The 70,402-nt window shown below is 45.1% G+C and overlaps 4 protein-coding genes across 16 annotated transcripts in view; 2 read left to right on the top strand and 2 right to left on the bottom strand.

Annotated features, from left to right (window-relative positions):
- The window catches only part of LOC115120345 (protein PALS2-like), a 26,090-nt gene extending 10,347 nt beyond the window's left edge, over positions 1-15,743 (top strand). For all 3 annotated transcript variants that reach the window (XM_065020276.1, XM_065020278.1, XM_065020277.1), the window contains 9 exons: positions 2,467-2,619; positions 3,453-3,680; positions 6,048-6,179; positions 8,284-8,380; positions 10,646-10,714; positions 10,942-11,103; positions 12,928-13,130; positions 13,415-13,543; positions 13,764-15,743. In XM_065020276.1, coding sequence (XP_064876348.1) covers positions 2,467-2,619; positions 3,453-3,680; positions 6,048-6,179; positions 8,284-8,380; positions 10,646-10,714; positions 10,942-11,103; positions 12,928-13,130; positions 13,415-13,543; positions 13,764-13,940 — 1,350 coding nt within the window. In that variant the 3' untranslated portion in view covers positions 13,941-15,743. The remainder of the gene's footprint in view (positions 1-2,466; positions 2,620-3,452; positions 3,681-6,047; positions 6,180-8,283; positions 8,381-10,645; positions 10,715-10,941; positions 11,104-12,927; positions 13,131-13,414; positions 13,544-13,763) is intronic.
- LOC135572614 (uncharacterized) lies at positions 15,444-19,052 on the top strand. The gene is made up of 2 exons (XM_065021035.1): positions 15,444-16,360; positions 18,110-19,052. Exons 1-2 carry the CDS (start codon positions 15,444-15,446, stop codon positions 19,050-19,052), a joined length of 1,860 nt encoding a protein of 619 aa, XP_064877107.1.
- A 319-nt stretch (positions 19,053-19,371) lies between these two features.
- On the bottom strand, positions 19,372-33,844 carry LOC115120341 (gasdermin-E-like). Of its 5 annotated transcripts, none has more exons than XM_029649260.2 (11): positions 33,743-33,844; positions 33,527-33,632; positions 25,578-25,820; positions 25,217-25,409; positions 24,488-24,668; positions 23,877-23,985; positions 23,569-23,727; positions 22,992-23,125; positions 22,637-22,826; positions 22,496-22,566; positions 19,372-22,214 (listed from the first exon to the last, which is right to left on the bottom strand). In XM_029649260.2, exons 3-11 carry the CDS (start codon positions 25,786-25,788, stop codon positions 21,981-21,983), a joined length of 1,482 nt encoding a protein of 493 aa, XP_029505120.1. In that variant the 5' UTR covers positions 25,789-25,820; positions 33,527-33,632; positions 33,743-33,844; the 3' UTR covers positions 19,372-21,980. The 5 variants fall into 5 exon arrangements, with proteins under 5 accessions (XP_029505120.1, XP_064876346.1, XP_029505121.1 ...); XM_065020274.1 differs by having other exon boundaries at positions 19,372-20,743; positions 21,960-22,214; positions 33,527-33,816; XM_029649261.2 differs by having other exon boundaries at positions 22,637-22,724; positions 33,527-33,819.
- Positions 33,845-38,197: 4,353 nt separating this feature from the next.
- On the bottom strand, positions 38,198-69,319 carry LOC115120343 (oxysterol-binding protein-related protein 3-like). Of its 7 annotated transcripts, XM_029649264.2 has the most exons (23): positions 67,536-67,586; positions 56,103-56,146; positions 52,556-52,749; positions 52,153-52,269; positions 50,022-50,075; positions 49,768-49,881; positions 49,510-49,683; positions 49,153-49,249; positions 48,670-48,770; positions 48,398-48,490; positions 48,066-48,222; positions 46,558-46,682; positions 46,286-46,396; positions 45,581-45,677; positions 45,221-45,468; positions 44,255-44,392; positions 43,932-43,995; positions 43,728-43,806; positions 43,489-43,633; positions 42,719-42,863; positions 42,450-42,576; positions 42,155-42,277; positions 38,198-40,588 (listed from the first exon to the last, which is right to left on the bottom strand). In XM_029649264.2, exons 3-23 carry the CDS (start codon positions 52,619-52,621, stop codon positions 40,489-40,491), a joined length of 2,475 nt encoding a protein of 824 aa, XP_029505124.1. In that variant the 5' UTR covers positions 52,622-52,749; positions 56,103-56,146; positions 67,536-67,586; the 3' UTR covers positions 38,198-40,488. The 7 variants fall into 7 exon arrangements, with proteins under 7 accessions (XP_029505124.1, XP_029505123.1, XP_029505122.1 ...); XM_029649263.2 differs by lacking the exons at positions 56,103-56,146; positions 67,536-67,586 and adding an exon at positions 69,214-69,319; XM_029649262.1 differs by lacking the exon at positions 56,103-56,146 and having other exon boundaries at positions 67,536-67,613.
- Positions 69,320-70,402: the final 1,083 nt, after the last annotated feature.

Here is a 70,402-nt window from a genome sequence, read left to right as displayed (position 1 = left end):
GTGTTTCTCTCCCCTTTAAACTAGGCTGTGTTTCTCTCCCCTTTAAACTAGGCTGTGTTTCTCTCCACTTTAAACTAGGCTGTTTCTCTCCTTTAAACTAGGCTGTTTCTCTCCTTTAAACTAGCCTGTTTCTCTCCTTTAAACTAGGCTGTTTCTCTCCTTTAAACTAGGCTGTTTCTCCCCTTTAAACTAGGCTGTGTTTCTCTCCCCTTTAAACTAGGCTGTGTTTCTCTCCCCTTTAAACTAGGCTGTTTCTCTCCCCTTTAAACTAGGCTGTGTTTCTCCCCTTTAAACTAGGCTGTTTCTCTCCACTTTAAACTAGGCTGTGTTTCTCTCCCCTTTAAACTAGGCTGTGTTTCTCCACTTTAAACTAGGCTGTGTTTCTCCCCTTTAAACGAGGCTGTTTCTCCCCTTTAAACTAGGCTGTTTCTCTCCCCTTTAAACTAGGCTGTGTTTCTCCCCTTTAAACTAGGCTGTTTCTCCCCTTTAAACTAGGCTGTGTTTCTCCACTTTAAACTAGGCTGTGTTTCTCTCCCCTTTAAACTAGGCTGTATTTCTCTCCCCTTTAAACTAGGCTGTTTCTCTCCCCTTTAAACTAGGCTGTGTTTCTCCCCTTTAAACTAGGCTGTTTCTCTCCCCTTTAAACTAGGCTGTGTTTCTCCACTTTAAACTAGGCTGTGTTTCTCCCCTTTAAACTAGGCTGTGTTTCTCCCCTTTAAACTAGGCTGTGTTTCTCTCCTTTAAACTAGGCTGTGTTTCTCTCCTTTAAACTAGGCTGTGTTTCTCTCCTTTAAACTAGGCTGTTTCTCTCCCCTTTAAACTAGGCTGTGTTTCTCCCCTTTAAACTAGGCTGTTTCTCTCCCATTTAAACTAGGCTGTGTTTCTCTCCCCTTTAAACTAGGCTGTTTCTCTCCCCTTTAAACTAGGCTGTATTTCTCTCCCCTTTAAACTAGGCTGTGTTTCTCCACTTTAAACTAGGCTGTGTTTCTCTCCCCTTTAAACTAGGCTGTGTTTCTATCCCCTTTAAACTAGGCTGTGTTTCTCTCCCCTTTAAACTAGGCTGTATTTCTCTCCCCTTTAAACTAGGCTGTGTTTCTCTCCTTTAAACTAGGCTGTGTTTCTCTCCTTTAAACTAGGCTGTGTTTCTCTCCTTTAAACTAGGCTGTTTCTCTCCCCTTTAAACTAGGCTGTGTTTCTCCCCTTTAAACTAGGCTGTTTCTCTCCCCTTTAAACTAGGCTGTGTTTCTCTCCCCTTTAAACTAGGCTGTTTCTCTCCCCTTTAAACTAGGCTATGTTTCTCACCTTTAAACTAGGCTGTGTTTCTCTCCTTTAAACTAGGCTGTGTTTCTCTCCTTTAAACTAGGCTGTGTTTCTCTCCCCTTTAAACTAGGCTGTTTCTCTCCCCTTTAAACTAGGCTGTGTTTCTCCCCTTTAAACTAGGCTGTTTCTCTCCCCTTTAAACTAGGCTTTGTTTCTCCACTTTAAACTAGGCTGTGTTTCTCCCCTTTAAACTAGGCTGTGTTTCTCTCCTTTAAACTAGGCTGTGTTTCTCTCCTTTAAACTAGGCTGTGTTTCTCTCCCCTTTAAACTAGGCTGTGTTTATCTCCACTTTAAACTAGGCTGTTTCTCTCCTTTAAACTAGGCTGTTTCTCTCCTTTAAACTAGGCTGTGTTTCTCTCCTTTAAACTAGGCTGTGTTTCTCCCCTTTAAACTAGGCTGTGTTTCTCCCCTTTAAACTAGGCTGTTTCTCTCCTTTAAACTAGGCTGTTTCTCTCCTTTAAACTAGGCTGTTTCTCTCCTTTAAACTAGGCTGTTTCTCTCCTTTAAACTAGGCTGTTTCTCCCCTTTAAACTAGGCTGTGTTTCTCTCCCCTTTAAACTAGGCTGTGTTTCTCTCCCCTTTAAACTAGGCTGTGTTTCTCTCCTTTAAACTAGGCTGTGTTTCTCCTTTAAACTAGGCTGTTTCTCTCCTTTAAACTAGGCTGTGTTTAACCCCTTTAAACTAGGCTGTGTTTCTCCCCTTTAAACTAGGCTGTGTTTCTCCACTTTAAACTAGGCCTTGTTTCTCCCCTTTAAACTAGGCTGTGTTTCTCCCCTTTAAACTAGGCTGTGTTTCTCCCCTTTGTCAGCCCTTACACACACACCTCCTGCCAGCTTCTCCAAGGAGAGAAGAGAACTGCGAAGGAGTGAGGGAGAGTTTGGGGTTTAAGATAAATGGTTCCATCCCTGTAATTGTATGTGGGACATTTATTTTGGTGGAGCCTAATATATTTTTTTTTACGTCAGAAAGGGACTGGTGTTCATGATTTAAAACACAAATTCAAATTTGCAGCTCAAGACAACGAACACAATTTATAACCTCAATGTTTTTCTTCCCTCCCACCTTCTACCTGTCTTCCTCATCATCTCTCTCTCTCTCTCTCTCTCTCTCTTTCTCTCTCTCTCTTGCTCTCGCTCTCTCTCTCAGTCCCTCCTGGAGGCCCACGACATGGTAGCCTCTAAGTGCTATGAGGCTGTGCCCCCAGCAGAGCTGTCCAATGAGGCGCTGGTGAACAGTGCTCTGATGCAGGCCGACGCTGTACGCATGATCGGCATCCGGAAGAAGGCTGGAGAACCACTGGTGAGAGGGAGACAGAGGGAGTCAGAAGGAGTCAGGGGGAGTCAGAGGGAGACAGAGGGAGACAGAGGGAGACCGAGGGAGACCGAGGGAGACCGAGGGAGTCAGAGGGAGTCAGAGGGAGACACAGGGAGTCAGAGGGAGACAGAGGGAGTCAGAGGGAGACAGAGGGAGTCAGAGGGAGACAGAGGAAGTCAGATGGAGACACAGGGAGACAGAGGGAGACAGAGGGAGTCAGAGGGAGACAGAGGGAGACAGAGGGAGTCAGAGGGAGTCAGAGGGAGACACAGGGAGTCAGAGGGAGACACAGGGAGTCAGAGGGAGGAGGGAGACACAGGGAGTCAGAGGGAGACAGAGGGAGACCGAGGGAGACCGAGGGAGTCAGAGGGAGTCAGAGGGAGTCAGAGGGAGACAGAGGGAGACAGAGGGAGACCGAGGGAGTCAGAGGGAGTCAGAGGGAGACAGATGGAGTCAGAGGGAGACAGAGGGAGTCAGAGGGAGTCAGAGGGAGACAGATGGAGACAGAGGGAGACAGAGGGAGTCAGAGGGAGTCAGAGGGAGACAGAGGGAGACAGAGGGAGACCGAGGGAGTCAGAGGGAGTCAGAGGGAGACAGAGGGAGTCAGAGGGAGACAGATGGAGACAGAGGGAGACAGAGGGAGTCAGAGGGAGACAGATGGAGTCAGAGGGAGACACAGGGAGTCAGAGGGAGACCGAGGGGGAGTGCGTATGTGCACATATTAGGTTGTTTGTGCGTGTGCGTGGGAGCATGTTTGTGTGTGTTTCTGCATCTCTGTAATATGATTTCATTGACCTTCCGTTCCTTCCCTCTCTCAGGGAGTGACGTTCAGAGTGGAGAAGGAGGAGCTGGTCATCGCTAGGATCCTCCACGGAGGAATGATTGACAGGCAGGGTCTGCTACACGTGGGTGACATCATAAAGGAAGTGAATGGGCGGGACGTAGGGAACAACCCCACTGAGCTGCAGGAGATGCTGAAGGACTGCAGCGGAGGAATCACTCTGAAGATACTGCCTAGTTATAGAGATGCACCTGCCCCACCACAGGTACACAAACACACACATGGATGCAAACATCTCTCTCTCTCTCTCTCTCTCTCAATCTCTCTCTCTCTCTCTCTCTCAGTAACCCCCCCCTGCTGCAGATGTTGTGTGGTGGTGGGGAGGGGCTGCTGGTAGTCTTGGGGCAGTCCCAGAATGCCTTGCTCTGGAATCTGGAATCATCCTCGAGTCTTCTTGGGTATGACACTACAAGCTTGGCACAACTGTATTTGGGGGGTTTCTCCCATTCTTCTCTGCAGACCCTCTCAAGCTCTGTCAGGTTGGATGGGGATCGTCCCTACACAGCTATTTTCAGGTCTCTCCAGAGATGTTTGATAGGGTTCAAGTCCAGGCTCTGGCTGGGCCACTAAAGGACATTCAGAGACTTGTCCCAAAGCTACTGCTGCGTTGTCTTGGCTGTGTGCTTAGGGTCATTGTTCTGTTGGAAGGTGCAGGAGGAGCAGGTTTTCATCAAGGATCCCTCTGTACTTTGCTCAGTTCATCTTTCCCTCGATCCTGATTAGTCTCCCAGTCTCTGCCACTGAAAGACATCCCCACAGCATGATGCTGCCACCACCATGCTTCACCGTAGGGATGGTGCCAGGTTTCCTCCAGACATGACGCTTGGCATTCAGGCCAAAGAGTTCAATCTTGGTTTCATCAGACCAGAGAATCTTGTTCAGGCCAAAGAGTCCTTAAGGTGCCTTTTGTAAACTCCAAGCGGGCTGTCATGTGCCTTTTACTGAGGAGTGGCTTCCGTCTGGCCACTTTACCATAAAGCCCTGATTGGTGGAGTGCTGCAGAGATGGTTGTCCTTCTGGAAGGTTCTCCCATCTCCGCAGAGGAACTCTGGAGCTCTGTCAGAGTGACCATTGGGTTCTTGGTCACTTCGGCCCTTCTCTCCTGATTGGTCAGTTTGACCGGGCGGACAGCTCTAGGAAGAGTCTTTTTGGTTCCAAACTTCTTTCATTTAAGAATGATGGAGGCCACTGTGTTCTTGGGGACCTTCAATGCTGCAGAAATGTTTTGGTACCCTTCCCCAGATCTGTACCTCGACACAATCCTGTCTCTGAGCTCTACGGACAATTCCTTCAATTCTTGGCTTAGTTTTTGCTCTGACATGCCCTGCCAACTGTGGGACCATATATAGACAGGCGTGTGCCTTTTCAAATCATGTCCAATCAATTGAATTTACAACAGTTGGACTCCAATCAAGTTGTAGAAACATCTCAAGGATGATCAATGGAAACAGGATGCACCTGAGCTCAATTTCGAGTCTCATGGCAAAGGGTCTGAATGCTTTATGTAAATAAGGTATTTCTGTCTTTTAAGTTTGAATACAAAATATCTAAAAACCTGTTTTCACTTTGACATTATGGGGTATTGTGTGTAGATTGATGAAGGAAAAAATAATTTGTCCCCCTTAAGTCACCATAGCAACAACAAAGCCACTACTTCTTCCTTAAAATAGTCAGAATTCATCTCAAATAAATCAAGTAATCTAATAAATTGTACAGTTTTTGCCGAGGAGGTCTTAGTCAAGCAGTTTTACAGCTAACTAGTTTGGTGCAGTAGTTAAAACATTTGCATGAAAACTAGTCTGTGTGCACTGCAGACAGTATTGGGTCAGCTGCTGCTGACTGCGCTCATGACTGATTTCTGATAACAGGTATACAACTTCATGATAAGCACCGTCAAACTATTGTAAATCTATTGTACATCATGCACAAGTTACACACTGTTTATCAGTGCCCCAAATCACTCGCTAGCTAAAGTTCCATCTATGTGTTTGTCAATGAAGCTAGCTAACGGGCACATTGAGCCAGCAGGCTACGTTAGCTAAATCAGCTTCTCAAGTCACTGTCTATTACAATCCCAAGTTAGTGGGCAAGTGGGCATGATGGTAATCCAAACCCAACCCTCATGTATAGCTCCCACTGGGTACACACTGGTTGAATCAACGTTGTTTCCACCTTGTGGAATAGGCGTTGAATTGATGTCTGTACCCAGTGGGCTAAGTCTTGACTACCTCAATTACACAAATCTCACACAACTCAGTTTTGGAATATACCGACTTTGGAATGTACTGATCCAAATATTCTTACACTTTTTAGTATGTTTTGGCACTGGAATAAATGTTTCTGACTAATATCAATGCCACATTGGCCATTTTCAACCTGAGAAGTATTGTTTTGCGTTCAGTTGCCCTTTAATTCTGTTTTAAACCAAAACTTCAGTCTAATCTCTAACATTTCAAAATGCAAATCATTACACCAACATTATCTACCTAGCTGTTGCAAACAGAGAGACTCATATAGTTTTAGGTTGTTTGTAGAAGCACCATTGATTACCATCATACCTCCCTTTTCTCAGGTGTACGTGCAACCACACTTTGACTACGATCCAGCCAATGACCATCTGATCCCGTGTCGAGAGGCGGGGATTGGCTTCAAGAGGGGGGACCTCCTTCAGATTGTCAACAGAGAGGACCCCAACTGGTGGCAGGTGATGATGATGACGTGTTTCAAGAGGACATTCTCCTCCACTAGATTTTATACATCCACACATTTACAGACCACATCCTCAAAAACAACAACTAACTGTTTTTATGTACTGGTTTTTAATGTTGTCTACTGGTTGATCACTGTACTCTGCTGGTTTGTACTGGTCTCTACTGGTTTTGAATATGTTACTACTGTCTACAGGTTTTGTATTGGTTTCTATAAATAGTAAATAGGATGTTTTATTGTCACATACACTGGATAGGTGCAGTGATATGTGTTGTTTTACAGGGTCAGTCATAGTAGTATGATATGTGTTGTTTTACAGGGTCAGTCATAGTAGTATGATAGGTGCAGTGATATGTGTTGTTTTACAGGGTCAGTCATAGTAGTATGATATGTGCAGTGATATGTGTTGTTTTACAGGGTCAGTCATAGTAGTATGATAGGTGCAGTGATATGTGTTGTTTTACAGGGTCAGTCATAGTAGTATGATAGGTGCAGTGATATGTGTTGTTTTACAGGGTCAGTCATAGTAGTATGATAGGTGCAGTGATATGTGTTGTTTTACAGGGTCAGTCATAGTAGTATGATAGGTGCAGTGATATGTGTTGTTTTACAGGGTCAATCATAGTAGTATGATAGGTGCAGTGATATGTGTTGTTTTACAGGGTCAGTCATAGTAGTATGATATGTGCAGTCATAGTAGTATGATAGGTGCAGTGATATGTGTTGTTTTACAGGGTCAGTCATAGTAGTATGATAGGTGCAGTGATATGTGTTGTTTTACAGGGTCAGTCATAGTAGTATGATATGTGTTGTTTTACAGGGTCAGTCATAGTAGTATGATAGGTGCAGTGATATGTGTTGTTTTACAGGGTCAGTCATAGTAGTATGATATGTGCAGTGATATGTGTTGTTTTACAGGGTCAGTCATAGTAGTATGATGAGGTTCAGTGATATGTGTTGTTTTAGGTGTTGTTTTACAGGGTCAGTCATAGTAGTATGATAGGTGCAGTGATATGTGTTGTTTTACAGGGTCAGTCATAGTAGTATGATATGTGTTGTTTTACAGGGTCAGTCATAGTAGTATGATATGTGCAGTGATATGTGTTGTTTTACAGGGTCAGTCATAGTAGTATGATATGTGCAGTGATATGTGTTGTTTTACAGGGTCAGTCATAGTAGTATGATATGTGCAGTGATATGTGTTGTTTTACAGGGTCAGTCATAGTAGTATGATATGTGCAGTGATATGTGTTGTTTTACAGGGTCAGTCATAGTAGTATGATAGGTGCAGTGATATGTGTTTTTTTTATATATTTTTTTATTTTTACCTTTATTTAACTAGGCAAGTCTGTTAACACATTCTTATTTTCAATGACGGCCTGGGAACAGTGGGTTAACTGCCTGTTCAGGGGCAGAACGACAGATTTGTACCTTGTCAGCTCGGGGGTTTGAACTCGCAACCTTCCGGTTACTAGTCCAACGCTCTAACCACTAGGGTGGTTACAGGGTCAGCCATAGAAGTACCGGGCCCCTGAAGCAAATAAGTGTTAAGTGCCTTGCTCAAGGGCACATGGACAGATTTTTCACCTTGTCGGCTCGGGTTTTTGAACCCACTCACTGGACTCTACCCGCACACTCTATTGGTCGTATACTGGTTTCTACTGGTCGTATACTGATTTCTACTAGTTGTATACTGATTTCTACTGGTCGTATACTGGTTTCTACTGGTCATATACTGGTTTCTACTGGTTTTATACTGATTTCTACTGCTTGTATACTAATTTCAACTAGTTGTATACTGATTTCTACTAGTTGTATACTGGTTTCTACTGGTCGTATACTGGTTTCTACTGGTCGTATACTGATTTCTACAGGTCGTATACTGATTTCTACTAGTTGTATACTGATTTCTACAAGTCGTATACTGATTTCTACTGGTCGTATACTGATTTCTACTAGTCGTATACTGATTTCTACAGGTTGTATACTGATTTCTACTGGTTGTATACTGATTTCTACAGGTTGTATACTGATTTCTACAGGTCGTATACTGATTTCTACTGGTTGAGTGACATCTGATGTGCTCTGTCCTGTATTAGGCATGTCATGTGGTTGGTGGAGCCACTGGACTGATCCCCAGTCAGTTTCTGGAGGAGAAGAGGAAAGCCTTCGTCCCACGAGACTTTGACGGCTCAGGTAGGCTTTACTTTGCCTCTTTGCTCCATTTCAGCAAGATGCGCTAAACTGTCAACGACTCCAGCCACCCAAGTCATAGACTGGACCCTACCCACACACTCACTGGACTCTACCCGCACACTCACTGCACTCTACCCGCACACTCACTGGACTCGACCCGCACACTCACTGGACTCGACCCGCACACTCACTGGACTCGACCCGCACACTCACTGGACTCTACCCGCACACTCACTGGACTCTACCCGCACACTCACTGCACTCTACCCGCACACTCACTGGACTCGACCCGCACACTCACTGGACTCGACCCGCACACTCACTGGACTCGACCCGCACACTCACTGGACTCGACCCGCACACTCACTGGACTCTACCCGCACACTCACTGGACTCTACCCGCACACTCACTGGACTCTACCCGCACACTCACTGGACTCGACCCGCACACTCACTGGACTCTACCCGCACACTAACTGGACTCTACCCGCACACTAACTGGACTCTACCCGCACACTCACTGGACTCTACCCGCACACTCACTGGACTCTACCCGCACACTCACTGGACTCTACCCGCACACTCACTGGACTCTACCCGCACACTCACTGGACTCGGACCCGCACACTCACTGGACTCGACCCGCACACTCACTGGACTCTACCCGCACACTCACTGGACTCTACCCGCACACTCACTGGACTCTACCCGCACACTAACTGGACTCTACCCGCACACTCACTGGACTCTACCCGCACACTCACTGGACTCTACCCGCACACTCACTGGACTCTACCCACACACTCACTGGACTCTACCCACACACTCACTGGACTCTACCCACACACTCACTGGACTCTACCCACACACTCACTGGACTCTACCCACACACTCACTGGACTCTACCCACACACTCACTGGACTCTACCCACACACTCACTGGACTCTACCCACACACTCACTGGACTCTACCCACACACTCACTGGACTCTACCCACACACACACACATGCATATTGACACCACACACACACACATACACACACACACACACACACGCATATTGACACCATACACACACACACATGGCATATTGACACCACACACACACACACGCATATTGACACCACACACACACACACATGCATATTGACACCACACACCCGTAGACACACTTTCACACTCTTCACATATGCTGCAGCTACTCTGTTTATTATCTATCGTGATTGACTGGTCACTTTACCTTCACCCCTACCTACATCTACCATACTTCATGGTGCCCTTGCACATTGACTCGCTACCAGTACTCTATCTCTATAGTCTCTTTATTGATATTTTATTCGGTTACTGTTTATTTAGAAATGTGTTTCAAATTGTTCTTACTTTTTAATTCTGCATTGTTGGGAAAGGGCTCGTAAATAAACATTTTACGGTAAAGTCTACACCTGTGGTATTCAGTGCATGTGATGAATATAATTTGATTTGAACTGAGCTGACTGGCTCATGCTCTGAGCAACTCTGAGAGGACCTTTTCCATGACACATCCATGACAGTGAAGAGCACTTACTTGAAATAGTTTAGTTTAAACTGTGAGGCCAGCCAATGAAGTCATAATGATTTAATAGATTGTTACCTTAGAATGGGTTGAGCCTGCCCCCTTGTGGCCTTCAGATGCAAAGACGGATAGGGAAGACTTGCTTGCACTTATTGATGTGTGTATTGATGTGTATTGACGTGTGTTCATGTGTGTTAACGTGTGTTGATGTGTATTGGTGTGTGTTGGTGTGTGTTGATGTGTATTGATGTATAATGATGTGTATTGATGTGTACTGATGTGTATTGATGTGTACTGATGTGTACTGACGTGTGTTGATGTGTACTGATGTGTACTGATGTGTATTAATGTGTACTGATGTGTAATGATGTGTACTGATGTGTATTAATGTGTACTGATGTGTAATGATGTGTGTTGATGTGTGTTGATGTGTACTGATGTGTAATGATGTGTACTGATGTGTATTAATGTGTACTGATGTGTAATGATGTGTATTGATGTGTACTGATGTGTATTGATGTGTACTGATGTGTACTGATGTGTATTAATGTGTACTGATGTGTAATGATGTGTGTTGATGTGTGTTGATGTGTACTGATGTGTATTAATGTGTACTGATGTGTAATGATGTGTGTTGATGTGTGTTGATGTGTACTGATGTGTATTAATGTGTACTGGTGTGTATTGATATGTACTGACGTGTGTCAACAGGGATCCTGTGTGGTACAATAACTGGAAAGAAAAAGAAAAAAATGATGTACCTAACAGCCAAGAATGCAGGTAAGAATTCATACCCTTCTCTCATTGGCTAAATCTATCATGGCTCATTCTTGTCATTGGTTGTTTGTGCTCGGGCTCACTCTTTTACTTCCTGACTTGTGTAGTTCCCCATTTACTGATCGACTGTTTATGTCCACATTCCCTTCCCTTATTGACTGACAACTCTACATTCTCCTGTCTGGTTGGCTAACTCTCCTGTGTTCCTCTCTGTGATTGGCTGAGGGTAGAGTTTGATAGGCACGAGCTGCAGATCTATGAGGAGGTGGCCAAGATGCCCCCGTTCCAGAGGAAGACCTTGGTTCTGATTGGAGCGCAGGGGGTGGGCCGCCGTAGCCTCAAGAACCGACTGGTGGTCCTCAACCCAACACACTTCGGAACCACCATCCCCTGTGAGTCTGCAACCCATACTGTTGTAATTACTGTTGTAATTGCTGGTGTAATTATTGTTGTAATTACTGTTGTAATTACTGGTGTAATTACTGTTCTAATTACTGTTCTAATTCTATTTCTATGGTAGAACCCCCCCCCCCTCCTCCAGAACCTAATGGACCACTGTACGCTCAGTACTCTCTGTCAGATCAGACAGAAACCCAATAGAATGTTTAATTTGAATGTTTTAAGTCAGACTCACTAGTGAGCTTCCCCCAATGCTCCACTCTTCTCTTCACTCATTCATGTGCGTTCTCTCTCATCTGTCTCTTATTTTCTCTCCTCCCTCTTTCTTCTCTCTAACTCTCTCTCTTTTTCTTATCTTTCCTCCCTCTCGCTACTCTCTCATCTGTCTCTTATTTTCTCTCCTCCCTCTTTCTTCTCTCTAACTCTCTCTCTCTTTTCTTATCTTTCCTCCCTCTCGCTTCTCTCTCATCTGTCCCTTATTATCTCTCCTCCCTCTTTCTTCTCTCTAACTCTCTCTTTTCTTATCTTTCCTCCCTCGCTTCTCTCTCATCTGTCTCTTATTATCTCTCCTCCCTCTTTCTTCTCTCTCTCTCTCTCTTTTCTTATCTTTCCTCCCTCTCGCTTCTCTCTCATCTGTCTCTTATTATCTCTCCTCCCTCTTTCTTCTATCTCTAACTCTCTCTTTTCTTATCTTTCCTCCCTCTCACTTCTCTCTCATCTGTCTCTTCTTATCTCTCCTCCCTCTTTCTTCTCTCTCTCTCTCTCTTTTCTTATCTTTCCTCCCTCTCGCTTCTCTCTCATCTGTCTCTTATCTCTCCTCCCTCTTTCTTCTCTCTCTAACTCTCTCTTTTCTTATCTTTCCTCCCTCTCACTTCTCTCTCATCTGTCTCTTATCTCTCCTCCCTCTTTCTTCTCTCTCTCTCTCTTTTCTTATCTTTCCTCCCTCTCATCTCTCTCATCTGTCTCTTATTATCTCTCCTCCCTCTTTCTTCTCTCTCTCTCTTTTTCTTATCTTTCCTCCCTCTTCTCTCTCATCTGTCTCTTATTATCTCTCCTCCCTCTTTCTCTCTCTCTCTTTTCTTATCTTTCCTCCCTCTCGCTTCTCTCTCATCTGTCTCTTATTATCTCTCCTCCCTCTTTCTTCTCTCTCTCTCTCTTTTCTTATCTTTCCTCCCTCGCTTCTCTCTCATCTGTCTCTTATTATCTCTCCTCCCTCTTTCTCTCTCTCTCTTTTCTTATCTTTCCTCCCTCTCGCTTCTCTCTCATCTGTCTCTTATTATCTCTCCTCCCTCTTTCTTCTCTCTAACTCTCTCTCTATTTTCTTATCTCTCCTCCCTCTCGCTTCTCTCTCATCTGTCTCTTATTATCTCTCCTCCCTCTTTCTTCTCTCTCTAACTCTCTCTTTTCTTATCTTTCCTCCCTCTCACTTCTCTCTCATCTGTCTCTTATCTCTCCTCCCTCTTTCTTCTCTCTCTCTCTCTTTTCTTATCTTTCCTCCCTCGCTTCTCTCTCATCTGTCTCTTATTATCTCTCCTCCCTCTTTCTCTCTCTCTCTTTTTTCTTATCTTTCCTCCCTCTCGCTTCTCTCTCATCTGTCTCTTATTATCTCTCCTCCCTCTTTCTTCTCTCTAACTCTCTCTCTATTTTCTTATCTCTCCTCCCTCTCGCTTATCTCTCATCTGTCTCTTATTATCTCTCCTCCCTCTTTCTTCTCTCCAACTCTCTCTCTATTTTCTTATCTTTCCTCCCTCTCGCTTCTCTCTAACTGTCTCTCTGTTCTTGTCGCTCCTCTCCTCCATCCACCGCTCCTTCCTCAGTCACCTCCAGGCGTCCCCGTGACGATGAGCTGGACGGTAACTCATACCAGTTCGTAACACGGACGGAGATGGAGGCGGACGTGAAGGCGGGCCGTTACCTGGAGCACGGCGAGTACGACGGGAACCTCTACGGAACCAAGATGGACTCCATCCACGAGGTGGTGGACACGAGACGAACCTGCATCCTGGATGTCAACCCACAGGTCACAATCAAATCAAACGTTGTAGTGCATTTAAAAAGTGCAACATAGTTTTACTGTAAAACAACACCTTTCAATTCCAGATAGAATCCTAGTATGAGATACTGCACATATGTGCCTGTGGTTTCCTGCCTGTCTGTGGATATCTGCCTGTCTCTCTGTCAGCCTGCCTTCCTGTCTGTGTGTCTGTAGATATCTGTCTATCTGTCTGCAGATGTCTGTCTCTCTGTTGGATGTCTTTGTCATCTCTAGCTGGTTCACTGACCCTCTCTCTGTCTGGACAGTAGGCTCTGAAGGTACTAAAGACAGCAGAGTTCATGCCATATGTGGTGTTCATCGCAGCACCAGAGTTTGAGACGCTCAAGGCCATGCACAAAGCTACGGTGGACGCCGGAATCACCACCAAACAACTCACGGTCAGGACCTTTTCCTGGGCATAGACACAACCACTTATTCCTAGAGTATTTTCACATTTTGCTTTCTGGTATCCTTCCATTGTAATATGATTTCAGGGCGTAACACAGGTTTTTATGGAACATTATCTTGCTAGAACATACAACACTCACATAGTGTACTTGTTACCCATAGTGCATCACAGTAAGGTTCACACACACACTCACCCTCTGTCTCTGTCAGGATGTGGATCTGAGGAAGACTGTTGATGAGAGTGCTCGTATCCAGAGGGCATACAACCACTATTTCGACCTCATCATCACCAACGACAACCTGGATCGCGCCTTCGAGACGCTACAGGCTGCCGTCGACAAACTCTGCTCCGAACCACAGTGGGTCCCCGTTAACTGGGTCTACTGAACCCCAACAGGACACTGTCTAACTGGGTCTACTGAACCCCAACCGGACACTGTCTGACTGGGTCTACTGAACTCCAACCGGACACTGTCTAACTGGGTCTACTGAACCCCAACCGGACACTGTCTAACTGGGTCTACTGAACCCCAACCGGACACTGTCTGACTGGGTCTACTGAACCCCAACCGGACACTGTCTAACTGGGTCTACTGAACCCCAACCGGACACTGTCTGACTGGGTCTACTGAACCCCAACCGGACACTGTCTGACTGGGTCTACTGAACCCCAGCCGGACACTGTCTAACTGGGTCTACTGAACCCCAACCGGACACTGTCTGACTGGGTCTACTGAACCTCGACCGGACACTGTCTAACTGGGTCTACTGAACCCCAACCGGACACTGTCTGACTGGGTCAACTTGACCCCGACCGGACACTGTCTGACTGGGTCAACTTGACCCCGAACGGACACTGTCTGACTGGGTCAACTTGACCCCGACCGGACACTGTCTGACTGGGTCAACTTGACCCCGAACGGACACCGTCTGACTGGGTCAACTTGACCGTGCGTGTTCAACCACCGAGGCAGGGGAAAGGACATGAGAAAGGGGGTTGGTAATCTGTGGTACTCTGACGGGGTGGAAAACCAACCAAACCAAGCGCCTCCTCCTCTCTCCTTACCTCCTGCACACAATGCAACTGTTTTCTTCAGGAAACTCGAAGGGAAAGACTTCTTATATATTTTGGTATTTTGTAACTTTTTACGAACAATCTTTCTATTGATACCAACCTGGAATTCAAAAACATGAAAAAATAAACATCAAGGCCAAACATTTGAGCCATATTTTTTAATTGATTTGTTTTTACGTTCGTTTTTTTGTAGTTGTATCCCTGAGAACGAATGATGTTTTCTCTTCTTGTCTGGGGACTGCTCTAGAAAGAGGATTTATTATTGTTATATCAACACAGGTCAATAATGAAGATGAGACACTATGCAATATTCCAGAACTCTGAGCAGTGTTGCCAAGGAAACCTTTTTACGGCGCATGTCATTGCTATGACAACTAGTGTGTCTCAGACCGAATCCTGTGGACACCCCTTGTGTGATTGTCGTAGACCGCCCCCCCCCCTCCAAATACCCTACAGTGTACTGTTAGGCTACCCCCTGACGTTTGTATTTACCTCTTTAGAATTGTGACCTCAGCAAAAATGAACTTGTCTGAATATCTATCCCTCACACATCCTACAAAGAGAATGAAAGGAAAAGAGCTTTACACTTTACATTGTACTATTGAATATCAGCATTTAAACACGGTGTTTCTTCGTCTTTCTTTTACTACCGTAGGATTCACTGTCTTTTGTGGCTATGATGATCATTTTTAGCTTAGTGACTCTTTTTGTCTCCCATGATCCTTTACTTTGTGTTTTCTATATTGAACAGACTACATCCTGCTTTTACCATTCCCCATCTACCCTGATCTGTATGTAAGTTTTTTAATTAGTTGATGTGGCACGAAACAATACTATCCCACAGTCCTCCTCCGGTGTCAAAGCACCAAAGCCCTCCTCCAGTGTCTCCCACAGTCCTCCGGTGTCTCCCAGAGTCCTCCCACAGTCCTCCTCCGGTGTCTCCCACAGTCCTCCTCCGGTGTCTCCCACAGTCCTCCTCCGGTGTCTCCCACAGTCCTCCTCCCCCAGTGTCTCCCACAGTCCTCCTCCCCCAGTGTCTCCCACAGTCCTCCTCCAGTGTCTCCACAGTCCTCCCCAGTGTCTCCCACAGTCCTCCCCCAGTGTCTCCCACAGTCCTCCCCAGTGTCTCCCCACAGTCCTCCTCCGTGTCTCCCACAGTCCTCCTCCCCAGTGTCTCCCACAGTCCTCCTCCCCCAGTGTCTCCCACAGTCCTCCTCCCCCAGTGTCTCCCACAGTCCTCCTCCAGTGTCTCCCACAGTCCTCCTCCAGTGTCTCCACAGTCCTCCCCCAGTGTCTCCCACAGTCCTCCCCCAGTGTCTCCCACAGTCCTCCCCCAGTGTCTCCCACAGTCCTCCTCCGGTGTCTCCCACAGTCCTCCTCCCCCAGTGTCTCCCACAGTCCTCCTCCAGTGTCTCCCACAGTCCTCCTCCAGTGTCTCCACAGTCCTCCCCCAGTGTCTCCCACAGTCCTCCCCAGTGTCTCCCACAGTCCTCCCCAGTGTCTCCCACAGTCCTCCTCCGGTGTCTCCCACAGTTCTCCCCGGTGTCTCCCACAGTCCTCCCCCCAGTGTCTCCCACAGTCCTCCCCGGTGTCTCCCACAGTCCTCCCCCCCAGTGTCTCCCACAGTCCTCCTCCCCCAGTGTCTCCCACAGTCCTCCTCCAGTGTCTCCCACAGTCCTCCCCAGTGTCTCCCACAGTCCTCCCCCAGTGTCTCCCACAGTCCTCCCCCAGTGTCTCCCCTCCCCCAGTGTCTCCCACAGTCCTAGTGTCTCCACTGTCTCCCACAGTCCTCTCCACTGTCTCCCACAGTCCTCCTCCAGTGTCTCCCACAGTCCTCCTCCACTGTCTCCCACAGTCCTACTCCACTGTCTCCCACAGTCCTACTCCACTGTCTCCCACAGTCCTACTCCACTGTCTCCCACAGTCCTCCTCCAGTCCTCTCCAGTGTCTCCCACAGTCCTCCAGTGTCTCCACTGTCTCCCACAGTCCTACTCCACTGTCTCCCACAGTCCTCCTCCAGTGTCTCCCACAGTCCTACTCCAGTGTCTCCCACAGTCCTACTCCAGTGTCTCCCACAGTCCTCCCCCGGTGTCTCCCACAGTCCTACTCCGGTGTCTCCCACAGTCCTCCCCCGGTGTCTCCCACAGTCCTCCTCCCCCAGTGTCTCCCACAGTCCTACTCCAGTGTCTCCCACAGTCCTCCCCCGGTGTCTCCCACAGTCCTCCTCCAGTGTCTCCCACAGTCCTCCCCAGTGTCTCCCACAGTCCTCTCCAGTGTCTCCCACAGTCCTCCTCCAGTGTCTCCCACAGTCCTACTCCACTGTCTCCCACAGTCCTCTCCACTGTCTCCCACAGTCCTCCTCCAGTGTCTCCCACAGTCCTCCTCCAGTGTCTCCCACAGTCCTACTCCACTGTCTCCCACAGTCCTCCCAGTGTCTCCCACAGTCCTCCTCCAGTGTCTCCCACAGTCCTCTCCACTGTCTCCCACAGTCCTCCTCCACTGTCTCCCACAGTCCTCCTCCAGTGTCTCCCACAGTCCTCCTCCAGTGTCTCCCACAGTCCTACTCCAGTGTCTCCCACAGTCCTCCTCCAGTGTCTCCCACAGTCCTCCTCCAGTGTCTCCCACAGTCCTCCTCCAGTGTCTCCCACAGTCCTACTCCAGTGTCTCCCACAGTCCTACTCCAGTGTCTCCCACAGTCCTACTCCAGTGTCTCCCACAGTCCTACTCCACTGTCTCCCACAGTCCTCTCCACTGTCTCCCACAGTCCTACTCCAGGTGTCTCCCACAGTCCTACTCCGGTGTCTCCCACAGTCCTACTCCACTGTCTCCCACAGTCCTACTCCAGTGTCTCCCACAGTCCTACTCCAGTGTCTCCCACAGTCCTACTCCACTGTCTCCCACAGTCCTACTCCACTGTCTCCCACAGTCCTACTCCACTGTCTCCCACAGTCCTACTCCACTGTCTCCCACAGTCCTACTCCACTGTCTCCCACAGTCCTCCTCCAGTGTCTCCCACAGTCCTCCTCCAGTGTCTCCCACAGTCCTCCTCCCCCAGTGTCTCCCACAGTCCTACTCCAGTGTCTCCCACAGTCCTCCCCCGGTGTCTCCCACAGTCCTCCTCCAGTGTCTCCCACAGTCCTCCCCCAGTGTCTCCCACAGTCCTACTCCAGTGTCTCCCACAGTCCTACTCCACTGTCTCCCACAGTCCTACTCCACTGTCTCCCACAGTCCTACTCCACTGTCTCCCACAGTCCTCCTCCAGTGTCTCCCACAGTCCTCCTCCACTGTCTCCCACAGTCCTCCTCCAGTGTCTCCCACAGTCCTACTCCACTGTCTCCCACAGTCCTACTCCACTGTCTCCCACAGTCCTCCTCCAGTGTCTCCCACAGTCCTACTCCAGTGTCTCCCACAGTCCTACTCCAGTGTCTCCCACAGTCCTACTCCAGTGTCTCCCACAGTCCTCCCCCGGTGTCTCCCACAGTCCTACTCCGGTGTCTCCCACAGTCCTCCCCCGGTGTCTCCCACAGTCCTCCTCCCCCAGTGTCTCCCACAGTCCTACTCCAGTGTCTCCCACAGTCCTCCCCCGGTGTCTCCCACAGTCCTCCTCCAGTGTCTCCCACAGTCCTCCCCCAGTGTCTCCCACAGTCCTACTCCAGTGTCTCCCACAGTCCTCCTCCAGTGTCTCCCACAGTCCTACTCCACTGTCTCCCACAGTCCTACTCCACTGTCTCCCACAGTCCTCCTCCAGTATCTCCCACAGTCCTACTCCAGTGTCTCCCACAGTCCTACTCCAGTGTCTCCCACAGTCCTACTCCACTGTCTCCCACAGTCCTCCTCCAGTGTCTCCCACAGTCCTCCTCCAGTGTCTCCCACAGTCCTACTCCAGTGTCTCCCACAGTCCTACTCCACTGTCTCCCACAGTCCTACTCCGGTGTCTCCCACAGTCCTACTCCGGTGTCTCCCACAGTCCTACTCCACTGTCTCCCACAGTCCTCCTCCAGTGTCTCCCACAGTCCTACTCCAGTGTCTCCCACAGTCCTACTCCAGTGTCTCCCACAGTCCTACTCCAGTGTCTCCCACAGTCCTACTCCACTGTCTCCCACAGTCCTACTCCAGTGTCTCCCACAGTCCTCCTCCAGTGTCTCCCACAGTCCTCCTCCAGTGTCTCCCACAGTCCTACTCCAGTGTCTCCCACAGTCCTACTCCAGTGTCTCCCACAGTCCTCCTCCAGTGTCTCCCACAGTCCTCCTCCAGTGTCTCCCACAGTCCTACTCCAGTGTCTCCCACAGTCCTACTCCAGTGTCTCCCACAGTCCTACTCCAGTGTCTCCCACAGTCCTACTCCACTGTCTCCCACAGTCCTACTCCAGTGTCTCCCACAGTCCTACTCCGGTGTCAAAGCACCAAAGCCCTCCTGTGCTGTAACCCAAATACTATATTCTGACTGTTTTCTGTGGTCATTCTGAACTAAGTCCCAACTGGTGTCCTACAACAACCTTGTGTTGTGAAACACATCTCTAAAGCAATACATTGTTACATTAAATTGACAGAAATTCATCTGGAAAGTATTTGTCCTTTGTTGTTTTGGGTAATGGCTATGTTTAGTTCATATTTAACACCATTCAGAGACAATGGATGGTTCATAAATATACAGTACATTTGATTGAAAACACAGAATGCATAGTTTAGTGGCAGCATTGCAACTACGTAGAACTGTGAAATGACGAAATACAACATATTGATATATTATTAAAAAGCTGTATAATCTTACACAAATGGCAATATGCTTTGACTTCATGTCTTAGAGGCAATAGACAGGTAACTGCCAAGATAATACAAACAGGGATACAAAGCATATTTAAAGCAGCTGCTTCCACACATGTGTGGTTCCTGAGTTAATTAAGCAATTAACATCCCATCATGCTTAGGGTCATGTATAAAAATGCTGGATATTTTGGCTACCATGGCTATGCGCCCATAGGATGACAATGCCCCCACCCACAGGGCACAAGATGTGCCTGAAAGGTTTGTTGAGCATGAAAACGATGTCAGCCATATGCCGTGGTCGTCTCAGACACCAGATCTCAACCCAATTAAACTCATGGAAGATTCTGGAGTGGCGCCTGAGACAGCGTTTTCCACCACCATAAAAAAAAACACCAAATGATGACATTTCTGGTGGAAGAATGGTGTCGCATCCCTCCAATAGAGTTCCAGACACTTGTAGAATCATGCCAAGGCACATTGAAACTGTTCTGGATTGCGGTGGACCAATGCTATATTAAGACACTTTATGTTGATGTTTCCTTTATTTTGGCAGTTACCTGTAACTATATACACATCAATTGCACAATACATGAAAAGCAAACACAAAACGTGAAAAACAAAACAAGCATTTGAAACAAACATTCTTCAGTACAAAATTATGCATTGTGTCATTTGAGTCACTTTTATTGTAAATAAGAATATAATATATTTATAAACACTTCTACATTAAATGTAGAGGTAATATACTGTGAGGGCTCTATTCAATCCGCATTGCATAAGTTCAGCTTTACATTTTAAGGCAATTCTCCTGCTTTAGTGGAGACGGTGTTCACGGTAAATGGTATGTCGACTCAATCACAAATGACTTCGGCTTTCAATTTCTTTCCAAACACATTAAAGTTTCTGAAAATCTATTCTGGAGTAGATTCTCTTACAGCTTTTTATAAGTGTCTCCAAAAATACAAAATTCATTGAGTGTACAGTCATGGCCAAAGGTTTTGAGAATGACACAAATATTAATTTTCACAGTCTGCTGCCTCAGTTTGTATGATGGCAATTTGCAGATACTCCAGAATGTTATGAAGAGTAATCAGATGAATTGCAAAGTCCCTCTTTGCCATGCAAATGAACTGAATCCCCCAAAAAACATTTCCACTGCATTTCAGCCTTGCCACAAAAGGACCAGCAGACATCATGTCAGGGATTCTTTTTCTCACAGGTGTGAGTGTTTACAAGCACAAGGCTGGAGATCACCCTGTCATGCTGATTGAGTTTGAATAACAGACTGGAAGCTTCAAAAGGAGGGTGGTGCTTGGAATCATTGTTCTTCCTCTGTCAATCATGGTTACCTGCAAGGAAACACGTGTCGTCATCATTGCTTTGCACAAAAAGGGCATCAAGGATATTGCTGCCAGTAAGATTGCACCTAAATCAACCATTTATTGGATCATCAAGAACTTCAAGGAGAGCGGTTCAATTGTTGTGAAGAAGGCTTCAGGGAGCCCAAGAAAGTCCAGCAAGCACCAGGACCGTCTCCTAAAGTTGATTCAGCTGTGGGATCAGGGTACCACCAGTACAGAGCTTGCTCAGGAATGGCAGCAGGCAGGTGTGAGTTTATCTGCACGCACAGTGAGGCAAAGACTTTTGGAGGATGGCCTGGTGTCAAGAAGGGCAGCAAAGAAGCCACTTCTCTCCAGGAAAAACATCACGGACAGACTGATATTAGGTACAGGGATTGGACTGCTGAGGACTGGGGTAAAGTCATTCTCTCTGATGAATCCCCTTTCCGATTGTTTGGGGCATCCGGATAAAAGCTTGTCCGGAGAAGACAAGGTGAGCGCTACCATCAGTCCAGCATCCTGAGGCCATTCAAGTGTGGGGTTGCTTCTCAGCCAAGGGAGTGGGCTCACTCACAATTTTGCCGAAGAACACAGACATTAATAAAGAATGGTACCAACACATCCTCCGTGAGCAACTTCTCCCAACCATCCAGGAACAGTTTGGTGATGAACAATGCATTTCCCAGCATGATGGAGCACCTTGTCATAAGGCAAAAGTGATAACTAGGTGGCTCAGGGAACAAAACATCAATATTTTGGGTCCATGGCCAGGAAACTCCCCAGACCTTAATCCCATTGAGAACTTGTGGTCAATCCTCAAGATGCAGGTGGTCAAACAAAAACCCACAAATTCTGACAAACTCCAAGCATTGATTATGCAAGAATGGGCTGCCATCAGTCAGGATGTGGCCCAGAAGTTAATTGACAGCATGCCAGGGCGGATTGCAGAGGTCTTGAAAAAGAAGGGTCAACACTGCAAATATTGACTCTTTGCATCAACTTCATGTAATTGTCAATAAAAGCCTTTGACACTTATGAAATGCTTGTAATTATACTTCAGTATTCCATAGTCACATCTGACAAAAATATCAAATATCAAAAAAAGTCAAATTTTGTGGAAATTAATATTTGTGTCATTCTCAAAACTTGTGGCCACGACTGTATATAGGGCAAACACACAAGCGATGCACTGGAATTTATAAAACGTAATACATTTGAAACATACCCATCCATCCATCTATGCATTCTACCCTTTCCCAGCATACAGAGATGTCAGTCCCTGCACAGCGATGCACATGACCAATGGAAACACTCCTGGCTGTCTTCCTGTCTCCGCCCACAGCCTGTCAGTCTCTCTCCGCAGCGTCACTTTGGAGGAGAAGAGGAGCTGCTCTGCCCAATGGAATGCCCCCTCATCCTGTAGGGGGAGGGGCAGCGACTCAAGGGGGAGGGACTGACTGTTTACCTTTAGCTTGGTCACCTGTTGGACAGACAACGCAGGTTGGTAAGAGTTACAGGGTCTACAGTGGAATAGATAATGACTAGTGTCTGATTCATTATTTCTGTCCATGTTTTGCCCAGAGTATTCATATCAAAGCCTTATTTGTGAATCAGGAATAGTGAATTGTGAGTTGTATAAAGTCACTCATGAATCATAAAGTGATTTGAATCACACTGACCAGAGGGTTGAGGGCTTCAGTATTGAATGGTGAGTCGTTTAAAGTGACTAGTGAATCATATAGTGAATAAAATCATACTGACCAGAGTGTTGAGCGCTTCCAGGACATCAGGGCTAGATTCTCCCAGCAGAGTCAGGGCAGCTTCAGGCAACGCTACAGAAATGCAACACACAGGGGTTAGAGAATGCAACACACTCTCACTCTCACTCACACATACACTCACCCTCCAAGGCGCTGACCAGCAGATGAGTGGCGGTCAGGTGAGGGGAGGCGGAGGCTCTGTCAGCCTGTATCTCATTGGTTGGGCCTTTCTGGACCAGGTCCAATAGGGCGAAAACAGATTTGTTTTGAGTCACAGCTAATTGATTTACCTCTGCAGGGTCAGGTTCCTCACCTCTGCACAACCCCTCCAACTAAGAGAGAGAGAGAATCATTGCCAAATCATACTGTGTCAGATATGACTGTGCCTGGTCTAAAAACTCCACCAAACAATGCCATCAGACAAGGGCTGCATTCGAAATGGCCCCCTTATGCCTTTATAATGCACTACATTTGGCCCTGGGCCCTGTGACACTTACCATGTGTTCCAGAACCGAGAGTGTGGTTCTGTCCACTAGAACCTCCAGGAGTCTTTGGAACAGAGCTAACCGGGTCGACTCTGGGAGAACCGCTAACTGACCTGCATAGACCTCCAAGTCCAACCCCTGCAAGTCTGTAGGGGAGAGAGAGATAAATAACCAATCAGAGCTTGACTCTTAGGCTCACTTTTCTGATGACACATCACTGATGACAGAACGACCAGACCACTAAATAATGCTAAGAGAGAAATTCCTCTCAGTCTGTTTCTGTGTGAAAAATCACAACGTAAATCACAATTGTTACATTAAATATTTTATCCAAAGTTACAAACTCAGCACTGCACTTCCTCTCTCAGTATCATTTATTTGATGAAAAGAAGAAGACAATTCTCAATTTATTTTGTGGAATAGCTGTCAACAGATTTCACTTCCTGTTTTATATATTGACACAATATCACATGTTGGTCAAATCAACTGCTGTATATCTCAACGTCAACAATAAAAGGGAACTCAATTATCAACTGACCTGGATCAGCAATGAATTTATGAGTGGCTGGATGGATAAAGAAATGCATACTTTTCTGCAGTGTGCCGAGTGGTGCTCCTTCAGGAATCTCCTTCTCCGTCCACTCCAGCCCGTCCACTACACACAGGGCATCAAAGGAATCCTGGGACGGCGAGGTCCTCCCAGAGTCTGCCTCGAATCCTCCCAGAGTACCATGCTGGAGACACAGCTCTGACAATACAGAGAGAGAAAGAGCGAGAGAATGAAAGACAATTATTCATTCACCATGTAGAACCGCAATGTAATAGTACCTATAGCAGTAGGTCACACACATCACACACAGCCTTTCATAATACAACTACACACAGACACACACTCACCATAGTGTCCGTCTTTCCTGACCTCTAACTCTATGAGGCTGTAGGCGATGACAGTGAGAGGGGGAATCTCCAAGGAAACGTTACTGTCCATCTCTATACTGCCATTCTCCTGCAAACACACCTGACGACTTTCAGAAGAAAGGTCTTTGTTTCTGGACATTTTGAGGCTGTAATCGAACCCACAAATGCTGATGCTCCAGATACTCAACTAGTCTAAAAAGGCCAGTTTTATTGCTTCTTTAAGCATAACAACAGTTTTCAGCTATGCTAACATAATTGCAAAAGGGTTTTTCTAATGATCAATTAGCCTTTAAAATGATAAACTTGGATTAGTTAACAACGTGCCATTGGAACACAGGAGTGATGGTTGCTGATAATGGGCCTCTGTAGGCCTAAAAATCAGCCGTTTCCAGCTACAATAATCATTTATAACATTAACAATGTCTACACTGTATTTCTGATCGATTTTATGTTATTTTAATGGACAAAAAAAAAGAAACAAGGACATTTCTAAGTGATCCCAAACTTTTGAATGGTAGTGTATACACACATTTAATAACATGTAATAATATGTAAGAACACACATCTGATAGACACGTATAATAACCCACCTGTACAGCATGTGTCCCCAGGTTGCCCAGTAGTCCCAGAACCCTCTGGCAGGTGCCCTGTTCCTGGACCTGTTCTGAGATGGAGCAGGGGGTGGTGGTTAGGACCCTCTCCTTCAACACAGCAAACACCTCCGTATGCTTCTGACACTGCTGCACTAGACCATGCTGCATGTCCACTACCCTACACACACAGAGAGAGGGAGGTTAAAGAGGTTGAGAGGGATGTACATGAAGACAACTGGAGAGACTGGGTCTGGTGTGAGGAAGGAAACACAAACAGAGATAGAGAGAGAGAGACACACAAACTATTTGCACATCGTTATAACCCTGTACATAGCCATAGTATTACATATGAAATGACTATATTCCTTTGAAACTTTTGTGAGTGTAATGTTAACTGAATTTTTGATTGTTTATTTCACTTTTGTTTATAATCTATTTCACTTGCTTTGGCAACGTAAATATGTTTCCCATGCCAATAAAGCCCTTTGAATTGAGAGAAAGAAAGAGGGAGAGAGATCGAGACAGGGGGAGAGAGAGAGACAGAGATTTTTGATAAACTCCCATTACTATTGGATGAAATACCAGTGTGCCATCACAGCAGCAAGATTTGTGACCTGTTGCCACAAGAAAAGGTTAACCAGTGAAGAACAAACACCATTGTAAATACAACCCATATTTATTTCCCTTTTGTACTTAAACTATTTGCACATTGTTACAACACTCCACCTGTCATTGGAGGCTAGCAGTAGCTTCTGTACATCAACATCCTGCTTCTTCAGCTTGCTGAATGATGATTGGAGCTTGGAGGAGCCCCCCCCCTCCAAGTTGACACTGACGTTCCCAGCCTTGGCATCCAGCTTCCCACTCAGGTTGTCTCCAAACCTCCCCTCATAGGACAGGAAGTCTGACTCAGACACGTCTGAGAGATCAAGCACAGAGACAAGAGCGTAGGAAGAGTAGAGACGGGACCAGATGTGTAAGTCAGATGTGTAAGGTATGAAACGGCCAGATATGTTTCAGACAGCTGTGTATGGGCAAAATATGAAATGTGAGGTGTTTATGAGGAGTAACCATGGCTCTACTGTACCTGGAGTGAGCTCTTTGTCTCCTAACAACAGGTGACTGAGTGTGAAGCCAGAGGGCTGGTACTTGGGCTGTTGCCAGAACCAGAAACGGTTGCGCTTGACGACCAGTGCCATGGGAACCAATTTGTCTGAGTCGTTAAGGCGGGAGACAGATATCAGAGTTCCATCCGGGTCAATCTGACGGACAAAGTTTGCGGTTGCCTTGGCAAACATCACTTGTTGTGGGGGGGGGACAGGGCCAACACCTGTAGGAAGGTGGAGACACAGTTACACACAAACACCTCAAACACTAAAGTAAGATGAAGTTGCCTATGGCAACTATGTCAACAATTTTGACTACCTTTTTGAAAATTGTTATTATTATGTGTTAAACAAAAACGTTCTTTGAGCAATTGTATTAGTATAAAATAATATAATTTAGCAATTTTTTGGAGCATACAATATTGCTCATTATTTGAATTATTTATTTTATACAGTCATTATTGGTAATCTTTATCAAATGAAATCAAATTGTATTTGTCATATGTGCCGAATACAACAGTGAAATGCTTACTTACAAGCACTTAACCAACAATACAGTTTTAAGAAAATACCAACAAAAAAAGTTAGAGATAAGAATAACAAATAATTAAAGAGCAGCAGTAAATAACAATAGCGGGGCTTTATACAGGGGGTACCGGTACAGAGTCAATGTGGAGGCTATATACAGGGGGTACCGGTTCAGAGTCAATGTGGAGGCTATATACAGGGGGTACCGGTACAGAGTCAATGTGGAGGCTATATACAGGGGGTACCGGTTCAGAGTCAATGTGGAGGCTATATACAGGGGGTACCGGTACAGAGTCAATGTGGAGGCTATATACAGGGGGTACCGGTACAGAGTCCATGTGGAGGCTATATACAGGGGGTACCGGTACAGAGTCAATGTGGAGGCTATATACAGGGGGTACCGGTTCAGAGTCAATGTGAAGGCTATATACAGGGGGTACCGGTTCAGAGTCAATGTGCGGGGGCACCGGTGTCAAGGTAATTGAGGTAATATGTACATGTAGGTAAAGTTATTAAAGTGACTATGCATAGATAATAACAGAGTAGCAGCAGCTTAGAAGGGGGGGGGGGGGGTGGCAATGCAAATAGTCTGGGTAGTCATTTGATTAGCTGTTCAGGAGTCTTATGGCTTGGGGGTAGAAGCTGTTTAGAAGCCTCTTGGATCTATACTTGCCGCTCTGGTACCACTTGCCATGCGGCAGCAGAGAGAACAGTCTATGACTAGGGTGGCTGGAGTCTTTGACCATTTTTAGGGCCTTCCACTGACACCACCTGGTATAGAGGTCCTGGATGGCAGGGAGCTTGGCCCCAGTAATGGACTGGGCCCTACGCACTATCCTCTGTAGTGTCTTGCGGTCGGAGGCCGAGCAGTTGTAATACCAGGTGGTGATGCAACCCGCCAGGATGCTCTCGATGGTGCAGCTGTAAAACCTTGAGGATCTGAGGACCCATGTCAAATCTTTTCAGTCTCCTGAGGGGGAATAGGTTTTGTTGTGCCCACTTCACGACTGTCTTGGTGTGCTTGGAGCATGTTAGTTTGTTGGTGATGTGGACATCAAGGAACTTGAAGCTCTCATGCTGCTCCACTATAGCCCCGTCGATGAGAATAGGAGCATGCTCGGTCCTCCTTTTTTCCTGTAGTCCACAATCATCTCCTTTGTCTTGATCACGTTGAGGGAGTGGTTGTTGTCCTTGTACCACACGGTCAGATCTCTGACCTCCTCCCTATAGGCTCTCATCGTTGTCTGTGATCAGGGATACCACTGTTGTGTCATCTGTTGTGTCATCAGTCATCTAGACCTATCGGCTGCCTTCGATACTGTGAACCATCAGATCCTCCTCTCCACCCTCTCCGAGTTGGGCATCTCCGGCGCGGCCCACACTTGGATTGCGTCCTACCTGACAGGTCGCTCCTACCAGGTGGCGTGGCGAGAATCCGTCTCCACACCACGTGCTCTCACCACTGGTGTCCCCCAGGGCTCTGTTCTAGGCCCTCTCCTATTCTCGCTATACACCAAGTCACTTGGCTCTGTCATAACCTCACATGGTCTCTCCTATCATTGCTATGCAGACGACACACAATTAATCTTCTCCTTTCCCCCTTCTGATGACCAGGTGGCGAATCGCATCTCTGCATGTCTGGCAGACATATCAGTGTGGATGACGGATCACCACCTCAAGCTGAACCTCGGCAAGACGGAGCTGCTCTTCCTCCCGGGGAAGGACTGCCCGTTCCATGATCTCGCCATCACGGTTGACAACTCCATTGTGTCCTCCTCCCAGAGCGCTAAGTACCTTGGCGTGATCCTGGACAACACCCTGTCGTTCTCAACTAACATCAAGGCGGTGGCCCGTTCCTGTAGGTTCATGCTCTACAACATCCGCAGAGTACGACCCTGCCTCACACAGGAAGCGGCGCAGGTCCTATTCCAGGCACTTGTCATCTCCCGTCTGGATTACTGCAACTCGCTGTTGGCTGGGCTCCCTGCCTGTGCCATTAAACCCCTACAACTCATCCAGAACGCCGCAGCCCGTCTGGTGTTCAACCTTCCCAAGTTCTCTCACGTCACCCCGCTCCTCCGCTCTCTCCACTGGCTTCCAGTTGAAGCTCGCATCCGCTACAAGACCATGGTGCTTGCCTACGGAGCTGTGAGGGGAACGGCACCTCAGTACCTCCAGGCTCTGATCAGGCCCTACACCCAAACAAGGGCACTGCGTTCATCCACCTCTGGCCTGCTCGCCTCCCTACCACTGAGGAAGTACAGTTCCCGCTCAGCCCAGTCAAAACTGTTCGCTGCTCTGGCCCCCCAATGGTGGAACAAACTCCCTCACGACGCCAGGACAGCGGAGTCAATCACCACCTTCCGGAGACACCTGAAACCCCACCTCTTTAAGGAATACCTAGGATAGGATAAAGTAATCCCTCTCACCCCCCTTAAAAGATTTAGATGCACTACTGTTCCACTGGATGTCATAAGGTGAATGCACCAATTTGTAAGTCGCTCTGGATAAGAGCGTCTGCTAAATGACTTAAATGTAAATGTAAATCAGCAAACATAATGATGGTGTTTGAGTCGTGCCTGGGCATTCAGTCATGAGTGAACAGGGAGTACAGGAGGGGACTGAGCACACACCCTTGAGGGGCCCCCGTGTTGAGGATCAGTGTGGCGGATGTGTTGTTACCTACCCTTACCACCTGGGGGGCGCCCTTCAGGAAGTCCAGGATCCGGTTGCAAAGGGAGGTGTTTAGTCCCAGGGTCCTTAGCTTAGTGATGAGCTTTGATTAGCATTCTCACATAGGTGTTACTTTTGTCCAGGTAGGAAAGGGCAGCGTGGAGTGCAATAGAGATTGCATCATCTGTGGTTCTGTTGGTGCAGTATGCAAATTGGAGTGGGTCTAGGGTTTTAGGATAATGGTGTTGATGTGAGCTATGACCAGCCTTTCAAAGCATTTCATGGCTACAGATGTGAGTGCTATTGGTCGGTAATCATTTAGGCAGGTTACCTTTGTGTTCTTGGGCACAGGCACTATGGTGGTCTGCTTAAAACATGTTGCTATTACAGACTCAGACATGGAGATGTTGAAAATGTCAGTGAAGACACTTGCCAGTTGGTCAGCTCATGCTTGAGTACACGTTCTGGTAATCCATCTGGCCCCGCAGCCTTGTGAATGTTGACCTGTTTAAAGGTCTTACTCACATCAGCTGTGGAGAGCGTGATCACACAGTCATCTGGAACAGCTGATGCTCTCATACATGTTTCAGTGTTACTTGCCTCGAAGCGAGCATAGAAGTTATTTAGCACGTCTGGTAGGCTCGTGTCACTGGGCAGCTCTCGGCTGTGCTTCCCTTTGTAGTCTGTTATGGTTTGCAAGCCCTGCCACGGAGCCGGTGTAGTATGATTTGATCTTAGTCCTGTATTGATGCTTTGCCTGTTTGATGGTTCGCCAGAGGGCATAGCAGGATTTCTTATAAGCTTCCGGGTTAGAGTCCCACTCCTTGAAAGCAGCAGCTCTACCCTTTAGCTCAGTGCGAATGGTTCTGGTATGTACGTACAGTTACCGTGGGGACGACGTCCTCGATGCACTTATTGATAAAGCCAGTGACTGATCAAGGGTGGTGTCAATAAAATAGTCAAAAGTGTTTTATTTGGTCCCATATTGCTAGCACGCTTGTGACTCTACAAACTTGTTGGATGTATTTGCAGTTCATTTTGGTTGTGTTTCAGATTATTTTGTGCCAAATAGAAATGAATGGGTACATTTTATTGATCCTCTATTTAAGCAGGAAGTCATGCTGAGGCCAGTGTCTCTTTTGCAGATGAACCCTGCATGAACACATCAATAAACAACAATTACACTATACATATCAACAGTATATACAGTGGGGCAAAAAAGTATTGTCAGCCACCAATTGTGCAAGTTCTCCCACTTAAAAATATGAGAGAGGCCTGTAATTTTCATCATAGGTACACTTCAACTATGACAGACAAAACGAGGGGGAAAAAATCCAGAAAATCACATTGTAGGATTTTTAATGAATGTATTTGCAAATCATGGTGGAAAATAAGTTTTTGGTCACCTCCAAACAAGCAACATTTCTGGCTCTCACAGACCTGTAACTTCTTCTTTAAGAGGCTCCTCTGTCCTCCACTCGTTACCTGTATTAATGGCACCTGTTTGAACTTGTTATCAGTATAAAAGACACCTGTCCACAACCTCAAACACTCCAAACCCCACTATGGCCAAGACCAAAGAGCTGACAAAGGACACCAGAAACAAAATTGTAGACCTGCACCAGGCTGGGAAGACTGAATCTGCAATAGGTAAGCAGCTTGGTTTGAAGAAATCAACTGTGGGAGCAATTATTAGGAAATGGAAGACATACAAGACCACTGATAATCTCCCTCGATCTGGGGCTCCATGCAAGATCTCACCCCGTGGGGTCAAAATGATCACAAGAACAGTGAGCAAAAATCCCAGAACCACACGGGGGGACCTAATGAATGACCTGCAGAGAACTGGGACCAAAGTAACAAAGCCTACCATCAGTAACACACTACGCCGCCAGGAACTCAAATCCTGCAGTGCCAGACGTTTGGTAAAAACTCAACTCGTCGTGTTTGGAGGACAAAGAATGCTGAGTTGCATCCAAAGAACACCATACCTACTGTGAAGTATGGGAGTGGAAACATCATGCTTTGGGGCTGTTTTTCTGCAAAGGGACCAGGACGACTGATCCGTGTAAAGGAAAGAATGAATGGGGCCATGTATCGTCAGATTTTGAGTGAAAACCTCCTTCCATCAGCAAGGGCATTGAAGATTAAACGTGGCTGGGTCTTTCAGCGTGACAATGATCCCAAACACACCGCCCGGGCAACGAAGGAGTGGATTCGTAAGAAGCATTTCAAGGTCCTGGAGTGGCCTAGCCAGTCTGCAGATCTCAACCCCATAGAAAATCTTTGGAGGGAGTTGAAAGTCCGTGTTGCCCAGCAACAGCCCCAAAACATCACTGCTCTAGGAGATCTGCATGGAGGAATGGGCCAAAATACCAGCAACAGTGTGTGAAAACCTTGTGAAGACTTGCCAACAAAGGGTATATAACAAAGTATTGAGATAAACTTTTGTTATTGACCAAATACTTATTTTCCACCATAATTTGCAAATAAATTCATTAAGAAATCCTACAATGTGATTTTATGGATTTTTGTTTTTCTCATTTTGTCTGTCATAGTTGAAGTTTACCTATGATGAAAATTACAGGCCTCTCTCGTCTTTTTAAGTGGGAGAACTTGCACAATTGGTGGCTGACTAAATACTTTTTTTGCCCCACTGTATACACACACACACACACACACGCACACACACACACACACACACACACACATCATTAAAAAACAATTACACTATACATATCTATACACACACACACACACAATCAATAAAACAACAGCATTATAGATATCTATATGCACATCAATAAACACCATTAACATTATACATAAAGGTAACTGCCAAAATAAAGGAAGCACTTAGAAACTGAAGATTTTGTACAGAGCTGTGTACTACTCCCTTCACAGAACAGCGCAAACTGTCTCTAACCAGAATATAAAGAGTGGGAGGCCCCGGTGCACAACTGAGCAAGAGGACAAGTACATTAGAGTGTCTAGTTTGAGAAACAGACGCCTCACAAGTCCTCAAATGGCAGCTTCATTATATAGTACCCGCAAAACACCAGTCTCAACGTCAAGAGGCAGAGTTGCAAAGAAAAAGTCTTCTCATCCTGGCCAATAAAAATAAAAGATTAAAATGGACACAGACACTGGACAGAGGAACTCTGCCTAGAAGGCCAGCATCCCGGAGTCACCTCTTCACTATTGACGTTGAGACTGGTGTTTTGTGGGTACTATTTAATGAATCTGACAGTTGAGGACTTGTGAGGCGTCTGTATGTCTCCAACTTGCGCCCCTATTTCCTACCAACATGAATCATACATAGATTTGACTACTGTTGTGTTCTTTAGTGATCTCCAAATGTCATACCGTATTTCTCCTCATTTCACCTTCAAATTCCCCTTCATATGTGTAGGAGGTGCACCCAACACCGCAAGTGTGTTCTAACAGACTCACTCATTGGACAAGAGGGAAGGCCCCTATGCTGTGTTATCATAACACCATTTACCCCCTAACGCCACCCCTCACATTATAGCAGCTCAGAAAACAAGTTTAAAGCAATCTAGCGGAAGAGCGGTGGAGAGAGAGGGAGAAAACAGAGAGGGAGGAGAGGGTGGAGAGAGAGGGAGAAAACAGAGAGGGAGGAGAGGGTTGAGAGAGAGGGAGGAGAGGGTTGAGAGAGAGGGAGGAGAGGGTTGAGAGAGAGGGAGGAGAGGGTTGAGAGAGAGGGAGGAGAGGGTTGAGAGAGAGGGAGGAGAGGGTGGAGAGAGAGGGAGAAAACAGAGAGGGAGGAGAGGGTTGAGAGAGAGGGAGAAAACAGAGAGGGAGGAGAGGGTTGAGAGAGAGGGAGAAAACAGAGAGGGAGGAGAGGGTTGAGAGAGAGGGAGAAAACAGAGAGGGAGGAGAGGGTTGAGAGAGAGGGAGAAAACAGAGAGGGGAGGAGAGGGTTGAGAGAGAGGGAGAAAACAGAGAGGGAGGAGAGGGTTGAGAGAGAGGAGAAAACAGAGAGGGAGGAGAGGGTTGAGAGAGAGGGAGAAAACAGAGAGGGAGGAGAGGGTTGAGAGAGAGGAGAAAACAGAGAGGGAGGAGAGGGTTGAGAGAGAGGGAGAAAACAGAGAGGGAGGAGAGGGTGGAGAGAGAGGGAGAAAACAGAGAGGGAGGAGAGGGTTGAGAGAGAGGGAGAAAACAGAGAGGGAGGAGAGGGTGGAGAGAGAGGGAGAAAACAGAGAGGGAGGAGAGGGTGGAGAGAGAGGGAGAAAACAGAGAGGGAGGAGAGGGTTGAGAGAGGGAGAAAACAGAGAGGGAGGAGAGGGTTGAGAGAGAGGGAGAAAACAGAGAGGGAGGAGAGGGTTGAGAGAGAGGGAGAAAACAGAGAGGGAGGAGAGGGTGGAGAGAGAGGGAGAAAACAGAGAGGGAGGAGAGGGTTGAGAGAGAGGGAGAAAACAGAGAGGGAGGAGATCCAATACACCATATTATGAAATAAAATGTGAGGTTTGTATGTGGGAAGAGAAGTATGGAAAACAGAAACACTATAATTTACCTCTGCTATACCTTTCGCACATTGGCTCAGTACCAGTACCCCCGTATATAGCCTCGTTATGTAATGTTCTTGTCTTGTATAATTAAGCATTTCATGTTAAGGTTGTACTCGGCGCATGTAACAAATAAAATTCGATTTGATGAAAAAATAAAGTATATTCAACGCCGAAAAAAACACCTGTTCATAACCTACCTTGTTGTAGAGTCTGGATTTATTAAACAGGGATCGAGTACAGCGTCTCCAAACACCACCGGTCCGGTTGCCTGTCACTTTTTGAATGTCGGTTCTGGCAAGTCACCTGAGGCACAGCAGCGCAAGAAAGTTTCAAACTATTCAAATGCCCTGTTCATATAACTTGAAACTGTTATACAGTAGTAGACAAACAGTTGACCACCCATTGATAGTTACCCCGCTACTTGGATTTTCTATTTTACATTCTGATGAAATGAGTGCCGCTACACACCAACAACGATACGATAGGCTATCCAAACATTGTTACGGTATCGATTGGAGCAGAGAGTTGTCAGTCAGACAAAGTGGGTTGGTCCTACTTCTGCACTTTTGAAAGGACAGACTTTGGGCTTCTGCTTCCACCACGCCCCCAAAGTGTATACCGTGGTAATTGACATCACATGAGCAGTGTGTGTGTGTGTGTGTGAGTCAAACAAACTGAATTCCACACAGTGTTTTTGAAATCAGGACTTGTCCATTACATAATCGGAACCCAAACAGAACTGCTACTTTGTCGTTTGACTTACAATATGAGGAAGGAGTCAAGTCTCATTATCATTCTGTATTCATCATCCCAACTGCTCTTTCAACAGCAGTCTTCAGCTGCTAATGATTAACACAAAGAAGGTAAAACAAGGTTCCTGATTGCTGTAACACACACACACACACACACACACACACACGCAAGAAACAAAGAGAGTGAAGGACAATTTTTACAACACCGTGTCATAACACCGACAATAAAAGTGTCATAAAAATCAGGGTGTGAATTACTCGGGGGAGGGGAGGGGTTCAGCTCCCCTGAATGAAACATTAGCTCCCCTAAAGGCAAAAAAAGGTCCAACTTTGGGGTTCTCTAAATAATGCTAATTTAACCCTTCTCCTATTTGTTAAAAATGTAGTGGTACATGTTTTACAGTGATAAATATTGAAATAAAAGCTTCCAAACTAAACACCCACACCTCTCTACCTGTCCACTCAGTAGTTCTGAATTTAGGCCTCAACTGCACTCCTTTAAACATGTTGATTTTCCTTTGTAGGCAACTTGCTCATTTTCACATTGTTTGCCATGCTCCCTTGATAAGTCTTTATTCCTTTATCATTGTTTACCATGCTCCCTTGATAAGTCTTTATTCCTTTATCATTGTTTGCCATGCTCCCTTGATAAGTCTTTCTTCCTTTATCATTGTTTGCCATGCTCCCTTGATAAGTCTTTCTTCCTTTATCATTGTTTACCATGCTCCCTTGATAAGTCTTTCTTCCTTTATCATTGTTTACCATGCTCCCTTGATAAGTCTTTCTTCCTTTATCATTGTTTACCATGCTCCCTTGATAAGTCTTTCTTCCTTTATCATTGTTTGCCATGCTCCCTTGATAAGTCTTTCTTCCTTTATCATTGTTTACCATGCTCCCTTGATAACTCTTTATTCCTTTATCATTGTTTACCATGCTCCCTTGATAAGTCTTTATTCCCTTATCATTGTTTACCATGCTCCCTTGATAAGTCTTTATTCCTTTATCATTGTTTACCATGCTCCCTTGATAAGTCTTTATTCCCTTATCATTGTTTGCCATGCTCCCTTGATAAGTCTTTCTTCCTTTATCATTGTTTACCATGCTCCCTTGATAAGTCTTTATTCCCTTATCATTGTTTGCCATGCTCCCTTGATAAGTCTTTCTTCCTTTATCATTGTTTACCATGCTCCCTTGATAAGTCTTTATTCCTTTATCATTGTTTACCATGCTCCCTTGATAAGTCTTTATTCCCTTATCATTGTTTACCATGCTCCCTTGATAAGTCTTTATTCCTTTATCATTGTTTACCATGCTCCCTTGATAAGTCTTTATTCCTTTATCATTGTTTACCATGCTCCCTTGATAAGTCTTTATTCCCTTATCATTGTTTACCATGCTCCCTTGATAAGTCTTTATTCCCTTATCATTGTTTACCATGCTCCCTTGATAAGTCTTTATTCCCTTATCATTGTTTACCATGCTCCCTCGATAAGTCTTTCTTCCTTTATCATTATTTACCATGCTCCCTTGATAAGTCTTTCTTCCTTTATCATTGTTTGCCATGCTCCCTTGATAAGTCTTTCTTCCTTTATCATTGTTTGCAGTCAGCTGTTTAGAGCGCTCATTGCTTTGTTTATTATCAGGTGCACGTGGGTATTGGTGTAGACCATTTATTTCACGTTATCATTTTCTACCAATATTTATTTTCTTAACATCTTTGACAGTCCTTAACATACACTATACAGGGCTTTCAGAGGGTATTCAGACCCCTGGACTTTCTACATTGTTTTGTTAGAGCCTTATTCTAAAATATAATCCCACCCACCCAATACCCCATGATGACAAAGCAAAAACAGGTTGACCTTTTTGCTAATTTATTAAAATATAAAAAGCACAAGTATCCAGACCCTTTACTCAGTACTTTGTAGAAGCAGTGATTACAACCGAGTCTTCTATGATGCTACAAGCTTGGTACACCTGTATTTGGGGAGTTTCTCCCATTCTTCTCTGCAGATCCTCTCAAGCTCTGTCAGGTTGGATTGGGAGCGTCACTGCACAGCTATTTTCAGGTCTCTCCAGAGACATTAGATCTGGTTCACATCTGGGCCACTCAAGGACATTCAGAGACTTGTTCCAAAGCCACTCCTGCGGTGTCTTGGCTGTGTGCTTAGGGTCATTGTCCTGTTGGAAGATGAACCTTAGACTCAACCTGCACTCAGGACCTCAGACTTTCATCAAGGATCTCTCAGTACTTTGCTTCGTTCATCTTTCACTCAATCCTGACTAGTATCCCAGTCCCTGCCGCTGAGAAATATCCCCACAGCATGATGCTGCCACCACCATGCTTCACCGTGGGGATGGTGAAGCATGATGCTGCCACCACCATGCTTCACCGTGGGGATGGTGCCAGGTTTCCTCTAGACATGACACTTGGCATTCAGGCCAAGGAGTTCAATCTTGGTTTCATCAGAACAGAGAATCTTGTTTCTCTGGTCCAAGTGGGCTGTCATGTGCGTTTTACTGAGGAGTGGTCTGGTCACTTTACTATAAAAGTCTGATTGGATTCTCCCATCTCCACAGAGGAACTTTGTCACTCTGGCAGAGCTACAATCAGGTTCTTGGTCACCTCCCTGACCAAGGCCCTTCTCCCCCGATTGCTCAGTTTTGCCAGCTCTAGGAAGAGTCTTGGTACTGAAGGTACTAAATACATTCTGAAGGCACTGTATATACACAAAAGTATGTGGAAACCACTTCAAATGAGTGGATTCAGCTATTTCAGCCACACCTGGTAACAGGTGTATAAAATCTAGCACAGCCATGCAATTTCCATAGACAAACATTTTCAGTAGAATTGCCTTACTGAAGAGCTCAATGACTTTCAATACGGCACCGTCCTAGGATGCCACCTTTCCAACAAGTCAGATTTCTGCCCTGGTCAACTGTAAGTGCTATTATTGTGAAGTGGTAACATCTAGGAGCAACAACGGCTCAGCCGCTAAGTGGCAGGCCACACACGCACAGAGAACGGGCCCGCCAAGTGCTGAAGCACATAAAAATCATCTGTCCTCAGTTGCAACACTTGAGTTCCAAACTGCTTCTGGAATCAACTTCAGCACAGTAACTGTTAGTTGGGAGCTTCATTAAATTGTTTTCCATGGCCGAGCAGCCGCACACATGTCTAAGATCACCTCACGCAATGCAAAGCGTTGGCTGAAGTGGGGTAAAGCTCGCCTCCATTGGACTCTGGACCAGTGAAAAAAGCATTCTCTGGAGTGATAATCATGCTGCACCATACTTTTGCTCATGTGGTGTACCTCATGGTGCTTTCAAGACAACTGGGAACTTGAAAAAAAAAAACTGGTCAAAATCATGACATCAGTGATCATAGAAAGACCTCTAGAAAGAAGCTTGAGTTCCTGACTTGGAATTCCGTTTTGGACGACCATTCAAACTGATTTTCCCATGAGAACTCGCGACCCCTCATTATTAGTAGGCTAGTCAAGGATGCATCAATGCAATATTGGCAAAATGGAGAAAAAAAGTTAACCTTGAATTTGTCAATTGAAATGTTTTAAAAAAAGAAAGAAAAGAACGAACATTATACTATCAACTGGTGAGAGCCTCAAATATCACATTTGTACATATCTACTGTATACATGAATCAAGGCAAAGTTAGTTCTGGTTTCAGTCAGGTCTTTGGTCACGTTCTCGTGGGTCAAACAAATACACCCTAATGATTGGTTGGCAATACAGACTCCCACAATGCAGGTGCTGGCTGATTAACTTGAAGAGCAACTGCAGAAACTTGCAGTCAACTGAAGTCAAAACTTCATGACTTTTGATCACATGGTTTAGCCCTATAATGGAACACACTTTGGAAGGCGGTGACCATCAAAGATGAGCTGCTGGAATGCACCCAAACCTTTTGGTCGCCTCGCCCCCCCCTAGAACACCCAATCAGAGGCGGCTGGTGGGAGGAGCTGTAGGAGGATCATTGTAATGGCTGAAATGGAATCAATAGAACGGTCTCAAATACAAACATATGGAAAAGAGGTTTGACTCAGTTCCTTTAGCTCCTCCCACCAGCCTCTGCAATCCAAAACACACACACATACATATAGTATAACAGTCTCACTGTTTATTATTCATCTTCATAGATAGTACGGCCCTATTCTTTACTGATATACAGTATACGTCTTATTTTACAGTAATGACTGATCATAAACGGGCAACATACAGGCTTTAACACGCAGTGTTATGAAGTTCCAGAAGGCCTTCTCATACATACTGTCAGCCAATGGTTGAGGAGTATTAAAACAATCTGGATTGTGATTGGACATAATCATACTCTTACAGTAGAGTGCTTGACATTAAGAACAAGTTAAATCCCCCTAGTTTACAACCCTTGACTGTATCCCACATGACACCCTACTCCATATCAAGTGCACCCTATTCCATAAATAGCACTATATAGACAATAGGTTTCCATTTGAGATGCACACCTCAACACCCCACCAGTGATCTTCTATATAGACCACATTAAGAATGACATAAGTGCGCAGAAGCACCAACTCACCAATAGTGAGTGAGGATTTGCATAATCATCTACAGCAGATTATTGTGAGTAGAACAGCATTCCATATTAAAAAGGCACTTTGGTGGCTGGACTGCATCCGAACTACAGTGACAGTATAAAACATACATAGAGAAAATGATCAAATTGAAAGAAGAGAACCCTGTCCCTGGAAAGACTAAAGTCATGACAAAAACATTTAATTAAATATGCTTTCTTTTCTTTTAAACAAAGAATCAAGTGAAAACTTTGTATTAGGTTGAAGAGATCGAGACCTATTTTAGCTCCACCTACAGACACAGGAAGCTCATTTTTGGTCTTGGTCACACTGACACTCAGCAGTCCCCAGTCACCGGGTCAGAGCTTTGACTCTAGTGACGTCTCCGAGTGCTGATCTAAGGTCAGTTGTGAGTTTCCCCTGTATTGGTTAAGGTTTGTTGTGGGCTTGCTTATGGTAGTCCATCGTATCCGATGAGGACTTCAACCTCTGAGTTAACGGTGAATTCTTTAGTGAGTGTAGAGTCCAATCGGAGATCCAAATCTTATTGCATGTGGGGCATAGGTCTGTGTTGGCGGGGGCAGGCATGGTTCTGTCTCTCTGGAGCTCCTCCCCTCCTCTGTACAACCTCCGGAGCTCCTCCCCTCCTCTGTACAACCTCCGGAGCTCCTCCCCTCCTCTGTACAACCTCCGGAGCTGCCTCCAGGTGGAACGGTCGGCAGCAGCATCCTCTCTGTCTGTGGGTTTGATGTTGCTCTTCTTCAGCCACGTTTTTTAACTGCCCCCCTACAGACCACCGGCCAAGATATAGCTGGCCATACAGGATCTTCCACGGCTAGCACTCCCAAGATATAGCTGGCCATACAGGATCTTCCACGGCTAGCACTCCCAAGATATAGCTGGCCATACGGGATCTTCCACGGCTAGCACTCCCAAGATATAGCTGGCCATACGGGATCTTCCACGGCAAGCACTCCCAAGATATAGCTGGCCATACGGGATCTTCCACGGCTAGCACTCCCAAGATATAGCTGGCCATACGGGATCTTCCACGGCTAGCACTCCCAAGATATAGCTGGCCATACGGGATCTTCCACGGCTAGCACTCCCAAGATATAGCTGGCCATACGGGATCTTCCACGGCTAGCACTCCCAAGATATAGCTGGCCATACGGGATCTTCCACGGCTAGCACTCCCAAGATATAGCTGGCCATACGGGATCTTCCACGGCTAGCACTCCCAAGATATAGCTGGCCATACGGGATCTTCCACGGCTAGCACTCCCAAGATATAGCTGGCCATACGGGATCTTCCACGGCAAGCACTCCCAAGATATAGCTGGCCATACAGGATCTTCCACGGCAAGCACTCCCAAGATATAGCTGGCCATACACGATCTTCCACGGCAAGCACTCCCAAGATATAGCTGGCCATACAGGATCTTCCACGGCAAGCACTCCCAAGATATAGCTGGCCATACAGGATCTTCCACGGCAAGCACTCCCAAGATATTCTAATGATATGCCCAAGCCAGCTCAGTTGGTGTTGGGCGACCGTGGCCTCCATACTCTCACAGTGGGTCTTAACAAGTATTTCTGTACAGGACACGGTTGCACCAGGTGATTCCCTGGATGCGCTGCAGGCATCTTCTGTGGAATCGCTTGAGTTGCTTGTTGTGGCGACTAAGTGACCCAGGCTTCACAGCTGTAAAGAAGTGTGGTGATGCAGACGGCAATTTTGGTGTGGAGGTGGAGATCCCCTTTTTGGAAAATCCTGTGTCTGTTGTGGGCAAGGATAATGTGACCCTAGATCTGTACTCCTGTGGGGTTACAGGGTCACCACAGCACAGGGAAGTCCTCTCTAGAGCTGAACCCAGGGTCCTTCCGCTGCTCCCAGTATGTATTAGAGCTCAGCCACGTGTCATCCTTTGATTTCCTGTTAAATAAACAAAAACAGCAGTCACATATATGTACAACTTAACACATATTCCAAACATACTGCATAACCTGGCTGTAAGTGTACAACCCTATCCCTCAGTACACCTTCATGTAGAACAGTGAGATCTCATGACAACACAGAACAACTTAATGGTGTTGTTTTGACCAGTCAGACACTGAGGAGAACCATGTTCCGCTGGAATTAAGGCGGTGCTAGTGTCAAACACGTTGGGTTTGCAATTTCGTTATTTAAACTGTCGTGTCGGCATTTCCCAGCCCTTAACGCAAAGTTTACCTGTCTAACATCAGCACGCTTGTGCTCAGAGGGGTGGAAATATTTGAGGTGTGTCCTTAAAAACATGATCCAAGTTTCTATTTTCAAGCAGTGCTGATAGGATACTTAAGACCAACCAAAAGCTGGTTTTAATGGTAACACAGTTGGTTATGATACAGCATATCCAGCTGTGACACACACTGCCCATTTCAACAAGTGTAGTCTAATGTGATTTTGGTGCCTTTATACTTGTAATTAGAACCATAAAAAACTGTTTCCCCCCACCATTCCATTTTGTTAAAAACAAAGCCTCCTCTCAATGAAGGCTTTTTTTTGTCCATCCCAACACAACTGTGAAGTAGACAAGACTGTTGACTAAGAGTTTGGCCCCTGAGACCCCTGGGAAATCCATCTTCATCACCAAAGCTTTATTCAAATATAATGTTTGAGAGGAGTAGAACAGTGATCTGACATTCCCTTTCTATATATGCATTGTAGGCAGGCCCACATTATTTTAGTCATGCAGGTCCCGTTTTAGGATGTGCGTAAAATGCTCCATAGTCTGCGTTGTTTATATATTCTATGCCCACGGGAGAAATTATGGTGCCTGTAAGTGGAACATAACAACTTGTTTTAAATAGGCTGTGTTTAGAATTTGATTCAAATTATTCCTTCTCTTTTTAGGCCTCGTAAATAATGAATTTAATCTTGCTTATTGTCATGCTCATATATGTCATTTACAGTAGACCTAGCCGCTATGTCAGGGTGAATGCTATTGAGGCCATGCAGTGACTTAGAACAACGTGGACTTCAAATGGGTTCAAGTTAACGTATTTAGCAAAGGTAGGTCTACATCATGTTATTTTGTTTTTGTAAGCCAATTAGATTTACCATTGCATTAGGTTTGTTAAATGGAGCCCAGAGGCTAATGGATTGTTATTCACATGACAGACCTGTGACCATGTGGTAAGTTATATAGACAGAGGTGCCATTCCGTCAGACCTTTTCTATATTGTAGAGCAGTGGTTTCCAACCAGGGGTACTTGGCCTATCCACACGGGGTACGTGAGAAGACTCATGAGACCACAGGCTTACTGGTAGAATGCACGTGATGGTGTACTTCAGGGATAAGAGAAACATGTTGGGAACCACTGTTGTAAAGGATACTGCGCAGTTAAGAATTAGCCTTGTTCTGTCTTCGTGGCTAAACGTGTAAACAATGAACTCCCTTGTCTGCTGGAATCAGACAAAGACACACACACACACACACACACACACACACAGGCGTACTTGAAGAAGCGTGGTTTGTGCGTCATGTTGTTCTCCTCCAAGACTTTTCTCCTTTCTCTCTGGAGCAGCTCTATCCTCTGCTTCTGCTCCTCAGCCCCCTCAATGTTCCCTTCTTCCAAACACCTGACACAGAGAGAGAGACACTCGAGTGAAAAGGATCGTATGAGAAGGGTGATATAACACAGGGAAGTATGAGAAAGAAGGAATACTGGATTAGGACGAGCTAGGAAGAAGACAGAGAGGAGAGGAGGAAGAAGACGGCGAGAGGAAGAGAGAATCCCGGGGTGTGTCCTACCTCTGGTCGAGACGGAAGCGTGTGTCTGTGGGGGGTAGGAAGGGCTTCAGGGTGGCATCAAGCTCATTCAGCTCCACACCAAACTGAGTGAAGCCATAGTACTGGTCCTGGTCCACAGGCATGGGGTCTACACAAACACATGACAAAATTACTATTTTAAACTATTTTCAAGGTAAAGATCATAAGCTATAATATTTACGTGGAATGCCACTGTTTTTGAATGTGGGTGTGTGAGTTGTGACAGACAGCCCAAAGAGCCAGTCACTCACTTGCTCTCCAGATGCAGATGGCAGAGGGTGTGTCTCCTTGGTACACGCCTTCATGCCATTTGCCAAAGAATGAGTGGATGACACGCCCCCCACTGTCTGTAACCACTCCCTCTATCTTGTTCACCGTTGAGCTCCACGATTTTGCCTGTGGATTAAATATGCAAAACATGAATAATAAACTAATTAAACTAATGACAAAAAACAAATACAAATGTGATGTTACAAATCGGAAACCAATAAAATGCTGTCAATCATGTGATGAATTCTAAATAATACATGAATCCATCCACCACTCATTAGTTACTTTTAAAGTTTCCAGGATAATGGTCACCAGGATGTTATTCCTCCTGTTCCCCAACAGATGGCGCTGTTACACCTGATAATACCCTCGGAAACCCAGTGCAAGTGTTTCCCCAACTCGGTCCTGGGGACCCTAAGGGGTGTGTTTGGGTTTTTGCCCTAAATCTACACAGCCGATTCAAATGATCAAAGCTTGATGATGAGCTGATCACTTGAAGCAGTTGTGTAGTGCTAGGGCAAAAACCAAGGTGCACCCGTTGGTCCCAGGACTGAGTTTAGGAAACGCTGGCCCAGGGTTTCATACGTGTTGGCCAATTTACATTGAATTGTTTTAAATAACACCCTATTCCCTATATAGTGCACTACTTTTGGTCAGAGTCCCTATGGGTAGTAGTGCTCTGTATAAGACATAGGGTGCCTTTTGGGACACACCCTTCGTGTAACTGGGATGGTATAGTCCATCTCCTCACCTTGACGAAGGTCACTGTACACTGGCAGGCGTCACTGCTGGTGTTTTTGATTGACATCTCTCCGTAGTGTTCTATCCAGCGCTGGCCACTCAGAATGTTGTGGATGCAGGACGTGACCTTGTTCCACTCATAGTGGTCCCCAAACCTGAGGATGACAAACAACTGTCACACACACCTCTATTTCATATGAAAAGCAGCTCTGACGTTCACACACATTCTATCAAATCAAAGAGACTCACCCTGGCAGGGTCACATGAGTGATTCCCATGGGAACAATCTCCATGGATTTCCCCCAGAACTTATTCTTCCACTGGACATCTGAGAGAGATGGGACAGAGAGATAGACAGGGGTAGCAGGTGAGTGGAGCAGATAACCCTCACATTAACAATCACAAATAGAAGGAAACGGTGGTGATATGTTTACTGAAAACATAGAAGCTCACCTTGCCAGAAAGTGAAGTTGTGAGAGTCACAGTGACACGCTGACACAGGTGGGTGATGGCTCACCTAAGACAGACAGGGGGTTCAACTGGTGACCGACAATGTTATGAGTCTTCAGTCATCCTATGCAACGGTTCTGTTTCAAATGGCATCCCTATATAGTGCACTAGTTATGACCAGAGCACTATAGGCGCTGGTTAAATTTAGTGCACTAAATGGGAATAGGGGGTAATTTGGAATGCACTAAATGAATCAGCCCAGTGATTCTTGGTTTATTTTATGTGAGTGATGATAACCTACAGGAACAAGTTTAGTTCCTGTTTACCTGTTCTGCTATGAACCTGAAGCCCTTGTCAGGTCTGTCACACTCGTAGGTCTCTCCCAGGACGGGGTTAAAGGGTTTACTTCCTGCCCGGTGGTAACTGGAGGCATATGCAGACACTGCAAATGTTGCCACATACACCTGCAGCACAGGACACACACACACAGAGACAGACAGAGACTGTGTTACTTACCATGTGTAGGTAGAGGTTGTGTGTGTGGGTTCCCCCAATGCATCATAAGAATCATGGTGTGAGTATGTCCAAATTCTCTCACCATGCGTTGCTAGGCATCGTGTGTGTGTGTGTACCTGCATCCTATACCCTCACCATTCTCTGGTACGGGTCCTGTGTGTGTACCTGCATCCTATACCCTCACCATTCTCTGGTACGGGTCCTGTGTGTGTACCTGCATCCTATACCCTCACCATTCTCTGGTACGGGTCCTGTGTGTGTGTGTGTGTGTGTGTGTGTGTGTGTGTGTGTGTGTGTGCCTGCATCCTATACCCTCACCATTCTCTGGTACGGATCCTGTGTGTGTGTACCTGCATCCTATACCCTCACCATTCTCTGGTACGGGTCCTGTGTGTGTGTGTACCTGCATCCTATACCCTCACCATTCTCTGGTACGGATCCTGTGTGTGTGTACCTGCATCCTATACCCTCACCATTCTCTGGTACGGGTCCTGTGTGTGTGTGTGTGTGTGTGTGTACCTGCATCCTATACCCTCACCATTCTCTGGTACGGGTCCTGTGTGTGTGTGTGTGTGTGTACCTGCATCCTATACCCTCACCATTCTCTGGTACGGGTCCTGTGTGTGTGTGTGTGTGTGTGTGTACCTGCATCCTATACCCTCACCATTCTCTGGTACGGGTCCTGTGTGTGTGTGTGTACCTGCATCCTATACCCTCACCATTCTCTGGTACGGGTCCTGCGTGTGTGTGTGTGTACCTGCATCCTATACCCTCACCATTCTCTGGTACGGGTCCTGTGTGTGGTTCGCTGTATCCAGCAGTTCAGAGTACTCCACCTCCTCACACAGCCTCTGCAGTGTGTTGAGAGGCTCGTTGAGATGAACAGGCATGGCTACCTTGGACAGGTCCTTCCCTATGTTGTTCTTGAGGATGTTCCATAGACTGACACTGCTGCTGCTGGGCTGAGGGGAGGGGAGGGCAGTCCGTCTGCGGGCCACCTGAACACCACTTCCTCCTGAGCCTGCTGAGGGGGGGGGGTACTTAAAATGGAGGTAGCAAACATTTGCTCACTCATACAAATTATATGCTTGTCATAGAAATACTCATATGCTGGCCCATGCACCCGCACGGCATACCAGAGTCATGTCTCTCGCTTCCTCCCTCGTTGCTGTAGCCGGTGTCCATGGAAACACTGTCACTGACATCACTGATATACGAGTCATCATCAGAAGCCTGGAGACAAATAGAGAAATATATATGAATGACTGTTCAGATCATGGTTTATCTCCCTAATGGTTAGTGTTGGGTAATCTGATTCTGAGATATATATGAATGACTGTTCAGATCATTGTTTATCTCCCTAATGGTTAGGGTGTTGGGTAATCTGATTCTGAGATATATATGAATGACTGTTCAGATCATTGTTTATCTCCCTAATGGTTAGGGTGTTGGGTAATCTGATTCTGAGATATATATGAATGACTGTTCAGATCATTGTTTATCTCCCTAATGGTTAGTGTTGGGTAATCTGATTCTGAGATATATATGAATGACTGTTCAGATCATGGTTTATCTCCCTAATGGTTAGGGTGTTGGGTAATCTGATTATAAGAGATATATATGAATGACTGTTCAGATCATTGTTTATCTCCCTAATGGTTAGTGTTGGGTAATCTGATTCTAAGAGAGATATATATGAATGACTGTTCAGATCATGGTTTATCTCCCTAATGGTTAGTGTTGGGTAATCTGATTCTAAGAGAGATATATATGAATGACTGTTCAGATCATGGTTTATCTCCCTAATGGTTAGTGTTGGGTAATCTGATTTTAAGGCTTACCTCATTCTCAGAGGAGCTGGAGGTCAGCTGGTACTCCTGAGCATCAAAGAACTCCGACATGGATTCATTGGATGCCTGGTGGACAAGTTGGCGGGATCCATCTGGGAGACCCTGATTGGTAGAAGAGGTTGATTGGCAGCAGAGGTTCAGATCAGTCCCCATGTCATGTTTGGTATATAAACAATCTCCTGAAATCAAGTTGACATGTGCAGTATTGTGGAACACATCACATGCACCACACACTCGCTCTCTCTCAAACACACCCAACTCACCGAGCCATAGCCGGTCTTGAGGCCCATGACCTGCGCTGGAGGGGGGGCCTTCAGGTCAATAGTGTGTCTCACTCTGTCTCTCTCCGCTGATAGAGAACTATAGGCTGACCGCAGAGTGGAGTGAACTAGAGACACACAGAGCGCGGGAGACACACACAGAGCGAGAAAAAAAGTGTGTTTTAAACATCATACCCAGTCAGTAAAATACCTATACATGACCCAGTGGGCCGATCTGACACCAGGGACTCACTGTTAGCCAGCCAGTAAAATACCTATACGTGACCCAGTGGGCCGATCTGACACCAGGGACTCACTGTTGTTACCCAGCCAGTAAAATACCTATACATGACCCAGTGGGCCGATCTGACACCAGGGACTCACTGTTGTTACCCAGCCAGTAAAATACCTATACGTGACCCAGTGGGCCGTTCTGACACCAGGGACTCACTGTTGTTAGCCAGCCTGTAAAATACCTATACGTGACCCAGTGGGCCGATCTGACACCAGGGACTCACTGTTAGCCAGCCAGTAAAATACCTATACGTGACCCAGTGGGCCGATCTGACACCAGGGACTCACTGTTAGCCAGCCAGTAAAATACCTATACGTGACCCAGTGGGCCGATCTGACACCAGGGACTCACTGTTGTTACCCAGTCAGTAAAATACCTATACATGACCCAGTGGGCCGATCTGACACCAGGGACTCACTGTTAGCCAGCCAGTAAAATACCTATACGTGACCCAGTGGGCCGATCTGACACCAGGGACTCACTGTTGTTACCCAGCCAGTAAAATACCTATACATGACCCAGTGGGCCGATCTGACACCAGGGACTCACTGTTGTTACCCAGCCAGTAAAATACCTATACATGACCCAGTGGGCCGATCTGACACCAGGGACTCACTGTTGTTACCCAGCCAGTAAAATACCTATACGTGACCCAGTGGGCCGTTCTGACACCAGGGACTCACTGTTGTTAGCCAGCCTGTAAAATACCTATACGTGACCCAGTGGGCCGATCTGACACCAGGGACTCACTGTTGTTACCCAGTCAGTAAAATACCTATACATGACCCAGTGGGCCGATCTGACACCAGGGACTCACTGTTAGCCAGCCAGTAAAATACCTATACGTGACCCAGTGGGCCGATCTGACACCAGGGACTCACTGTTGTTACCCAGCCAGTAAAATACCTATACATGACCCAGTGGGCCGATCTGACACCAGGGACTCACTGTTGTTACCCAGCCAGTAAAATACCTATACATGACCCAGTGGGCCGATCTGACACCAGGGACTCACTGTTGTTACCCAGTCAGTAAAATACCTATACATGACCCAGTGGGCCGATCTGACACCAGGGACTCACTGTTGTTACCCAGTCAGTAAAATACCTATACATGACCCAGTGGGCCGATCTGACACCAGGGACTCACTGTTGTTACCCAGCCAGTAAAATACCTATACATGACCCAGTGGGCCGATCTGACACCAGGGACTCACTGTTGTTAGCCAGCCTGCAGAAGTCTTCCTGGAGGCGGTTGGCATCAGTAGGTGAGTCTGGGGTTTCCAGGAAGGAGGTGTTGGCTTCAGCAGTAGAGAGGTTTGGGTGGGAGGTATGGAGATGAGGAGAGGCAGGTGGTGAGCCACAGCCAGGAACCTGGTGGAAGGAGAGATCTCAGGGTTAAAGACAACTACAGGTGGGGGATGTATTAGGTGTCACACAGAACTATTCTTCTAGTAGTCTTTAGTCAATGCAACACTAACAAGTGGCTGTAGGATTTAGCACAGGTAAAAGTTGGGACAGAGAGATAGACAGGGGTAGTAGCGTGTACCTGTAGCGTGGCTGGGGCATCTTTGGTGTAATTTTTTGAACGCCACTTCCTGGGACCCCTCTTCTCCTTCTTGGGAATGTCATATGTTGAAGCCTGGTGTCCCAGTGGAAGTGGAGAGGTTAGGGTTAAAGTCTAGGGGTTAGGAGAGGTGTGCATACCTACTGTACTCATAGCAGGGTCTGAGTAAGTGTAGTGAAGGTTAAAGGGGCTGAGTACAGTATGTGTACTGGGTCATGGTTAGGGTCAAGGTTAAAGGGCAAAGGTTGTGTTACCATGAGGCTGATGGCGGGGGCAGAGGAAGTGCGGTGGAGAACCTCCATACTCTTCAGCAGCAGGTTGAGTTCCAACAGGTAAGACTCACAGTCCTCCAAGTCTGACAGAGAACAATGAGGAACATGAATTAGAGAAGGTGAGAGACGCGAATTAGAGAAGGTGAGAGACGCGAATTAGAGAAGGTGAGAGACGCGAATTAGAGAAGGTGAGAGACGCGAATTAGAGAAGGTGAAAGACGCAAATTAGAGAAGGTGAGAGACGCAAATTAGAGAAGGTGAGAGACGCAAATTAGAGAAGGTGAGAGACGCAAATTAGAGAAGGTGAGAGACGCAAATTAGAGAAGGTGAGAGACGCAAATTAGAGAAGGTGAGAGACGCAAATTAGAGAAGGTGAGAGCGAGTCGATACAGAGACCTTAAGTAAGGTGAGATCCATCAGGAAAGGTATGACGACTCAGACAGGTGAGATGTTTGATCTCCCTACCTCTGCAGCACCTGTCCATGTCTTCTGAGGAGTGAAGCCAGGCACTGACCTTCGCCTGCTGGACAACTGACGCCTGCTTAGCCAGACTGGAGTGCTGCTGAGAGAGAGAGAGCAGGGGAGGGAGAGAGCGAGAGGAAGGGTGAGGGACAATTATTTGAATATGCATAGACATACAGTGATTAATATAAAATTCATTAAACAGTACAATAATGAAATTATGATTGGTCAGTCAAAAAGCATCCATAAGAGTTTGCTCTTAGATGCAGATCTAGGGTCAGCTTACCATCTCCAAAATTCAAACCATTGGGGGGGAAAGCACAAAATGTTTCACATATCCCTTTCTAAAGAGAAGCATACCCGTCTCATGGAGTCGTTGAGGTTAGGCGAGAGGTGTGAGGGGTGAAACAGGTGCCTCTCGTGGGGGTACATGGCGATCTCGTTCTGACGGAAGACACGGTGACATCGTAGCTTCGACACCCAATCATCAAACAACTCCTGTGACTTCACTTCCTGAGACTTCTCAGATTTCACCTATTGGACAGCGAGATGTGATGTCATTTAAACAGATGAGGGAGAGAGAGAGACAGAGACAGAGAGAGAGAGCGAAAGAGACACCTTGAGGTGATAAATGTTGTTGTTGGCGTCCAGATCGATGGCCTTGGTTTTCTTCTTGATTGACATGACAGACAGCCCCACATCAATGCAGCCATGCAGCTTGCCTTTCCTCAGCTGGAAACAAAAGCAAAAGGTCAGTGTGTGTGTGTGTGTGTGTGTGAGAGACTAAATGAGCAAATACTCGCTCCTTCAATGACACATACATGAACTCAATTGTGAATCTGCTTGACAGATACTTTTGAACAGGCACTTACATCAGCTCTACATTTTGAGTACTTCAGAATGCCTTTCTCCAGCAAGAAGTATCTCTGGATAGCAAGAGAAAGTATCAACTGTTTTAGCCATCCATCGGTCACGTTCAAACTTCAATTATCTGCTTTGGGCCAAGGAAATAACGTCACACTTTAGATATTACAGATGTGGACAAAAGCTTTTTACATGAACAATATATCCATTTAAATGCTCCATTCAAATTTCACCTCCAACTTAACATAACCGTCTTATCAGAGCTTTAGATAAACGCCATGTACAGTGCCTTGCGAAAGTATTCGGCCCCCTTGAACTTTGCAAACTTTTGCCACATTTCAGGCTTCAAACATAAAGATATAAAACTGTATTTTTTTGTGAAGATTCAACAACAAGTGGGACACAATCATGAAGTGGAACAACATTTATTGGATATTTCAAACTTTTTTAACATTCAAAAACTGAAAAATTGGGCGTGCAAAATTATTCAGCCCCCTTAAGTTAATACTTTGTAGCGCCACCTTTTGCTGCGATTACAGCTGTAAGTCGCTTTGGGTATGTCTCATTCCTCCTTGCAAAACAGCTCGAGCTCAGTGAGGTTGGATGGAGAGCATTTGTGAACAGCAGTTTTCAGTTCTTTCCACAGATTCTCGATTGGATTCAGGTCTGGACTTTGACTTGGCCATTCTAACACCTGGATATGTTTATTTTTGAACCATTCCATTGTAGATTTTGCTTTATGTTTTGGATCATTGTCTTGTTGGAAGACAAATCTCCATCCAAGTCTCAGGTCTTTTGCAGACTCCATCAGGTTTTCTTCCAGAATGGTCCTGTATTTGGCTCCATCCATCTTCCCATCAATTTTAACCATCTTCCCTGTCCCCGCTGAAGAAAAGCAGGCCCAAACCATGATGCTGCCACCACCATGTTTGACAGTGGGGATGGTGTGTTCAGGGTGATGGGCTGTGTTGCTTTTACGCCAAACATAAAGTTTTGCATTGTTGCCAAAAAGTTCAATTTTGGTTTCATCTGACCAGAGCACCTTCTTCCACATGTTTGGTGTGTCTCCCAGGTGGCTTGTGGCAAACTTTAAACGACACTTTTTATGGATATCTTTAAGAAATGGCCTTCTTGCAACTCTTCCATAACGGCCAGATTTGTGCAATATACGAATGATTGTTATCCTATGGACAGAGTCTCCCACCTCAGCTGTAGATCTCTGCAGTTCATCCAGAGTGATCATGGGCCTCTTGGCTGCATCGCTGATCAGTCTTCTCCTTGTATGAGCTGAAAGTTTAGAGGGATGGCCAGGTCTTGGTAGATTTGCAGTGGTCTGATACTCCTTCCATTTCAATATTATCGCTTGCACAGTGCTCCTTGGGATGTTTAAAGCTTGGGAAATCTTTTTGTATCCAAATCCGGCTTTAAACTTCTTCACAACAGTATCTCGGACCTGCCTGGTGTGTTCCTTGTTCTTCATGATGCTCTCTGCGCTTTTAACGGACCTCTGAGACTATCACAGTGCAGGTGCATTTATACGGAGACTTCATTACACACAGGTGGATTGTATTTATCATCATTAGTCATTTAGGTCAACATTGGATCATTCAGAGATCCTCACTGAACTTCTGGAGAGAGTTTGCTGCACTGAAAGTAAAGGGGCTGAATAATTTTGCACGCCCAATGTTTCAGTTTTTGATTTGTTAAAAAAGTTTGAAATATCCAATAAATGTCGTTCCACTTCATGATTGTGTCCCACTTATTGTTGAATCTTCACAAAAAAAATACAGTTTTATATCTTTATGTTTGAAGCCTGAAATGTGGCAAAAGGTCGCAAAGTTCAAGGGGGCCGAATACTTTCGCAAGGCACTGTACGTGTCAGGTAGAACACCTCTCACATCTCCATGTGCCAGCCCTTCAGGTAACTCAGGGGTTAAAGAGAGCCAAGCGCCTCCTTGATTCCTCACGTCCTCTCCGCACATCCTTCAGTTCAGAAGAGGAGAAGGTCTGAAGAGAACCTATGACCTTCTCCTCCAATGCATGTAGAGAAGGTGAGGAGAGAGGATGCAACAAATCAAGGATAGACACTTGAGATTTACCTGCAGTAAGAGGTAAAGAGGTCAGGGAGGCTGTACCCACCTTGTGCCATCCCTTCATGGGCCATTTCCTCCTCTTGAGCAGGAAGCCTTCCTGTTTCTCTGGCTCCTGGATGTTGCCAGGGTTACCCTTTAGCCCCTCTATGATCTCCCAGCTGTCCTGTAGACAGAGACGCATCAGGTTACACGCATACACAACCACATGGAGGAAGAGAGGCTGCATCTCTGCCTTAATGTGTCCTCTAACCCAGGCAGGGAGGGTTAGGAGTGCTGCTAGGTGCCTTCCATTAAGGCCATAGCCAGTTCATTTCAGTTCAGCTGATGTTAGGTCAGTCAAGATAAGCATCAAAATGTTAATGTCGCCACAAGTCATTTGAGACAGAGCGGAGTTCATTCAGACAGGCACGCACACCCAGAGGCGCACGCACACAGAGACACACACACACCTGATGGCTGCCATGTTTGGACGAGCCGCTGCTGCTGTCGCTGTGGGAGGGGGATGTTGATGTCATCTTTCTGTGACTTGACAGTTCTGCTTACGATTGTCTAGTCCCAGCGGAAACCACCAAGGTCACAATGGGGTCAACAGGAACATCACCTAACACACCGACCTCAAGAGGGCGTCAATCATGAATAACCTCTGTTGAATAGGAAGAGAGAGACGCAGTGAATAACAGAAGACTATTACTTCATTTCCAGCATGTTGAGACAAACAGGTGAGCTGAGAGAAATGAAAGCCACATACCACTGTAGGGTTGCTTTAGTGAAGCAGCAGAACATTGAGACGTGACTTCTGAGAGAACAGACAAACTATCCTACGTCCTCAAAACTAGGTGCACTTTTAGGTTAGGCAAATCAAATTTAATTTGTCACATACACATGGTTAGCTGATGTTAATGCGAGTGTAGCGAAATGCTTGTGCTTCTAGTTCCGACAATGCAGTAATAACCAACGAGTAATCTAACCTAACAATTCCACAACTACTACCTTATATACACACACACACACACACACACACACACGTGTAGTGCTAGCTGTGCCACCAGAGACTCTGGGTTCGCGCCAAGGCTCTGTCGCAGCCGGCCGCGACCGGGAAGTCCGTGGGGCGACGCACAATTGGCCTAGCGTCATCCGGGTTAGGGAGGGTTTGGCCGGTAGGGATATCCTTGTCTCATCGCGCACTAGCGACTCCTGTGGCGGGCCGGGCGCAGTGCATGCTGACCAAGGTTGCCAGGTGCATGGTGTTTCCTCCAACACATTGGTGCGGCTGGCTTTCGGGTTGGATGCTCGCTGTGTTAAGAAGCAGTGCGGCTTGGTTGGGTTGTGTATCGGAGGACGCATGGCTTTCGACGGGAGTTGTAGCAATGAGACAAGATAGTAACTACTAACAATTTTGGATACCACAAAATTGGGGAGAAAAGGGGGTAAAAAAAAATGTAAGTGTAAAGGGATAAAGAATATGTACATAAAGATATATGAATGAGTGATGGTACAGAACGGCATAGGCAAAATGCCGTAGATGGTATCGAGTACAGTATATACATATGAGATGAGTAATGTAGGGTATGTAAACAAAGTGGCATAGTTTAAAGTGGCTAGTGATACATGTATTACATAAAGATGTAGTAGATGATAGAGTACAGTATATACATATACATATGAGATGAGTAATGTAGGGTGTCAACATTATATTAAGTGGCATTGTTTAAAGTGGCCAGTGATACATTTTTTACATCAATTTCCATTATTAAAGTGGCTGGAGTTGAGTCAGTATGTCGGCAGCAGCCACTTGATGTTAGTGGTGGCTGTTTAACAGTCTGATGGCCTTGTGATAGAAGCTGTTTCAGTCTCTTGGTCCCTGCTTTGATGCACCTGAACTGACCTCGCCTTCTGGATGATAGCGGGATGAACAGGCAGTGGCTCGGGTGGTTGTTGTCCTTGATGATCTTTATGGCCTTCCTGTGACATCGGGTGGTGTAGTTGTCCTGGAGGGCAGGTAGTTTGCCCCATGTGATGCATTGTGCAGACCTCACTACCCTCTGGAGAGCCTTGTGGTTGTGGGCGGAGCAGTTGCCGTACCAGGCGGTGATACAGCCCGTCAGGATGCTCTCGATTGTGCATCTGTAGATGTTTGTGAGTGCTTTTGGTGACGAGCCGAATTTCTTCAACCTCCTGAGGTTGAAGAGGCGCTGCATCACCTTCTTCACAACGCTGTCTGTGTGGGTTGACCAATTCAGTTTGTCCGTGATGTGTACGCCGAGGAACTTAAAACTTACTACCCTCTCCACTACTGTCCCGTCGATGTGGATGGGGGGGGGGGTACTCCTTCTGCTGTTTCCTGAAGTCCACAATCATCTACTTTGTTTTGTTGACGTTGAGTGGGAGGTTATTTTCCTGACATTCCGAGGGGCCTCACCTCCTCCCTGTAGGCCGTCTCGTCGTTGTTGGTAATCAAGCCTACCACTGTAGTGTCATCCGCAAACTTGATGATTGAGTTGGCGGCGTGCATGGCCACGCAGTCGTGGGTGAACAGGGAGTACAGGAGAGGGCTCAGAACACACCCTTGTGGGGCCCCAGTGTTGACGATCAGCGGGGTGGAGATGTTACTTACCCTCACCACCTGGGGGCGGCCCGTCAGGATGTCCAGTACCCAGTTGCACAGGGTGGGGTCGAGACCCAGGGTCTCGAGCTTGATGACGAGTTTGGAGGGTACTATGGTGTTAAATGCCGAGCTGTAGTCGATGAACAGCATTCTCACATAGGTATTCCTCTTGTCCAGATGGGTTAGGGCAGTGTGCAGTGTGGTTGCGATTGCGTCGTCTGTGGACCTATTGGGGCGGTAAGCAAATTGGAGTGGGTCTAGGGTGTCAGGTAGGGTGGAGGTGATATGGTCCTTGACTCGTCTCTCAAAGCATTTCATGATGACGGAAGTGAGTGCTACGAGGCGGTAGTCGTTTAGCTCAGTTACCTTAGCTTTCTTGGGAACAGGAACAATGGTGGCCCTCTTGAAGCATGTGGGAACAGCAGACTGGGATAAGGATTGATTGAATATGTCCGTAACACACCAGCCAGCTGGTCTGCGCATGCTCTGAGGACGCGGCTGTGGATGCAGCCTTGCGAGGTTTAACACGTTTAAATGTTTTACTCACGTCGGCTGCAGTGAAGGAGAGTCCGCAGGTTTTGGTAGCGAGCCATGTCAGTGGCACTGTATTGTCCTCATTGCGGGCAAAAAAGTGATTTAGTCTGTCTGGGAGCAAGACATCCTGGTCTGCGACGGGGCTGGTTTTCTTTTTGTAATCCGTGATTGACTGTAGACCCTGCCACATACCTCTTGTGTCTGAGCCGATGCGACTCTACTTTGTCTCTATACTGATGCTCCGCCTTGCGGAGGGAATAGCTACACTGTTTGTATTCGGTCATGTTTCCGGTCACCTTGCCCTGGTTAAAAGCAGTGGTTCGCACTTTCAATTTCACGCGAATGCTGCCATCAATCCACAGCACGAGTTCATCAGGTGTTCTTTATGTTTGCATGAGCTCTCCGACACACACACTTCCAGCAGCATACACCCTGTGTATGGGGAAATGCCAATGTCTCTATATGAACTATGGTGTACTGCATTGAACCAGTGGCAGCAGCCCAGTCAAACCCACATGACTCCAAGGCCAGTCAAAGTCACAGCTACTGTGCTGATCAGCAGAGTCCACAAGTGAGTCAGGGTTATACAATCAGTCCCAGTCTTCAAATCTCAGCAGAGGACGAGATTAACCAGTAGCTACACACGCTAATACTCACAAACACTGGTAGAGACACGGAATTCTGCTGTATTGCAGTTGCTCGTAGCATAAACAGTATTGTGATGAATAAAATGTCCACATTCTGTGAATTTGGAGACAGGAAACGTTAGTTGCTAGCAGCACATAGTAGTAGAGCGATGCGAATTCAACATCCACATTCTAGTTTTGGCACCAGGCCAAAACCTATGTAGACATTACCTTGGCTTCGATTACAGCACTGCAAACACCTGGTTCGTAATGCACTGCACCAAACAGAAGAAAACAGACCAAAATGGGGAGGGACTGCCTGAACCGGTTTAATAACAACGGGGTGGCAGGTAGCCTAGTGGTTAGAGCATTGGGCCAGAAACAAAAAGGTTGCTAGATCGAGTCCCTGAGCCGACAAGGTAAACATCTGCCCCTGAACAGGCAGTTAACCCACTGTTCCTAGGCAGTCATTGTAAATAAGAATTTGTTCTTCACTGACTTGCCTAGTAAAATTAAAATAAGAAACACTTGTTTTCACATTGCATCATGTTTTGCTGTGATGTACAGTAATAAATACCCTGCTTTTTTCAAGGCTGGTTTTGCAGCAAACCAGGGTGGGTGAAAAGCTTCTGAAGTCTCTGATGACTCATTCCACATGTTGTGTTACAGCTTGAATTAAATTGAGATTGTGTGTAAGTGGCCTACACACAATACCCCATAAATGTCCAAAATAAATTCATGTTTGACATTTTTACAAATTAATTTTTTTTTAATTAAAATTTTAAAAAGTATTCAACCTCTTTGTTATGGCAAGCCTAAATACGTTGAGGAGTATATATTTGCTTAGCAAGTCACATAAGTTGTATGGACTCACTGTGTGCAACAATAATGGTAACATTTTCCTTATGACTCCCTCATCTCTGTATCCCACACATACATAAGGTAAGGTCCCTCAGTTGAGCAGTGAATTTTAAACACAGATTCAACCAGAAAGACCAGGGAGGTTTTCCAATGTCTCAAAGGGCTCCTATTGGTAGAGGGGTAAAAAAAAGCAGCTGACACTGAATGTCCCTTTGAGCATTATGAAGTTATTAATTACACTTTGGTTGGTGTATCAATACACCCAGTCACTACAACGATACAGGCGTCTTTCCTAACTCTGGAGAGGAAGGAAACTGCTCAGGGATTTCACCATGAGGCCAATAGTGACTTTAAAACAGCTAGTTTAATGGCTGTGATAGGAGAAAACTGAGGATGGATAAACATTTGAGTTACTCCACAATACTAACCTAAATGACAGAGTGAAAAGGATGAAGCCTGTACAGAATACAAATATCCCAAATTCACCTTTCAGCAGGACAATAAGCTAAAACACAAGGGCAAATATATAATGGAGATGCTTACCAAGACGACATTGAATGTTCCTGAGTGGCCTAGCTACAGTTTTGACTTATATTAAGTCTGTGGCAAGACTTGAAAATGGCTGTCTAGCAATGGTCAACAACCAACTTGACAAAGCTTGAAGAATTGTACAATCGAGGTGTGGAAAGAGACTTACCCAAAAAGACTCAAAGCTGTAATCACTGCCAAAGGTGATTGTAACATGTATCACTAGCCACTTTAAAACAATGCCACTTAATATAATGTTTACATACATTACTCATCTAATATGTATATACTGTACGCTATATAATCTACTGCATCTTTATGTAATACATGTATCACTAGCCACTTTAAACCATGCCACTTTGTTTACATATCCTACATTACTCATCTCATATGTATATATTGTACTCGATACCATCTTGCCTATGCCGTTCCATCACTCATTCATATATCTTTATGTACATATTCTTTATCCCCTTATACACACACAAGTGTAAGGTAGTAGTTGTGGAATTGTTAGGTTAGATTACTCGTTGGTTATTACTGCAGTGTCGGAACTAGAAGCACAAGCATTTCACTACACTCGCATTAACATCTGCTAACCATGTGTATGTGACAAATAAAATGTGATAATTTATTTTAAAAAACATGTTTTCAGTGTCATTATGGGGTAGTGTCTAAATGGGTAAGAATTATTATTTTTTAAATCCATTTTGAATTCACACTGTAAGACAAAATGTGGAATATGTCAAGGGGTATGAACACTTCTGAAGGCACCGTAGATCAACATTCCTAGTGAGGTACAGTATGAGAAACATGTACACAGCATGTCAATGGTTAATAAGAGGTGAACAAATCTGCCCACATTCTCACTGCCACACATTCCTCTCTTCTCCATCCAGGCTGTGGCATGCCCAAACCCGGTGTGTGTGTGTTATAGACCCACTCCCTAAACATGGAAATGCTTTGGGTGAATTGCAGTTTGTAAGAGAGACTGTATACTGTGGAAATTTACACAGTGCCTTATGGATAGAATGCATGCGTCTGTGTTTTTCCAACCTGCTGTCCATTTCAACCAAAGGCTCTATTGTTTGTGTGTGTGTGTGTGTGGTGGTGGTGGTGGTTTGTCTGTTAGTGTGTGTGTACACACTGTCTGGTTCCCCATAGGCCTCTCTCAAGAGTCAGAGCCATGCCCAGGACATGAGTCATCAGCAGGAAGGAATGTTTGCTGGGACACAACACTCCAACCACTGAGTATTTCCATGGAAACAGACCCATGATCACCAACATGGGAAGTTCATAGGAGCATGTCTAATTGGGTGTCAAATGAAAGCTACTGTAAGAGTCTATATTATGGGGAAACGAAGGCAAGGATACATTTTTCAAACATTGTCCATTTTAGGCAGAAGGAAAGGCTTTGATTTCAGGATAAAACAGATGGAATGGGGATCTTAGAAAACATCTAGCAGAAAAAGTCTTTAAAAAAGGTATCAGAACTACACCAAGACAATAACATTGACGTTTTATGGAAATTGTTTACCTTCTGTAAATGTAAGAAATATTTCCTTGTGCAATATTATCTTTAATATATTTTCTCATTAATTTTGCTCCCTCATGGAGGGAAGATACAGTGGCTTGCGAAAGTATTCACCCCTCTTAGCATTTTTCCTATTTTGTTGCCTTACAACCTGGAATTAAAAAAAAAAAATGGGGGGGGGTTGTATCGTTTGATTTACACAACACACCTACTTTGAAGTTGCAAAATGTTTTTTTGTTGTTGTGTGAAACAAACCAGGAATAATACTTGAGCGTGCATAAATATTCACCCCCCCCCCCAAGTCAATACTTTGTAGAGACACTTTTTGCAGCAATTACAGCTGCAAGTCACTTGGGGTGTCTATAAGCTTGGCAGATCTCTAAGCTTGGGACTCTTGCCCATTCTTCAAGGAAAAACTGCTCCAGCTCCTTCAATTCTGACCAGTCCCTGCCGATGAAAACCATCCCCACAGCATGATGCTGCCACCACCATGCTTCACTGTGGGGATGGTATTCTCAGGGTGATGAAAGGTGTTGGGTTTTCGCCAGACATAGTGTTTTCCTTGATGGCCAAAAACCTACATTTGACCAGAGTACCTTCTTCCATATGTTTGGGTAGTCTCCCACATGCCTTTTGGCGAACGCCAAACGTGTTTGCTTATTTTTTTCTTTAAGCAATGGCTTTTTTCTGGCCACTCTTCCGTAAAGCCCAGCTCTGTGGAGTGTATGGTTTAAAGTGGTCCTATGGACACACTAATCTCCACTGTGGAGCTTTGAAGCTCCTTCAGGGTTATCTCTGGTCTCTTTGTTGCCTCTCTGAATAATGCCCTCCTTGCCTGGTCCGTGAGTTTTGGTGGGCAGCCCTCTCTTGGCAGGTTTGTTGTGGTGCCATATTCTTTATATTTTTTTATAATGGATTTAAAAATGGTGCTATGTGGGATGTTCAAAGTTTTGATATTTTTTTTAGAACCCAACCCTGATCTGTACCGCCACAACTTTGTCCCTGACCGGTTTGGAGAGCTCCTTGGTCTTCATGGTGTCGCTTGGTGGTGCCCCTTGCTTAGTGGTGTTGCAGACTCTGGAGCCTTTCAGAACAGGTGTGTACCACTTATATATATATATATTTATTTTTAAATGGAAAAGTGGTGATTGCATATATATATATATTTTTAAACAAGTTCTTTTTTTCATTTCACTTAACCAATTTGGACTATTTTGTGTATGTCCATTACATGAAACCCAAATAAAAATCTATTTAAATTACAGGTTGCAATGTAACAAAACAGGAAAAACCAAGGGAGATTAATACTTTTGCAAGGCACTGTAATTCAAGTTCACAGAACTAACAAGTAAATGGTAGACCTACCAATTAGTTAGTGATTTTACTGATATCAACATTTATTTGAATTATAAAGTGATTAGAACCCCTCCCTCGCTCTGCCTCGCTGTCCAGTTCATACCATCTCTCCCAGCTCTTACTGGCACTCTTTCTTCCCATTTACCACTGAGCACCGAGACACCAGATTTCCATGTACGTTGATTTTTGGTCAGTCCACCCTGGCCTTGATGTTATGAGACGGACTGGAACAAATCTGAACCTATAATAGACGTGTTTCACAAGTTTGGAGAGCACAGTACAGTGAATAAAGTACAGTCTAGAATAGTATATTGTATACTATACAATTGTATTGTACAGTATATTGTACTCTACCCTACTCTATTGTACTACACTGTACTGTCCAAAGATGAAGAGAATGACAAATATCCATAATTATGCATTTCTGTATAGTACAAATCAGGGACCCACGATGTAATGCCATTATCGGGTGTAAATCCACTTCACTTACTGTAGTTCAAATCTCAAGGTGCCATGTCACAGTTAAATATCAGAGGGAGATTTTACCGTGATCCCGTTGCCAAAGTTTACATCTACACAGTTCTTCCACTAAATTAGTTTTGGTGAATTGTTCAACTTTGAAATCACATTAAAGTCAAACCTCAATCCCATTACTGTGAAAGTGCACCCCCAAGTGGCACCCTAATTCCCATTTAGTGCACTACTTTTGGCCAGTGTCCATAAGGCTCTAGTCAAATACAGTACACTTATATGGATTAGGTTGCCATTTGGGAGGTAACCAACCACTGAGCCTAGATATCAGACTACACTACACCTCAGCTACAGCAGTCGTGGCAACAGATTATTACGCTAACACTGCATGGATACCATTTAGTATGGCAGAACTCTCCAACAGTTATTTTTTTATATTTTTTATTTCACCTTTATTTAAAATAGGCCATGGTGGCAAAGTAATTACAATATAGCAATTAAACACTGGAATGGTAGGATGTGCAGAAGATGAATGTGCAAGTTGAGATACTGGGGTGCAAAGGAGCAAGATAAAATAAATAAATACAGTATGGGGATAAGGTAGATTGGATGGGCTATTTACAGATGAGCTATGTACAGGTGGTGCTTAAAGCTAGTGAGGGAGGTAAGAGTCTCCAGCTTCAGAGATTTTTGCAGTTTGTTCCAGTCATTGGCAGCAGAGAACTGGAAGGAGAGGTGTCCAAATGAAGAATTGGCTTTGGGGGTGACCAGTGAGATATACCTGCTGGAGTGCATGCTACAAGTGGGTGCTGCTATGGTGACCAGTGAGCTGAGATAAGGCGGGGCTTTACCTAGCAGAGACTTGTAGATGACCTGGAGCCAGTGAGTTTGTCGACAAGTATGAAGAGAGGGCCAGCCAACGAGATCAAACAGGTCTCAGTGGTGGGTAGTATATGGGGCTTTGGTGACAAAACAGATGGCACTGTGATAGACAGCATCCAATTTGTTGAGTAGAGTGTTGGAGGCTATTTTGTAAATGACATCGCCGAAGTTGAGGATCGGTAGGGTGGTCAATTTTCTGAGGGTATATTTGGCAGCATTTGTGAAGGGTGCTTTGTTGTGAAATAGAAAGCCGATTCTAGATTTAATTTAGGATTGGAGATGTTTAATGTGAGTCTGGAAGGAGAGTTTACAGTCTAACCAGACACCTAGGTATTTGTAGTTGTCCACATATTCTAAGTCAGAACCGTCCAGAGTAGTGATGCTGGACGGGAGGGCAGGTGCGGGCAGTGATCGGTTGAAGAGCATGCATTTAGTTTTACTTGCATTTAAGAGCAATTGGAGGCATCGGAAGGAGAGTTGTATGGCATTGAAGCTCATCTGGAGGTTAGTTAACACAGTGTCCAACGAAGGGCCAGAGGTATACAGAATGGTGTTGTCTGCGTAGAGGTGGATCAAAGAATCACCAGCAGCGAGAGCGACATCATTGATGTATACAGAGAAGAGAGTCGGCCCGAGAATTGTAGGATGGCCAGGGTGTTAAGCATGTCCCAGTTTAAGTCACCTAGCAGCACAAGCTCAGATAGATGGGGGGGCAATCAATTCACATAGTGTCCAGGGCACAGCTTGGGGCAGAGGGTGGTCTATAGCAAGCGGCAACAGTGAGAGACTTGTTTCTGGGAAGTAGATGCTCGAATTGTTTTGGTAAAGACCTGGATATCTCTGCAGTAGATTGCAACACTGCCCCCTTTAGCGGTTCTATCTTGGCGGAAAATGTTATAGTTAGGATGGAAATTTCAGAGTTTTTGGTGGTTTTCCTAAGCCAGGATTCAGACACGACTAAAACATCCAGGTTGGCAGAATGTGCTAAAGCAGTGAATAAAGCAAACTTAGGGAGGAGGCTTCTGATGTTAACATGCATGAAACCAAGGCTTTTACTGTTACAGAAGTCAACAAATCAGAGCACCTGAGGAGTAGGAGTGGAGTTAGGCACTGTAGGACCTGGATTAACCACTACAGCACCAGAGGAACAGAGGAGAATTAGGATAAGGGTACGGCTAAAGGCTATAAGAACTGGCCGTCTAGCACGTTCGGAACAGAGAGTAAAGGGAGCAATTTAAATCCAGCTGCATAGAAACACTACCACAACACTGTCCATTAAAAAAGCTATGTCAGTTCACTGCATAGATACATATCCTCTGCCAAAGCACTGAACATTAACCATCAAACCAAAACACTCTGCACACAACTTCTACACACAAAACCCTTCTCCATTGAGTCCACTGAATTGACTGTACACAGCAGCAGTGTTACCCTCCAACTGGTTCCATAGATACTAACTAAACAAACAGTGAGTCAAACTAGAGGACGGGTGAGTCAGAGAGGGAGGGTGAGTCAGACAGAGGGAGGGGAACACCAAAACATTATAGAACACGCCAATACCAATCCACTGCTTTTCAGATTTCCTGTGAGCTTGAATGCAAGTTGCAACTCAATCATTTACAACACGCTGTCAAGTACTCAGCTCCGTTTCAAGTTAGTGCTGCTCTAATTAGGGAAGTGAAACCCAAAAATAACAGTATGGTTTTCCAGGCTAGTCAACTGCAGCAGAATTAGATTGTATATGTCAACACAAAGCGTTGTGAATAGCAACAGGAAGACCTATATTGCAGTACATGCTTTGTTGTGCTCTGCATAACCTTGACAACAATCAGAAAATAAGTGTTCAAAACCCGACAGCTACCTTATACTGTGCCCCCCTTGAGGCGTATCTGGTTGGGCACCGGAAGTTCTATTGTGGCCTTGTGTCTTATGAAACCAAGTCAATGATTAAGGCCATGACAGCTTGTAAATGACCTGATTAAAGTTATCACATGCTTGGTCAAGAGAAACACTGTGGGGATATATCAGAGCATCAGCATCTTGACTGTCTATTCATCGTGAAAGCAGCTATTCCAACGCATCAAACAAGAGTGATAAAAGTCACCTTTAAAATCACAGAGTTAGGCTAACTCAGGCACAGAGCTGATGGAACAGAGGCTGCCCTGTGAAGCAATGCCAGTCTGCCAGGTAGCTCAGGACCATACAAGGACATTTACATTTACACAGCCACCTCCCTGATTAAGATGGGGAAGGGAGTAGGGATGTGACTTTTAAACTAATTTGGAATTGTTAAAGTTTAGAAAACATTAACCGAAAGTCAATGTTCTTTTTACTAAATTAAGATCACAGTGCAGTTATCACAAAACTACCATTAACAGGTTCCGATCATGATCAAAGGCAAAAATGTAAATTCACCAAATACCTAATGCAACAATGCTATAAGTAGGAAGAGATGGCTAAGCATCTTTCAAATGATTTGCCACTAATATAAAGTGCTCCGCACGTCATCATCGTTAACAGTTGGGAAAATGGCAGACAGTGAGACATGGAAGCAACAGCAGTGAAGTCCTGTATGGCAATCATTTGAGAAGTTAAATGAAGAAGGTGATGAAATAAGAAAATTAGTTTTGAGCAGTCGTGGAAATAAGTGCTATAAACAAATTGTCCCTCTATTTCAAAAGAAGATGGAAATCAAGCTATGAAGGAAAAATACTGGAGTTGTGCAAGTGCTGCCAACTAGCGCAAAAATAATATTGCGATATTATTGATGATGTGCCGTTTTGACAATATCTCGAAATGTAATTATCGATCCCCCCCATCACTATTCAATACCTAATAGCATATCTAGAACCAGGCTACAAGATGCCATGCTTAAAAAACGTGACGGCCCTGATGAAGAAATTGTGTGTCTGAGCAGTCATTCTGCTGTCATTCCAATGCACCACAAATATACTATGCTAGTCGTAAAAGAGCAGGACCACACACAGACACTCACTTATAAACCCATAGTTTGAGGGCCATTTAGACCGACACACTCATTGACCAACTGCTTGCGTGTTATGAAACTCATAATGAGTAACCACTACCGCAGGGCAGGGGTGGGCAACTCCAGTCCTCCAGGGTCTGGTTGGCGTCACACTTTGTCTCCATCCCTAGCAAACACAGCTGATTAATCAAATTCAATTCTAAACTGAAGATCATGATTAGGTGATTATTGGAGTCAGGTGTGTTAGCTGGGGCAAAACTGTGACACCAATCAGGCCCCCGAGGACTGGAATTGCCAACCCCTGCACTACTGTATAACTCTTTCGACTAAAGCTGAGACATACTGAAGCCAAATCTCGTTCTATACAGAGTTACCATGGAGACAACCGACGGCACGGGAGGGGACGTATTCCGTTTGTTAGGGCTTCAAGGAAAATCTGAGGGCATAACACATGGATCTATTTATAGTACCAGAGCCATTATCGACCAAAACAGGATCTCTTTTTTGGTGTTGCCTACCAGCTAGACTTAAAGTAACTGTCCAGTGTTTGAGATGTCAATGAAATATGACCTATAATTAATTACAATATGAGTGAAACAATTAAAACATTTTGGAAGGACAACGGTGTTAAAAAGCAGCTATTCGGTGTTTGAATAGTGTGGGCCTACCCCAACAAAAGAATGGTGTGGGCATGTACCGTGATTAAAAATATTCAGGAAAGTAAACAGCTGATTGGCCTGTTATATACAGCTTAGGTGTCATTTTTTGAAGTGTTTTTCTTCTGGATTTTCATTGGACAGTTACTTAAATATAGCCTAAGGCACATCAAAGGGTGGCATAATTATTTTGAGAGCTCAGAGAGTTAAATGACTAGTGAATAGGCCTACATTATAGTCAAGGAAAACAAACAATCATCTAGAGATGTTCTGTATTTAGCTACATTTCTGTGGGTGTTCTGTCAATATGAGTCATTAGGCTATGTGGGAGATTTCCGCACTAGACAAGACATCGCAATGAAAATTCCCTGAAGTGACTGATAAGGAGTGTGTTGTTGACAATTTAAGACAGGCCTATGCCCCATTCAAAACAATTAATTGGGAACTCGGAAAGCTCCAACCTCCAACTTCAGTGCGTTCAAGACAACTGAGGAAAAATAATAATAAACTAGCTCCGACGGGAAAAAATATATTTAACGGTCATCCAACTTGGGATTCCAAGTGGGAAACTCAGGCATCATCCTTGAGCTCAGACTTTCCAACATGAAGATGAATGATGTCACGATTTGACCTCACTCGAGTTTACAGTTGCCTTGAAAGCACCACTACTCTGAAATCTAACCAGTGTCATCTGACAGCCTAAGTAAATAGTCCTGGGTCATCTGACAGCCTAAGTAAATAGTCCTGGGTCATCTGACAGCCTAAGTAAATAGTCCTGGGTCATCTGACAGCCTAAGTAAATAGTCCTGGGTCATCTGACAGCCTAAGTAAATAGTCCTGGGTCATCTGACAGCCTAAGTAAATAGTCCTGGGTCATCTGACAGCAAAGGTCACCCTTTACAGCCACGACTGCTTGTCTTTCCCCTTTTTGCTTAGGACCACAGGAAACTCAGCACAGCACACATATTCAATCATACATTTGAGAATAGTTCAGATGGTCCTAATGTCCTGTTGGAATGTGCCTTTTACAAGTTCAGGCTACCACCATCATCATACTGGGCACATTCCTCTACCCGGGCGTTGTTGATACATGCCAGATCTTACAACGCCTGCGACGGTATTTCACGTATCAGCTAACCACATGATAATTTATAGCAACCATTGGTTGATGCATGCAACGTCTAAGCAGTGGAACGCGACCCATAACTTGTCTTTAGGCTAGGCTTCCTTCAAATTAGAACATAAAGACATGTCAAGCCAATCTAAAGCAATTCAATAACAAAATTGAAGTAGCCTAATCAATTAAATGTAGCCTAAGCTAATCAAAAGTAGTAGGCTAGTCAGGCTGTAATACACAATTCTTTGCCTGAAACTAATGCCTGCAAAATCATGTAAATGTTCCTTACAAGCCAACATACCGGTTGTTTGTGCGGTTTGTCTTTTTGCTGCACATTGACTTTTTTTTGTGTGTGTTATGTTATTGTCCTGCTGAAAGGGGAATTTATCTCCCAGTGTCTGGTGAAAAGCTGACCGCCAGGTTTTCCTCTAGGATATTGCCTGTGCTTAGCTCCATTCCATTTTTTTTAAATCCTTTATCCTGTCCTTAACAATTACAAGCACACCCATAACATGATGCGGCCACCACTTTGCTAAATATGGAAAATGGTACTCAATGTGTTGTATTAGATTTGCCCCAAACATAACACTTCATATTTAGGACAAAAAGTGAATTGCCTTGCCACATTTTTTGCAGTGTTACTTTTGTGCCTTGTTGCAAAAATGATGCATGTTTTGGAATATTTGTATTCTGTACAGGCTTCCTTCTTTTCACTCCGTCAATTAAGTTAGTATTGTGGAGTAACTATGTTGTTTATCCATCCACAGTTTTACCGTTGGCCTCATGGTGAAATCCCTGAGCGGTTTCTTTCCTCTCCGGCAACGGAGTTAGGAAGGACGCCTGTATCTTTGTAGTGACTGGGTGTATTGATACGCCATCAAAGTGTAATTTGTATGTTCAAAGGGATAGTCAATGTCTGCTTTTTTTAAACCCATCTACCAATAGGTCCACTTCCTTGCAAGGCATTGGAAATCCTCCCTGGTGTTTATGGTTAAATCTGTGTTTGAAATTCACTGCTCAACAGAGGGACCTTACAGATAATTAATTGTATGTGGAGTACAGAGATGATGTGGTCATTCAAAAAAAATCATGTTAAACACTTATTGCACACAGAGTCCATGCAACCTATGTGACTTGTTTTACAGAGGTAGCTTTTCGCTGCCAGAGTATCTAAACGTGAGTCAATTCTCAATTGCAATAGTTTTAGAAAAATAAAGGTCTTTACTTTCACGTCACATCAAAATAATTCCACAAATGCTAAATATACACTTACTAGTGATGGGACGATTGATGCCGGAGCTCCGACGCACTACCGACCTGACAATATTTTTATGCTTGTTTCAAAAGTATCATTATCACGTGATCAATAACGTCCAAAAACCTTCTGTTTGATCACGTGGTTTTTCAAACAAATCGCGAGATTTCGCTACGGTTCCCGTGCTTACTTCGATCCATGTCGTTATCAAACACTGGGTCTGCTAGACACCCTAATTACAATACAGTTAGGATTTGTTTCTATTCTGTCAACTGAACCGTAGCTCAGCAGGTAGAGTTGGGGACTCATGACCAGGACACAGACTACAGGGAATTGGGGTCAAATCCGGCACAAGGCATATTTTTTTGTGATCCTACACTTTATGCACATCGTTGTTCAAACAATTCGTTTTATTTAGTAAATGATCAACTTCTGTCCTAAGCATCCTAAATAATGCCATAGATTCAGTGTCAGCAATGGGAAGCATGATGGAAGGCGCGAACCTGCATGGTAGGCTAACTCAGAGTTTCCCAAACTCAGTCCAGGTGCCCGTTTAGTTTGTTGCCCTAGCACTACACAGTTGATTCAAATAACCAACATCAAGCTTTGGTTATTTGAAATCAGCCATGTAGTGCTAGGGCAACACAATAACTAAACGTGCACCCAAATGGTGCCTTAAGACTTAATTTGTGAAACCCTGGGCTATCTGATAGTAGGCAACTAAGAGACAATTTATGCTGGATTTGAAAATGTGTTCGGAGCATCGCCTCACTCACACCGACAGTGTTTTGCATTTTGATATACCAGAAGTACATTCATTTCCAATGGAACGCTGTTTGCCTTGCAGCGTTACAGAGGCAGTTGCAATGCGTTCTGTGTGGTTCAAAATGTGGATTTATCGAAGATTGTGTCAAACTGTATGCATAGACGGCTTGACAAATGGTAGCAGAAGGTGAATGTTGAACTTTTGTTGCACACATATCCAGAAGATGCTGCGTACCATTTTGACGGTGGAGGCATATGGATGGTGGGACGCAGTTAACGTGTCTCCCGGCCTTCTTCCGTTACACACAGGTGTTCGGACTATGCTAGATAGGACAAGTAACGTGGACATATGGCCTTGTGGGAACACCAACCCTAAAAAAATGTGTCATCTAACGTTAACTATTGGATTTTTGAAAATGATTTATCGCTGATATGAAAGATACGTTCCTTTAGGTTATACGTTGGCAAAACCTTAACGCAAATTATGCGTGCTGACGTTAAGAGCAAGCGTCAGGGGTCTTTAAAAAAGTCCACCGGGAAGAGACCTTCATCGATAGGCGTTAAAGGTAGTTCGCGTCGATGAATTGCGTAGCCTAGGCGTAATTATAGTGATGAGGGTGCCAAATTATGACGAGGGTGCCACATCAGACACCAGCCAACTTGATCCATTCCAACTAGTCAGCGCAAAGACAATATTCCAAGTTTGGAATGACTCCATGCGATTAGAACATAAGAGGAACTCCGTCATTTGGATTTATTTGAAAGATATTTCTAGCAGTTAGCCACATTTGTAAATATTTTGAAAGGAATACATTGACAATGAATAAACAGCGTGACCAAAAGCAAGAGACGTGGTAGTCTACTGCAAAAGCCAATGAAAACAACATTTTCAGATGCCTAAATACTAAATGAAATACAAAAAAACGCTTACACTTTTGAGATGAAAACTTCAGTGAATAAAATCCAGCACAAATTGTAGGGAACTATCACTCTGTGGCTTGCTGTGTGAGTGAATGCAGCGATGGGGAGTCTGGGGTGATTGAAAGCCTTTTACTCCAATGACTCGCGAGTAAAAAGAGCATACGTCACTCAACAAATATAAGGGGCCGGTACATTTGAACACACCACGCTACAATGACGTGGTAAAAGACCTTCCAGGTGGTAGGGCCAGCTCGCTCTCATGAAAATGTGCTACTGAATTACTACTCGTCACTACTACGCAAAACCTTTTTACTACTTGATTGCTGTTTATATGTGTAGTAAACCAGTAGTGATTTATGTAGTAAATCATTGGAGCGGCATGTAGCTTAGTTAGAGCGTTGGACTAGAAACCGAAAAGATGTAAGATCGAATCCCCGACCTGACAATGTAAAAATCTCATTCTACCCCTGAACAAGGCTGTTAACACACTGTTCCGAGGCCGTTATTGAAAATAAGAATCAGTCCTTAACTGACTGGCCTAGTTACATTTTAAAAAGTAATTTAATGAGTGATAAATCGCCAGGTTATTATTAAGTGTCACATATCAGTTTGAAAAAATGTTTAAAAAATATACATTTATATAATTGAGTTAATAAAGCTGCATCTGTTGTTTTCTTGAGTATAGCAGCTCCAAAATGCAGGTGTTTCAGCCTACATTCTAAATATTAGGGGTTCAACAAGGGTTCTTCTAAGATCCTTAAAGTTCTTTGAGGAACCTTAGGGTTCTTCACTCTAAAAAGTAAAGGTTCCTGGAAGATCCTTTAGGGGTTCTTAAAATTGAAACTGTGGGGGAACCCCTATAAGATATTCCAAGAACCCTTTAAAACGATTCTTCAAAGAACACCTTTTAATCGATCGAAGATCCATCCATTTTTTAACCACCCCATCCCCTATTATGATTATTATTAATGTGCGTTACAACAATAACACAATCTTTTAATTCTCAGTGTTTATTAGGATTTTTAGTGGGAAAGCAGCATAAAAAAATTGAAATATGAGGTAAACTCCCAGCAGAGCTCCAAATCCAATAGGTATATGCTCTGGCGTGTTGATGTTGATGTGATGATGTTCTCCGTATCCATAGCCAGAATGATTTTGCAGTTTTGGTGAATGGACATGTTTCCTGTTATATTCATCAG

The sequence above is a fragment of the Oncorhynchus nerka genome, linkage group LG7, assembly GCF_034236695.1.
Source record: "Oncorhynchus nerka isolate Pitt River linkage group LG7, Oner_Uvic_2.0, whole genome shotgun sequence".
In the NCBI taxonomy this organism is placed as follows: Eukaryota; Metazoa; Chordata; class Actinopteri; order Salmoniformes; family Salmonidae; genus Oncorhynchus; species Oncorhynchus nerka.
The sequence above is the reverse complement of the archived record's forward strand: the minus strand, read 5'-3'. Positions and strand labels throughout refer to the sequence as shown.

Bases quoted from the DNA above. Each gene is read 5' to 3' on its own strand.
- LOC135572614 (XM_065021035.1), top strand. From the start codon at position 15,444: ATGTGGCACGAAACAATACTATCCCACAGTCCTCCTCCGGTGTCAAAG. The intron at 16,361-18,109 runs GTCTCCCCTCCC...TGTCTCCCACAG, and splicing joins TCCCACAGTCCTCCCCCAGT to TCCTACTCCGGTGTCTCCCA.
- LOC115120341 (XM_029649260.2), bottom strand. From the start codon at position 25,788: ATGTTTGCCAAGGCAACCGCAAACTTTGTCCGTCAGATTGACCCGGAT. The intron at 23,126-23,568 runs GTATGCATTTCT...TCTCCCCTACAG, and splicing joins ACTCGGCACACTGCAGAAAA to ACTTGCAGGGGTTGGACTTG. The intron at 22,567-22,636 runs GTGAGTGTATGT...GCATTTCTGTAG, and splicing joins GCTGGTCAGCGCCTTGGAGG to CGTTGCCTGAAGCTGCCCTG.
- LOC115120343 (XM_029649263.2), bottom strand. From the start codon at position 52,621: ATGACATCAACATCCCCCTCCCACAGCGACAGCAGCAGCGGCTCGTCC. The intron at 48,771-49,152 runs GTAGGGAGATCA...GTTCTCTGTCAG, and splicing joins CATGGACAGGTGCTGCAGAG to ACTTGGAGGACTGTGAGTCT. The intron at 48,223-48,397 runs GTACACGCTACT...TCCTTCCACCAG, and splicing joins ATGCCCCAGCCACGCTACAG to GTTCCTGGCTGTGGCTCACC.